Source organism: Mytilus californianus, unplaced genomic scaffold (assembly GCF_021869535.1).
Source record: "Mytilus californianus isolate M0D057914Y unplaced genomic scaffold, xbMytCali1.0.p SCAF_10, whole genome shotgun sequence".
Lineage (NCBI taxonomy): Eukaryota > Metazoa > Mollusca > Bivalvia > Mytilida > Mytilidae > Mytilus > Mytilus californianus.
The window spans coordinates 51,059,974-51,112,168 of record NW_026262582.1 but is presented as its reverse complement, the minus strand read 5'-3'; the positions used below and the strand labels follow the sequence as shown (position 1 = coordinate 51,112,168).

General features: G+C 31.4%; 1 protein-coding gene across 2 annotated transcripts; it reads left to right on the top strand.

Annotated features, from left to right (window-relative positions):
• The first annotated feature begins 6,418 nt into the window (after positions 1–6,418).
• Positions 6,419–32,825, top strand: LOC127718818 (uncharacterized). 2 transcript variants are annotated; one of them, XM_052224893.1, is made up of 8 exons: positions 6,419–6,474; positions 17,835–17,943; positions 20,898–21,188; positions 23,543–23,650; positions 26,377–26,475; positions 29,964–30,047; positions 31,820–31,909; positions 32,556–32,825. In XM_052224893.1, exons 2-8 carry the CDS (start codon positions 17,853–17,855, stop codon positions 32,639–32,641), a joined length of 849 nt encoding a protein of 282 aa, XP_052080853.1. In that variant the 5' UTR covers positions 6,419–6,474; positions 17,835–17,852; the 3' UTR covers positions 32,642–32,825. The 2 variants fall into 2 exon arrangements, with proteins under 2 accessions (XP_052080853.1, XP_052080852.1); XM_052224892.1 differs by lacking the exon at positions 6,419–6,474 and adding an exon at positions 12,233–12,288.
• The last annotated feature ends 19,370 nt before the right edge of the window (positions 32,826–52,195 follow it).

The following is a 52,195-nucleotide window of genomic DNA, read 5'->3' as shown; positions in this document are numbered from 1 at the left end:
GAAATGTGTTTCAGATCTGTTTGTCAAAACGCTTTTCCAACAATTTTTAATATGTTATAAATAATAATGTTGAAAATGATTTTCGGGACATTTCCCGATAAACAACAAGTGTCACATACATATTTACCACTAATATTTTAAAACTTTCATATATTTTGGGAAATTTCCCGAACATTAAATTTAAGTTTTATCAATTTTAAGAATAAAAACATGGAATATTGTAAAAATTGTGTGTTTCTTTATGAAATCTGCATTCATTTATAGTAAACATTGAAAAAGATTATAAAAAGGAATAAAATGGATTTTACTCTTTTAAAATAGAGTCAGTTCAACATAAAAGGCTTGACAAAACAAAACCCGGGGTGATATCAGGTACTCTAGAAAGATTAACAGATCCTGCTCTTCATGTGGCACCTATCGTGTTGCTTTATAAATTGCGATCTCTATGTCAAATGTGTGTCAATCTAAAGGCACACAGAGAAATAAACTCATCATCTGAAATGTTCAGATAAATACGAGGTGAAAGATCATTAGAAACCAAATATTTCGAAAACTTGCGTCATGGTAAGTTTAACCATCTATTCCTAACGGTAGAACATTCTTAGTATTTCGATTAATTGAAAGAGGTACATGTATTTCTGTCAAAATAAAAAATAAGGAGATATTATTTTAGGATTGCCTTTGAGACAATTATCCAACACAGTCGAAATAACATGTATTTGGGCATCACTGATAACCGTACAGCGTTCAACGATGAAAAATCCATACTTAATAGTATGATATAAAAGGTCACGACATGACACACTTTGAATAAATCAAAATAAAAAACCAACGCTCTGATCTATGACAAACAATATGATTATATATTTATTATTATTTATAACAGCGTAGTAAATACGCATTTACGTTATTGAGACACAAAACGGCACCACAGACACGAGCATAAGTAACCTGATGAGTTAAAAAAAAAAATTAAAATACTGTTGGATCGAATCAAAGTAATATCCTCCTTCAAAAATAGAATTACCAATAAGAAACGAAATATCGATAAATGATAATCGCAGTTCTCGCTCACTTCATTTGTAAATGATTTGAAAAACATTGTCGGAAAAAGCCGTATTGACCCATGGGCTAATATGTGACATGCACTTCCAGTTTCAATTTTCTTACGCCTAAGCTTACTAAGCTGTTGACGTATCGTTTTGCATAACCTTAATTTGATCATATGTTTCAACTCAAAAAAAAAAAAAAAAAAAAAAAAAATGCTCCGTGTTATGTAACGTCTTGAAACGAATTTTTTTCTAGAGCCTTTACGAGTGAAACTATTTTATTATAACTGTCTCATTTCCTTTGATTCAATATTCGTTATATTTAGATATAAGTCTAAAATATATAATAAAATGGAATATGCAGTATCAATCGGAATTACTTTGGAAACAAATATAGGGAAATTTAAATAACATTATGTCTTCTAGGCAAGCAAATCGAATTAGCTGGAAAATTGTTCATAACATAATATCATGTATATATAATGAGCAAAACCTATTTAGAATGGGCAAATCCAATAATAGTAAGTGCCATTTATGTAAAACAGAAAACGAAACCCTCACACATTTTCTTCACAGCTGTAACATTATAGAAGCAACTTGGGACTATAGTTTTGGTGTGTTTTAAATGTATAATGTGCTTAATTACACTGTAGATATCCCAAGGAGGGACGAACTTATCATACTGTCAATGTACCATTACATAAAAATATAATAGCATAACCAAAACAGAATACAATTCTGAATACTGTTCAATAGATTATTTGGAAATGTAGGAATATAATCAAATATTAGTCTACAAGTTTAACAATTGATACAGTTGGAGACAGACCAGGCATTAAATGTAGACGCGCGGAAAATTTTTACGCCGCGTTAACTGTGCGTTTACACCAAATTTTACTAGACAACAAAATTAAACTAACGTTTACTTCCACGATTTCTTCCGCGTTAACGGTAAAAAGGCGCGTCTTCTAATTGTGTTCATAGTAAATGGGCGTTTACCTACGCGTTAACGCGTAAAAGGCGCGTCTTTAATTTGTTTGTAAAAATTTAACGCACTTTTACTACTGCATGGTGGATAACACTAATGACCGGACCAGTGACAGGACAGTGTCAGTAAAATGACAGGACCAAAACAAAAATGCTAATGACATTTTATGTATCCAAGGTTTTATTTCAAATTTAAAATATATGAAAATTTCATCATTTGATATTCAAACATAAGAAAATAACACAGTTATTTTCAAAGCTTCCGAGAATGTGACCTGAGCAACTTAAACAATGACTGACCAACAGCGACAATGACAGGACCTAATGACAATGCTAATATTTTATGGCAGTTTTTGGTCGATATGCATGCGGGGACTATTAGCCAAGTTGACCTTTTATTTCTGAAAAGATACATTTCAAATTTAAAATTAAACAAGTCTGATAATTGAGTACTGTTCATACCTCAGAATATATTGGTTGACATAAAAATGAAGACATTTAAGTTTAGAATTTCCAAATGTAATGTCGCATAAAAAGATGGTGCCAATATTTTCGATTTTGTTAGAATATTATACAACGGAATTATAATTCTGTCTTTTTTATCCTTAAGGATGGATAGTTTACAACAATTGAAAGCTCTATAAGTCTACTGTTATTTATAGTTATGTCAATAACAATACAAATTGTCATGTATTATATTAAGATTTACTGAATAATTGTTTCTTTAATAGACTGGCACTCTAAACCTGATTTTTAATTTGTATTACTTTGCAAAATTAAACCAAAATGTACCCGACTAATGTTCATGCTAAGCAAAGAGGCAGCCAATCATAAAGTCTTTTTTGGGGTTTTATTACCTTAAAATTGTTTTGATTTATTTGGTGGATGTTGAAAATACGACAAGTGAACAATGTTTATTAAGCTATGACATGACGAAAACTAATTAAATTTAATCAAATGAAAGAAATCCCACTTCCTACTAGAAAATATAGACAGACACAATAAACCATTTTTTATATGCAATAACCGAAGTGGCAGTCCACATAAATACTATTGTCTGCTCTGTTGGCAGCTCTTTTGTCGGGTTGTTGTCTTTGACATATTCCCACTTTCCGTTCTCAATTTTATAGATGCATCGAACCCATTATAAAGATTCTGATTTTATCCAGTCAATTTTCTCATTCAAAATTTATGCGTCCTTAGCAGGTTATCAGACAACTTAAATTCTAAAATCTTTAATGTGACCTGACCAGAAATCCGACCACTATATACTGAATGCGAGATGAAATGCTATTAAATATACCACCACGATTAAATGTGGTTCTGACTTCATATTAAATCTTTTCAGTGTAAATATAAAATTCAATTTTGACAATCGAACTTTACCATAACCCCTACGCACTTGTATCTTTCACCAAATGAGTATCACTGTGTAACCATCGGAGAGTGTACATCAACGGCCGTCCATTTGAGCAGGTCTGTTTACATAATATGGCTTTAAGTATTGATTATTATTTGAAGAAAAAATAAACGTGTCTAAATCATCATATATTGACTTACCGATTTCATTGGCTAGAAATATTGATAAATTGCACAAAGTGAGGACCACTTGGTTCATTTATGATCTAAGAAAACAAAAGTAAACAAGATAAAGGACAAAACGAGAAGTGAAATAATTCATTGAAAATCGTAGCTTAAATAACCTTATATTTCATCGATTGGTTGATTGCTGTGTGACGCTATTTGTTCTAGCACTTTCAATATATTATGTCGGCAATTATTTTTTGATGAAGAAAACCGGATTTATAATAGAAAACCACCCAATTTGACTGGAAGAAAATACATCCTGGTCAATTGTTTAGATCTCAGCCTAACTCGCCTTGCCAAAAACATGTCCTTATTCACAACATTAGTGTTGACAGATTAGATAATCACCGTAAATGAACTACTTTAAAAACTTATTGACAAAGACCCACACAGTATTAAACAAAATAATCTATATTTAAAATCAGGAATCAGCGTCAACACTATAAAAAGGTTTGAACTTAAACCTTAAAACGTAGAATGTATCTAAAAAGCTAGTTAATTCAATCAGAAACAAATATACAAGTTTTATAAAATTCCATGAATGTTTGACATAACATTGGTTGGTTGAGTTCTATTAATACATAACATAACATTGCAAAGTCAATTTGAACAAAACACTATCAAAACTATTGAAGTTTAACCATACGAAAATTGAATGACATGAAAATATTTGTGGTGACCAGGTCGATTTTCCGTCAGCTTTAAATGTTAAAAAGTTGTTGCACCATTAGTCAAGCTTCTTTTACTGTTTGGTCTGGTTTTTTTTTGGTGATATCCATTTGATGTGGTTCGGTACTTATGCATCCCGTCAATGTGTTGTTTGTATTATCTTTAATTTTTGCTGGTGTGCTTTGTACGTGTGACTTTTTGAATTTCTTTGGTACATATGACGTGGCTCTGTACTTTTAAACATCCCACCGTTATGTTATTATTCTATTATAATGCCATTATGTTATTGTTCTATAATAATTTTGAACGACAAAATTATTTTATAGCTCTACCTGTGTGACGTTTACATTCTGACGTCAAACACACGATTCTACACCAGAGTTGATGTGATCCTAGCCATTCAGTTACAGGACTTCAAACATTTCAATCCTTTATGGGTTGATTTAAAATACAAAAATAAATAAGCAATGAACGTGGTTGTTAAATTTGATATATGCTTTTTTGTGCTTCTTTGTTAAATATTTGTTTGTTTTTGTTCTGATTGAGATTGTGTCACGGTGATGACTGCTGTACCACTATTTTGACAATTTTACCTATTATGTCTGTTTTGTTCACGCATCGTTGTAAATGTAATGGAATTTGGTGCGACTGTCCCTGAGGGGTTTAGTGCTAAAAAACCAGGTTCAATCCACCATTTTCTACATTTGAAAATGTCTGTACCAAGTCAGGAATATGACAGTTGTTGTGCATTCGTTTGATGTGTTTTATCATTTGATTTTGCCATTTGATTAGGGATTTTCCGTTTTTAATTTTCCTCGGAGTTCAGTATTTTTGTGATATTACTTTTTCATATTGAAGAGACGGGAGATATCAAAGGGTATTACTATATATCACATATAATCAGAGACACAAATGTTAGCATATCAGTAGTCACCTTTCAATACAATTTCCCCTATATCACATGGAATAAAATTGAATATAAAACAATCCCCCACTACAACCTTCTACATAACTAAATTTATCATTTGAATCTATTTAACGTCTTAAGAATACCTATTATGATTATATCTTAATATATCTTTATTGTTTTTAAACTAACTTTACACTCGAATCAACATTGTAGATTGTATCTCTTTCTGTGTGCTTTCTGTGTGTTATTACAAAAAAAAATTGTTAAACTACTTCAATTTGTAATTGTATTATAACGACGGCTATTCGTATATACCCCTATCCCATCTAATCGGTATTAATAAAACGCATTATACTATTGATTGCATCAACTATAGAATATATTTTTGATGCATATTTGTATCTATTTAATCCAGTGAGAATCATTATAATGATAAAGCAATTGTGTATACGAAGAAAATAAAGAGTCAATTCTGACAAGATTATTAATAAAGGACACGATAGTGTGTTCGTGACATGCATTCCTATCGTTATCATATGTTTCCAAATATATGATAGAAATCATGTATATCGAGTCAGTATCATCATCATCAGCATCATCATCATCGTCATCGTCATCATCATCATCATCATCATCATCATCATCAGCATCATCATCATCATCATCATCATCATCATCATTATCATCATCATCATCATCATCATTTTACCGTTTTAGTCGTCGTCGTTGTCGTCGTCCTTTCTTTATTTCCTTTCATTTTTATAGGTAAGGAATATTTGTGTTCTTTTTTTTAATAGAAAATCATGCTCACATTCATTTTTTACTATTGCATATATTGTATTGCGGAGAGGACGTCATAAGAATGTTTTACTTGTGTCTGACGCATAAGTGCATATCTTACATTGCTGGTCTGAACTTTTAACGAAGTATACATAAAGTATAATGTTAGTCCAGTTCAATTAGGGGTTACGTTCTTTAGCTATTCTAATTCTATGTATATAGATATTCTCATCGGTTGTTGACATAAAAACGATGTGAAGACATGCATGTATAGTTAATCGTTAAAGACTAAATAATTCATGATGTTTATTATACGTTTAAAAATAAGATTATGATTTTTCTAAATCTCTAATACCATGTATAAAGCATTAAATTACCTTGACTTTTTACATTCCCATCTCTACAATTTTGCCAAAACTCACTTATTTGAACATGCGCATTGGGTATTAAAATGGTAGCTTGATGAGAAAATATTTTTGAAGAATTAACAAGGTAAAACTTAAATTTTCGGTAAACCAAATGAATTAGTTTAAGTTTTGTTGATTGTGCACATATGAATCCTTGTAAAGAATACATTTATGGTTTATTGCGTCTAATCACATCTTCACAATATGTTAATTATACAATGACTACTAATCAAAACAAATATGCATGTAGAGGCTTGTCATTTTATTTCAAAGTTGAAAAAGATCAATAATTGTAAATTGACCAATTTCTTTGGAAAGAGATTTCGATTAACTAGATGTATTTATTAGCTTAAGTTTTTTCGATTTTGTATATAATAATCATTGTTAAGGATACAGTATAGATTCATAGTGTCTAGTTATATCTCAACAAAGTGTTAAATATACAATGATTAATCAAAACACATATATAAGTAGATGCCTGTCGGTTGTTTTTAAAGTAGAAAATTAAAGTAACTGGGGATTGACAATTCGGGGAGGGGAACTGCTTCAGGAGATGATTATAGTTGAAAATTGGTCATAGACTTATAATTTTGATTATGCACTGGTTTTTTTTAATAGATTGAACTAAACTTACCGACTCTGGAAAACCTTTAGTTCATCAATTCAAAATTAGATGAAGATTGTGTAAATCAATTAGAAGTCATTACCACTCATTTCAATCCAATGCCTCATTTTTTTTTAAAGCAATTAAGAAAAAAAAAATCATTACTACCAAGGCATATGTTGTGAAATAAATTTTCCGATTACCATGCATCGTCCGTCATGTTAATCTGTGTGATGTCAAAATAACCCATTAGCTCAAGATATATGTTTGAAACATGTTTTGTTAATAAAGCAATAGAACGCAACTGCAAAACATATATACCCGTCTTAGTATTAATCTATATTTGAATAGATGTTTTTAATGTTTATGTTTATGGCTAGTGTTGTATCAAATGAGTTGTAATAGTGTTTGCGTTGTTTTATATTTATTTGTAAATTATGGTAAATACTGCAAAAACATACACAAAGGCTAAATTTAGGTAGAGCCGATTGATTGGCTAAACGATACAATACGTTATATATGACATTTACATTTCTTTATTTAAATCATAATTGGTATATTTGTAAGGTCTGAATATTTTGAATAATCAGAATAGTTTGTGTTCAGAAAATATACAGGCAAAACTCAAACGTTTTAGGGGAAGTGCTAATCTTCCATATACTAGTATCACATTAACAGATAATATAAAAATTGAAGCCTAAAACCATCCTCTCATCATGATATGACGATGGTATCATAGACTCCCAACAGCTAAACATTTGATGATTTTTATAAAGACATTTATTTGATACTGTCATTATCAGTGCGTAATTAAAATTATTCACACTAATGTTAGTACAACAAATTTGGAAACATGACAAATTGAGGGTAGGACCGATCGAAATACATATCTTATGAACTGATCATTTTGTTTAAATTGAATGATTATTCCTATTGAGTGCTGTTAGTACTCTAAGAACAAATAGTTCAAGCAGATAATGATCTTTCGATTTGTTTTAAGATGGTACATAACACTACAGGGAAATAACTCTGTAAAAACCAGTTAAACGTTTAAATCACGGTGTATGTTAAGAACATATTAAGTTTCTCAATGATCAAAACTAGTGTTTGTCAAACTGCTATATAGCCTTTTCCGAGAACGTGTGTGGTACAAGTTTTTGGAAATTTTTTATATTTTTGTCAAAGGGCCAAAATAAAAATTTGTCAAAATTTTAGGAAAATTAAACGAACCAAATTAATTTTAGTCAAGGTGTTTGGTACCACCTTAATATCCTTTTATTCCAATTATTATTCATTATCGTGTCGTCACTATCAATCGATCAGTTCAAGTATTATGCACATTCTCGTGGTTTACAACAGTTATTTTTATGTCACTCAGTCCGTTCTGTCTTTCTTCTCGTTGTTTGTTTTCAAATTCTTATTCAACTTCAATCGTAAATGATTATTGAAAAGAGTGATCAAAATGTGCATATACTCCTTGGAAAGAAATACACACATATAGACGCAACAGTAAAGATACAAGTTCATTGGGATTTTTTCGTAACCATTTTAGAGAAAATAAATCCATTAAAACCTTTAGATATACAATTATAACTTCCTAACAATGAAGATGGTATTAAAATATTATCTTATGAAAAGTTGGAAGTCTGTGAAAAATAAATATCAAAACAAATTTGCATTCTTAATCCAGATTATAATGAATCCGAAATTAATTTATCAGATACACTTTTAGGAAAGATATTCAATGTATCAAACATATGTTACTTTCCATTACATTTGACATACTTTATTTCCTTATATTCATAATTGCTGTCTCCAAGTATTCCGTCTTCCTTATATTTAGTGTGAAACAGAGAATCATTTAACGGCGTACATGTGATGTATTTTGTCCAAAATTCAACATCATATTTACTTTGCCATGGTTTAATCCATTCTTTTCGTAAAAGCAGAAGGTCAAACCCACTGATTAACTGGAACAAGTAATTTTCTAGCTTAGATCGTCGATTTCTACATTTGCAATAAGAAATTATTTCCACTGCACCTTCTATCCTTATAATTTTTGGGTTATAAATAGTTATTATTTGTCAAATTTGTTTCATATCTAGCTGATGTGTCTAACTTTTTTGGTAAAAATTGGTTTCGTGATCTTTGTCTTTTTTCTCTAACCAGCTAAATTGTTAAGATTTTAATATACTTTATTTTGGAAAAGTACACAAAACAAACAATTCTATAATTTTTATTAAATCATTTGTAAAAATATATTAACGAGAGGTCTCCCAAAGAAAACGTAGAGAAAATTGTACTCGTAGAGGTTCATGTTGTTGATCTTCTTTTAGTCTTTTTCTTGCAGCCATTTAATTAATCTGCTTCCCTGAACTATTTGTATCTTAACTTTCTTTTTTCCCAAAACGCAGGAAAGAAAAAGATGATAAAAACGAAAACATAGATATAGGCCAACACAAAATTATGCACAATGTCAGCAGCTGACTACTGTAAGAGTGTACGTTAGACTTGTAAGTAAACCGATTAATCACGTGATTAAGGATTGAATATCGAAAACCAAAATCTTAAAATAGTGAATCGGATTGTTCTTTTCAGATAAATTTAACTTCAAATATCTGTTAATCGAAATCTGGAACAAAAAAAAAAACATTTTAAAAGAGTCGGCGTGGTCCTTTTGTACAAAGTCAATTGTTCAGTTTACTGATTTCAAGAGTAAGAGAATTCCCTCCTCTGTTTCAAAATATCAGCTTTTTAAACTGATACAAATTTTAATAATACATAAAGCGGAACAACACAAGTAGAAATCATTGCAGGTTCTTGTCTCAATTTAAAAAATAAAAAAAAAATAATCCATTGAACATTTTGTGGGTAACAATTTTCTCTAGATTTTGCTTACATCATAATTATATATAAAAAGATGTGGTATAAATGCTAATGAGACAACACTTTATCCAAGTCATAACTTGTAAAAGTAAACCATTATAGGTCACATCGAATAACAAGCTACAAAGGGATCCAAAATGACTAGTGTAAAACCATTCAAACGGGAAAACCAACGGTCTTATCAATATAAAAAAGAGAAACAAAAACATTTATCAACCACATCAACAAACGACAACCACTGAACATCAAGTTTCTGACTAAGGACAGGTGCAAACAAATGCAGCGGGTTTAAACGTTTTGATAAGTACCAACCTTAAACCTTATCTGGAACAATAGTGTAACATCACAATATTAGAAAGACACACTATAAAATATCAATTGAAATGGCTTCACTCAATCATAAGACATATTAAAACAAACAAGTGAATATAAGAACCTTTTTTTATTTCAATAACATGAAAAAAATAACAAGGATATTAAAGGATTTGTTTAAAAGTTGTAAAACGAAAAGTATGGGTTTGCGGTCAACAATATCTGGATGAAACCACAGGATTCCGAATATCTAACAAAAAATCCAAAACAAGAATAGCAAACATCCTTATCAATAAAACAATTCAAATTCTCAAAACTGACTAGCAAAATGACTTATTGATGGCAGTTCATCGATTGTTTCTGTGTAAGGTTATTTTACAAAAATAAATAAGCAATGAACGTGGTTGTTAAATTTGATATATGCTTTTTTGTGCTTCTTTGTTAAATATTTGTTTGTTTTTGTTCTGATTGAGATTGTGTCACGGTGATGACTGCTGTACCACTATTTTGACAATTTTACCTATTATGTCTGTTTTGTTCACGCATCGTTGTAAATGTAATGGAATTTGGTGCGACTGTCCCTGAGGGGTTTAGTGCTAAAAAACCAGGTTCAATCCACCATTTTCTACATTTGAAAATGTCTGTACCAAGTCAGGAATATGACAGTTGTTGTGCATTCGTTTGATGTGTTTTATCATTTGATTTTGCCATTTGATTAGGGATTTTCCGTTTTTAATTTTCCTCGGAGTTCAGTATTTTTGTGATATTACTTTTTCATATTGAAGAGACGGGAGATATCAAAGGGTATTACTATATATCACATATAATCAGAGACACAAATGTTAGCATATCAGTAGTCACCTTTCAATACAATTTCCCCTATATCACATGGAATAAAATTGAATATAAAACAATCCCCCACTACAACCTTCTACATAACTAAATTTATCATTTGAATCTATTTAACGTCTTAAGAATACCTATTATGATTATATCTTAATATATCTTTATTGTTTTTAAACTAACTTTACACTCGAATCAACATTGTAGATTGTATCTCTTTCTGTGTGCTTTCTGTGTGTTATTACAAAAAAAAATTGTTAAACTACTTCAATTTGTAATTGTATTATAACGACGGCTATTCGTATATACCCCTATCCCATCTAATCGGTATTAATAAAACGCATTATACTATTGATTGCATCAACTATAGAATATATTTTTGATGCATATTTGTATCTATTTAATCCAGTGAGAATCATTATAATGATAAAGCAATTGTGTATACGAAGAAAATAAAGAGTCAATTCTGACAAGATTATTAATAAAGGACACGATAGTGTGTTCGTGACATGCATTCCTATCGTTATCATATGTTTCCAAATATATGATAGAAATCATGTATATCGAGTCAGTATCATCATCATCAGCATCATCATCATCGTCATCGTCATCATCATCATCATCATCATCATCAGCAGCATCATCATCATCATCATCATCATTATCATCATCATCATCATCATCATTTTACCGTTTTAGTCGTCGTCGTTGTCGTCGTCCTTTCTTTATTTCCTTTCATTTTTATAGGTAAGGAATATTTGTGTTCTTTTTTTTAATAGAAAATCATGCTCACATTCATTTTTTACTATTGCATATATTGTATTGCGGAGAGGACGTCATAAGAATGTTTTACTTGTGTCTGACGCATAAGTGCATATCTTACATTGCTGGTCTGAACTTTTAACGAAGTATACATAAAGTATAATGTTAGTCCAGTTCAATTAGGGGTTACGTTCTTTAGCTATTCTAATTCTATGTATATAGATATTCTCATCGGTTGTTGACATAAAAACGATGTGAAGACATGCATGTATAGTTAATCGTTAAAGACTAAATAATTCATGATGTTTATTATACGTTTAAAAATAAGATTATGATTTTTCTAAATCTCTAATACCATGTATAAAGCATTAAATTACCTTGACTTTTTACATTCCCATCTCTACAATTTTGCCAAAACTCACTTATTTGAACATGCGCATTGGGTATTAAAATGGTAGCTTGATGAGAAAATATTTTTGAAGAATTAACAAGGTAAAACTTAAATTTTCGGTAAACCAAATGAATTAGTTTAAGTTTTGTTGATTGTGCACATATGAATCCTTGTAAAGAATACATTTATGGTTTATTGCGTCTAATCACATCTTCACAATATGTTAATTATACAATGACTACTAATCAAAACAAATATGCATGTAGAGGCTTGTCATTTTATTTCAAAGTTGAAAAAGATCAATAATTGTAAATTGACCAATTTCTTTGGAAAGAGATTTCGATTAACTAGATGTATTTATTAGCTTAAGTTTTTTCGATTTTGTATATAATAATCATTGTTAAGGATACAGTATAGATTCATAGTGTCTAGTTATATCTCAACAAAGTGTTAAATATACAATGATTAATCAAAACACATATATAAGTAGATGCCTGTCGGTTGTTTTTAAAGTAGAAAATTAAAGTAACTGGGGATTGACAATTCGGGGAGGGGAACTGCTTCAGGAGATGATTATAGTTGAAAATTGGTCATAGACTTATAATTTTGATTATGCACTGGTTTTTTTAATAGATTGAACTAAACTTACCGACTCTGGAAAACCTTTAGTTCATCAATTCAAAATTAGATGAAGATTGTGTAAATCAATTAGAAGTCATTACCACTCATTTCAATCCAATGCCTCATTTTTTTTTAAAGCAATTAAGAAAAAAAAAATCATTACTACCAAGGCATATGTTGTGAAATAAATTTTCCGATTACCATGCATCGTCCGTCATGTTAATCTGTGTGATGTCAAAATAACCCATTAGCTCAAGATATATGTTTGAAACATGTTTTGTTAATAAAGCAATAGAACGCAACTGCAAAACATATATACCCGTCTTAGTATTAATCTATATTTGAATAGATGTTTTTAATGTTTATGTTTATGGCTAGTGTTGTATCAAATGAGTTGTAATAGTGTTTGCGTTGTTTTATATTTATTTGTAAATTATGGTAAATACTGCAAAAACATACACAAAGGCTAAATTTAGGTAGAGCCGATTGATTGGCTAAACGATACAATACGTTATATATGACATTTACATTTCTTTATTTAAATCATAATTGGTATATTTGTAAGGTCTGAATATTTTGAATAATCAGAATAGTTTGTGTTCAGAAAATATACAGGCAAAACTCAAACGTTTTAGGGGAAGTGCTAATCTTCCATATACTAGTATCACATTAACAGATAATATAAAAATTGAAGCCTAAAACCATCCTCTCATCATGATATGACGATGGTATCATAGACTCCCAACAGCTAAACATTTGATGATTTTTATAAAGACATTTATTTGATACTGTCATTATCAGTGCGTAATTAAAATTATTCACACTAATGTTAGTACAACAAATTTGGAAACATGACAAATTGAGGGTAGGACCGATCGAAATACATATCTTATGAACTGATCATTTTGTTTAAATTGAATGATTATTCCTATTGAGTGCTGTTAGTACTCTAAGAACAAATAGTTCAAGCAGATAATGATCTTTCGATTTGTTTTAAGATGGTACATAACACTACAGGGAAATAACTCTGTAAAAACCAGTTAAACGTTTAAATCACGGTGTATGTTAAGAACATATTAAGTTTCTCAATGATCAAAACTAGTGTTTGTCAAACTGCTATATAGCCTTTTCCGAGAAACTGTGTGGTACAAGTTTTTGGAAATTTTTATATTTTTGTCAAAGGGCCAAAATAAAAATTTGTCAAAATTTTAGGAAAATTAAACGAACCAAATTAATTTTAGTCAAGGTGTTTGGTACCACCTTAATATCCTTTTATTCCAATTATTATTCATTATCGTGTCGTCACTATCAATCGATCAGTTCAAGTATTATGCACATTCTCGTGGTTTACAACAGTTATTTTTATGTCACTCAGTCCGTTCTGTCTTTCTTCTCGTTGTTTGTTTTCAAATTCTTATTCAACTTCAATCGTAAATGATTATTGAAAAGAGTGATCAAAATGTGCATATACTCCTTGGAAAGAAATACACACATATAGACGCAACAGTAAAGATACAAGTTCATTGGGATTTTTTCGTAACCATTTTAGAGAAAATAAATCCATTAAAACCTTTAGATATACAATTATAACTTCCTAACAATGAAGATGGTATTAAAATATTATCTTATGAAAAGTTGGAAGTCTGTGAAAAATAAATATCAAAACAAATTTGCATTCTTAATCCAGATTATAATGAATCCGAAATTAATTTATCAGATACACTTTTAGGAAAGATATTCAATGTATCAAACATATGTTACTTTCCATTACATTTGACATACTTTATTTCCTTATATTCATAATTGCTGTCTCCAAGTATTCCGTCTTCCTTATATTTAGTGTGAAACAGAGAATCATTTAACGGCGTACATGTGATGTATTTTGTCCAAAATTCAACATCATATTTACTTTGCCATGGTTTAATCCATTCTTTTCGTAAAAGCAGAAGGTCAAACCCACTGATTAACTGGAACAAGTAATTTTCTAGCTTAGATCGTCGATTTCTACATTTGCAATAAGAAATTATTTCCACTGCACCTTCTATCCTTATAATTTTTGGGTTATAAATAGTTATTATTTGTCAAATTTGTTTCATATCTAGCTGATGTGTCTAACTTTTTTGGTAAAAATTGGTTTCGTGATCTTTGTCTTTTTTCTCTAACCAGCTAAATTGTTAAGATTTTAATATACTTTATTTTGGAAAAGTACACAAAACAAACAATTCTATAATTTTTATTAAATCATTTGTAAAAATATATTAACGAGAGGTCTCCCAAAGAAAACGTAGAGAAAATTGTACTCGTAGAGGTTCATGTTGTTGATCTTCTTTTAGTCTTTTTCTTGCAGCCATTTAATTAATCTGCTTCCCTGAACTATTTGTATCTTAACTTTCTTTTTTCCCAAAACGCAGGAAAGAAAAAGATGATAAAAACGAAAACATAGATATAGGCCAACACAAAATTATGCACAATGTCAGCAGCTGACTACTGTAAGAGTGTACGTTAGACTTGTAAGTAAACCGATTAATCACGTGATTAAGGATTGAATATCGAAAACCAAAATCTTAAAATAGTGAATCGGATTGTTCTTTTCAGATAAATTTAACTTCAAATATCTGTTAATCGAAATCTGGAACAAAAAAAAAAACATTTTAAAAGAGTCGGCGTGGTCCTTTTGTACAAAGTCAATTGTTCAGTTTACTGATTTCAAGAGTAAGAGAATTCCCTCCTCTGTTTCAAAATATCAGCTTTTTAAACTGATACAAATTTTAATAATACATAAAGCGGAACAACACAAGTAGAAATCATTGCAGGTTCTTGTCTCAATTTAAAAAATAAAAAAAAAATAATCCATTGAACATTTTGTGGGTAACAATTTTCTCTAGATTTTGCTTACATCATAATTATATATAAAAAGATGTGGTATAAATGCTAATGAGACAACACTTTATCCAAGTCATAACTTGTAAAAGTAAACCATTATAGGTCACATCGAATAACAAGCTACAAAGGGATCCAAAATGACTAGTGTAAAACCATTCAAACGGGAAAACCAACGGTCTTATCAATATAAAAAAGAGAAACAAAAACATTTATCAACCACATCAACAAACGACAACCACTGAACATCAAGTTTCTGACTAAGGACAGGTGCAAACAAATGCAGCGGGTTTAAACGTTTTGATAAGTACCAACCTTAAACCTTATCTGGAACAATAGTGTAACATCACAATATTAGAAAGACACACTATAAAATATCAATTGAAATGGCTTCACTCAATCATAAGACATATTAAAACAAACAAGTGAATATAAGAACCTTTTTTTATTTCAATAACATGAAAAAAATAACAAGGATATTAAAGGATTTGTTTAAAAGTTGTAAAACGAAAAGTATGGGTTTGCGGTCAACAATATCTGGATGAAACCACAGGATTCCGAATATCTAACAAAAAATCCAAAACAAGAATAGCAAACATCCTTATCAATAAAACAATTCAAATTCTCAAAACTGACTAGCAAAATGACTTATTGATGGCAGTTCATCGATTGTTTCTGTGTAAGGTTATTTTATAAATTTGATATTCTGAGAACATTTTAAACTTTAAATAGTGGATATCTGTATCTATATCAGTACGTTGTTGAACCTATACTGGCATTTATACACATGTGCAACGGTAAAGAGAGAGAGCGCCGTCGATCGATTGACGGTGCGTGAGAGCAGTTTTAAGATTTCAACTCTCGAGGCGCGCACTACTGTGTCTTCGCGGTGGTTCCACTGTTTTTTTTATGAAAAATAAATTTGAACATTGTAGTGTTTTGCAGTAATTTTTCTTCAGAACGTACGTTTTAAAATATTCGTCTGGGTCTATAGCAGGAATCAGCTCTTCAACCACTTGTTTGTAGATCTTGTAATTCCTGTTTTGCTAGCATGTTTGAAACGCAACCATCATCTTTGGATTTGCAGGCTATGAATCTTGCAGCTTGTTGATGTATTCTTTTAAGTTTGTTGATATGCATGTACTAAAAAAAATCCTTTATTGTTTTAATATTAGTCGATATTTGTTTTGCCCAGTGGTGAAGGAAATATATAGTTCAACTCCTTGCCCCTTGGTCAGTATTGACGATAGGGTTGTTTAAAGACCATAGTTGTTAAAAGGTGTTTTATCTACAATACGTACAATCATAGACTAACTCCTTATTATTACACTCTAATATACTTAAGGTATTTTAATAAGTTTGCGATTTTTATACCTGTCGTATTTGCTAAATGATGGACTCCACTAAATTATTTTATTTGCTTGGACCTTTAAAAAAAGACATATGAATCACTTCTCATAAATAGATTTAATAAAAGATAGCAATATTACTCATAGGTAGTTAAAACATTGATTCAGCTTTAGAAAATATTTTATTCAGAATGAATCAGGTTTTGAACAACTTACTCAAAGAGTGATATTAGTATCAAATGATACTTAGAGACAAGCCACTCTAAATGGTTAATGGGAAAGAGCTATAAACAAAGCAATCAAGAGTGATGAATCGTTATAAGTTCTTATAAATTAATTCTAGTATGAAATGATTATTAATAATACTTAGATAATAAGGAAAATCCGAACAACAAATTATTCAGTCATGTTCAGTACAGGTATTAAGGTTAATTTTAGAATGAGCCATTGCTGCAGACTCAGTACTGTTTAGATATTTCGTTTGAATTTAATTGGGTATCGTTCAGTATTTGTTTTTCTTCAGACAATTCAGTATGCTGTTGATGTGGATAGGTAAAAAACTAAACATTCTAAACATTGACTCATGTTCAGTTACTGAACAGATTTTAATTGATTTCAAGCGAGTTATCTGAATGATACTATGTCAATCGTGATAGCTAAGTCTGAAAATTTATTTAACTACTCACAATGAATCAATAGATTATTCCTCTTTAATTTAAGAGCTGTTTAGTTCCAATTTCGTTTGCTGTTGAAGATAATGTTTTTTTCAGAGCCATTATATTCTCTTTTTTCCACAGTCATGTGATTTAACAGCTATGAGAGATGGACTACTTCTTGTTACAACGATATTCTTACAAAATGAACTATTCTTCAAATTTTCTCAAGCATCAAATTTACTAGAAATAAGTATGTAGCTATATCATTGTATTATATGCATATTTTTTTTTCAAGATTTTCCGTCATTTCTTATATTTCAATATGAAAAAAAGTCATACAAATTATATCATTCCTATAAACCAAGGCACTCATCGTAGATACATAGATAATTGTTTTGTATTCAAAAGACGCTCACCAGAGACACTCGAATGGAAAAGGTTAATACAGATCAAAGGAAGTACTAAGTTGAACATGTTGAAGGACATTGATGACCTAAATTCCGAAAAAAAATAACTAAATATCGATTAGTTAATTTATGCTGGGATCGAAAATCCAAAACAAACCAACATTGTTTTAGCATTAAAAAAAGTGGTTCACTTAAATTTTTTATATATATATTCAACTAGAATGCGAAACATATAACAACATTTGTATTGACAATATTTAAATGTGTTGATCAGATTTTGATGTGTACAACAAATGATAGTGTCAAATACCTTTAACCATGTTAAACTGGTAAGACAGTACGGAAGGAACATCACCGTCCATATAAGGACAATTAACGATAGGGAAAGAAAACTCGTCCCTTTTGTAGTATAGTTTTATGTTTATATGTATAAACGTAGTTTCAACATGTTTTTTTAACAAATATTTTTCTTCAAGCATTTCCTGATATATAAATACCTATATGAATAAGTCGCCCAGGTCGCATCTTTAGGGACTCCTGTATTTAAACAGCTTTACTTGACCAGGGAAAAATCCAATGAGTTTAAACTATTTTCAACATGCTGATGAATCCCGTTTACCATGTTTACTTGCTTGTATTGGCTGGTTTACTACAATTTCTCTATCGTTATCTTGTAAGATTTTTTTTGTGTATGTTTATAGTACATTCATGTGTATTTGATGAAGAAAAAGTAGTTCGAAAAAAAAATATCAAGATTAAAATTTTAATGTTTCTTATACAAGAAAAATTTATTGAGTAGAGTTCCAAGTTTGAATGTTTTGTGTCCAATGTATCACATTTGTGTAAATTTTTCATATAGAACAGGTGTTTCCATAATGAACTTCACACACACAAGACACTGTGTTTATATTAGATAATGCCAATATTGCATATGCAAAAATGCCTAAAGAATTCTCTTACTTAAAAAAAGAACATATTGTGACCTACCAAATTATACTATTTACTGGGTTTGTAATAACATGAGCAACACGACGGGTGCCACACGTGGAGCAGGATCTGCTTACCCTTCCGGAGCACCTGAGATCACCCCAAGTTTTTGGTGGGGTTCGTGTTGCTAAGTCTTTAGTTTTCTATGTTGAGACTTTTGTGCTATTACTTGTTTGTTTGTTATTTTATTTTTTAGCCATGGCGTTGTCAGTTTATTTTCGATTTATGAGTTTGACTGTCCCTCTGGTATCTTTCGCCCCTCTTTTCTTGATGTTTGAAGACGTTTGAAGTTTAAAAGGATGTAAAAACGTCGACTGTGTCGGGACAGACGGACGAACGAACAGACATAGACCGAAAATTATGATGCCCCTAGGTGGGACATGAAAAACAAAAGGGTTTATATATAGGAGATAGATAAAATATCATGGAGGCCGTGTTATGGAGGTTGTAAGCGCCATCAATATGAATATGAAAGCTGCCCCATCTGGTGTTTTGATAGTAGGCAAAAATCATATAGGAGGAAGACTTTCTTATTTCGAAGGTATCCTACAATAAATTTCTAACTCAGTCTATCAAACTAGTCATTGTATCTTCAGTAGTTCAATACACCTTTGTTTTATCATACATCTTACATTTGCCTTTGTATACTTTGTTTGAAATTATCAGATATTGAACCAATAATTCTCACAAACAAGTACTGTGACGTTGTGTTTTTCTTTGTGAGTTTAAATAAGGAAATTTTTAATTGAAAATAATCTATTTTAAAACGCAGAATGAGTATTTATATAAAAAGGATTCTTGGTTTAGCCTTTTTCTTGAAATTGATAAGTTTTCTTAGTTTTTAAACAGCTTTACAAATTTTCAAAATATGTAATAGAAAGTTTTTTTATTCAAGCGCACCTGAAGAGACTTCTGTGTGCAAAACTCATCTTGTCACTATTGTATGAATTCGCGAGGTCACACCTTCTTTTTTACAATCACTGGGTCGATGTCTCTGCTGGTGGACATTTAGTCCCCGAGAATATCATCCGCCTAGTAGCAATATTGCATGAAGTTACAATGATCAAACAGAATACTGGTTCAGACGTCTTTCAGTATAAAAAGGTAAAACAACAAACATCGTCTTGATATAACAGGTGTCCCCTTATTACCAGACATGACAAATATCCCAATTATGACACATTCAGATTATCATACTAATGTCAATAGCAAGAATGTATGTAAATGACTCTAGACAACACTGTCGCATTTCAAAATACGGAGTCTATGGCTGCAAAACCTGTGTAGTTTTAATAACAGATGCCCAATATACATGCACTAGCAATTTAAAGTCTTATTTTACCAGAAGTTATGATGATCAAAATTGTAAATCAACATTTGATAATTGCATCTGTACGAAAACCACTAACAATCAATAAATTTTACTATTTCAACACGTAAAGAAGTACTTAAAAGATATATAAAAATTAAAAATAAAAAGATTCATTGATCATGTGTACAAAATAAGAAGAACATTATGCGTAATAATAGTGGTACTAGTATTGTTTCCATAATGGAATTTGATGCGACTGTCATACAAGTGGGAGGTTTAGCTAGCTATAAAACCAGGTTCAATCCACTATTTTCTACATAAGAAAATACCTGTACCAAGTCAGGAATATGACAGTGTTTATCCCTTCGTTTGATGTGTTTGTTTTTTTGATTTTGCCATTTGATTGGGGACTTTCCTTTTTGAATTTTCCTCGGAGTTCAGTATTTTGGTAATTTTACTTTTTTCCATTAAAATAATCATATTTGATTTTTTTTACAGGTCATTCTGTATGTTTGAAATGGATGATCAAGGACGAACAATTATTTTTAATTTGTAAAGTTTCACATCCTTTCCTGCCTGTAGTAATTTACAAAAACCATATTCAGCAAGCACGTTGTGTTATAATTCATGAACCAGTCTGTACCAACTCTACATCGTTTATAAAATCAACAAACGAAACAGTTTATACGATAACCAAATTTGATCCAGAAATAGTTAATGGTAATTGGAGTTGCTCTCATGGATCTGGAGGAAAAAATCCTAAAGACAGTGTTCAAGTCAATATTTTGTGTAAGGTCGTCGAGTGAATCTTATAATCGTCTATCTACCTATAAACCTATAATACAAGGTTTCTACACTCTACGAGGTTGTTTTTTTCAGATCTCCATTGTTCTATGTGCACAGACCAATTGGGTTATAATGTCTGAGGCCGTGTTCACATTGACCTAAACTTGGTGGTGTGTTAGTGTAATTCACACGTAAACTAAACACAATTACGTTCCCATTGACAAAACTCAATGTTTACATGTAGTTTAAATCATGTTTAATCTACATGCAGTCGATAGTCAATGTAGGCCTTGTGTGGGTTTAGTGTACACAAAACTAGGTATTAAGAACGTAAATTTTACTATGTATATTTAAAAAAAGAAATGTTTTTTTTTAATAAAATTGACAGAATTAATTGTCTAAACATAATGTATTGCTTTGTTATAAAACAAACTTTAGGTAGATTTATTAACCCCTTATCTAGACTCAAAGCATCATCATTACCAAAAACATTTTTCATTTGAAAATGTCTTCTCGAATCGACTGGACGTACACAGAAATATTTGCCACTGGTCTTTACTCAATCAACAACTGATTTTATCTGGATTCAGAATAATTTTTTTGTCATCTACTTCACCAGAATTTTTTTTATCAAACTGGGGATCAGAATATTTTCAAGGAAAAAACCATACCCCCCTCCTTTTTGAAGTCAAATGGTCATTCCCTAACTGCTAGAAAAGTTGTCGAAGAAATTTGAATTCGATTTTATGTAATGAACATATAAATGACATATAGTTTACAAGTGTGAATTAATCTTATGTACAGGTAATTAAACCAGGGGTATAGATGTGAACAAATTTAATGTGAAACCAGTGTACATAACATTAAACTAATTTTAAACATGTTTACTGTACATGGCGTTTGGTGTGAACACGGCCTTATTCATCTAGTTAGTGCATGAAGTGCAGAGAACACTTTTTTTAAATATTGTCTCTTTACTATTTCTTATGTATTTTTAATGTTCAATGATTGTTATTAAGAATATCTTTGCAGTACTATGATTAAATCAAATGAATGACGCGACGATGCGTTTTAAATCAACAAATGTTATGCCGTAAAATAGATTTAAACATAAAAAAGAAGCAAAAGACAAAAAGTTTATGATGTAGATTAAGTACTCACTGTCTCATATTTCAACTATTGTATGACAAGGAAGACATTTGAAAAGCAGTTTACTATCTTAACTTGAAATTTTCATCAAGTTATTTTATCGATAACATATATGTCAACTTATAATGCATAAATTGATATTTACGAGCATTTACTAATATTTTTCACGGATAGAAGATAAAAAAAACCTGTTAACTCAACAAAAAAAAATGATCAGGACACGATTCCACAATGAATAGAACAGTTAACAGACAGACAACAAACATCCGCCAAAATCTAACATAATTAACCCTACTATTTACAGGGAATTCATGCATGTGCCGTACAAGTGTTGAATAATTCCTCCTCAATTTACAGAATCCGTTTTGATACTTAAATCATACAATTAATATATGCTTACATCAGGCAAACATTTTAAAGAAATGACTTAACAAGTTCTATAATGCAACCATTATTGCATGATTATTGTTAGAAGCGTTGGAATAAATGTTAACGATTATATGATTTCAAAGTGCCGACCTATTTCGTCAAAAAGTTTCAAGTTTAAGTAATTACTGAGAGAGTTTTAATAAGCAGATCAGTTAGCAGGAAAGAACTAAACTAAACACATTACTTCGAAACAACCAAAAATATACTTGAATAAATTGCGACTTAAAACTCTTGTTCTACTGTTACCGTTTAGCCTCTGTTAAAGATCAGAACCCATATGTGTTAAGTCGTATTAATATCGTTTTGTGACAATCTTTAATACTATCGCCAACAACATTACATGGACACCCTTATAATAGATGGCGTATCTAATTACCTTACTGTATCGAAATTTGTGAAAACATTTTGAAGTTTAAGTAGTTTGGTTTTGTTAAATCTTTATAATTTTTTGTGCATAGACTTGCACACCAATATGTGTCTTTTCCCTTGCACTGGCGGTGTCTTGTTTTAGTTGTTTGTTTAGTTTCTGACTTGTATCGCGGTATTTTCCTAAAAGAGTAACATTTTTGTAATGATAAAAGATAAGTAAACATTTAACAACCGAATAGTTTTATTCAACCAGTAGTTACAAGTTACTAGCACAAGTGAACATTATCTTTATGTTAATGTACGTTCTCTAGGGAGCCTACTTTGATTTACAGAAATGAATATCATAATTTCCATGTCTGAATAGTACCAATTATAAAATGTTGGATTTCAATCAATTTACCTCTTTTCAGGTGACGACTTTTCGCAAGTCTATGCTGAAGTCCTTGCTTCTCTGTTCGGTGCTATTGTCATAGCAAGCATAACTAAGAAATGTCTAAAGATTATAAAGAAACCTGAAGGTAATCAATATCCATGTCATATAATTTGATGTATTGTTAAAATGCTAATACACTGTACATGTTCTATTTTCGCAAATTTATTAATGTTACGTAATGAAATGAATAAAATATTAAAAGTTATTGAAACCAAAGACATAGCAAGCATAGTTACCTATTATTAACCATTGACAACAGAAGACGACACAATACAAATTTAACGATAAATACTATCATTTCAATATTCAGATGATGAATCTAGTCTGATTTGAAATATATGTGCCTTTCCAAGTAGGGTATTTCACTTAGTAGCTGAGCATGTACAAATTATAAAACTGTTTTTTTTGAAAATCGTTACAAATAATTAACTCAAAATAAAACATGTTTATGTGATTATTCTCTAGCTTATAGATATTGACGTAGACAGAAACAGGGTATTACAATATTGATTCATTCATATAAAATACTGAATACTTTTAAGTAAGTTGTTTTTATATATCCTGTTTTTTTAGAAAGAATCTCATTCATCGCTTATGTTTATAATTTTCATATGTTTCACCAACAATGATGCCAAGTACAGAAGAACTCAGAATATTTGATTTAAGTTATGTTGAAACGATAAAAAAACGAATACCGTTGAATGAAACCGGCAGATATGACTAACTTAAACTACTTGGTTGTCAATAATTGCCTATTAATATTAACCTGTAACTAAACATGGCCTGTAATCTCCTCGCTAAGAAATGCATTTAAGATGATATGAATATTTTTTTTAATTTTTTTTTCAATAGGATATTAGCTACTTTTTGGAATTTTGGATCCTCTTTGTACTTGTTTGGCTTTATAACTATTTTGATATGAGCGTCACTGATGAGTCTTATGTAGACGAAACGCGCGTCTTGCGTACTAAATTATAATCCTGGTACCTTTGATAACTATTGAACAACCAAAAAGTAGATTGCTTGTTTCAAACTTAATGTCGCCGCGATATAGCCTTGTTGTGCTAATGTGGCGTGAAGCAACCAACAATCAATCAATCAATCAAACTTAATGACAATCATAGTTAGTTAAGTTTAGACTCTTTGGTTTACTATTCATCAAAATAAGCTAAAATATGGCTAAATTAAAATTATTGGTTTAAATGTCGATAATTTAAACTCATTCGTATCTGTATCTATGCCACTTTTAATTTGAACCTTAACTGGAGATGGATTGCACATGTACTAAGCATGTTATGCTATTAAAAACACAGAAAGACAACAATAAAATGTGAGCTTAGGCAAATAGAAAAAAAAAAAAACACTTTCGCTGACTGATTAGACCCATATCAACAAAATTCCACGTATGCAAGTAAAACAATGATTAGCTTTTGGATTTTTGACATCAAACAGACATAGAAAATGTTCGTTATACAAATGCTTGTGCTATGTATTCATATTAGGTCATCTGTTGTATTGGGTAAAAAGATCGATGCATATGACCATCTATTATCGGGGGTTATTTAGTTGGTGTCTGACAAATAAATTCGAAATGCTGATACATAAAACTTGGTTATCATGAATTTGAGAGCTAATGCTAATTTAACAATTCACAACTGTTCACAACAGTTCTCTATTTTACAATACCTCTGTTATTGTGATGAGTATTCATAGTTGATATTTCACCGTGTAATTGATAGTACTCCTTTTTCACTTTCAATATTCTAGATGATAATTTGCAAGGTAGTTTAGTTTTTTCAAATACAACACGAAATATTCATTATTCTATATACTTGAAACATATAAAGATAGAAAAGACTTCTTGTGACAAAATATTCATTTTGAAATTTACCAAATAAACCAAGAAAAGAATACAGATTGTTAACCTTAATATAAAAACAGTTTCTGAGTATTTGGAACCACTCAATGCATCATTTTTCAAGTAAATACCAAAATATAAGAAACTATGTTCTTAATTAAATGTACTATGCATTAATCAAGTGTTTCTAGATCTGTTCCAGTTTCGTATCACTTCTTTTCAATAAAACGATTTTAGTTTTAAACATAAGTAAATGGATATTAAATCATTCGTATATTCTTTAAAACATATCTTAACAAGGTTTATTGTAATTTTTGAATTTCATGAATAAACAATATAAGCATCAGCATACACATACACATACACATAATACATAAGATTAAATATATCATATGAATGATACTATTGATTTTATAATTCGATTTGGACGTAACCATTGTAACCAAAATATAAATTCATGTTTCATTTTGCCTGTGAATAAACTCATCATAGATTTTAGATCAAGGTTTAAAATTGAATACCTCTGACGCGTTTTTCTGTTACTAAATACTCATCAGTTACGATCGAATCCTCATATTTGAGGATAGAATTAATGATTTAAAAAAGTGCGTGCCTCACATTCGACCTAGATGACCATGATCATGATATTCAATTAAAAGCATTAGTAATGATTAGTAGTTGGTGGCCGATTAAGTGAACATATACTTCCCTTAAGGATCAGCTCTTCTGACTTCTGAGCTTTATTTTCATACCTTTACACATGATTACAGATATAATGTTTTCAGAATTCCGTTTGCCATTACTGTTTTGCAATGACATTTCGCAAAGTCAAAATAGTAAGCTCATACCCCAAAGAGTAGTTTGGACGACCATCTATTATAAACGATTTGGCAAGGGATGCAAGATATCGAGACTGTTTATATTTCGGAAGGTGTTATTATTTTTTCATACAGTTAATGAAGGGACAACTATGCGCCGTGACGAAGACGAAGAAGGAATTCGGTTTTGTGCAACAATTTGTAAAACTGAATACAGTGCTAAACAGATACTAGGTAATGTGAATTAATAATCATTGATAAATAATTCATGATTTTGTTTTAAGCTCAAGTGCATTTTATCTTATTTGGTGACCTCAATACTCTTCGAAACCTTCAAATTCGTAATGTTTGCATTTGGACCGAGAACACAGTTATTTCATAGCGCATTTCTTTTAGACAATCAATTCAAATTATAAAAATCGCACCTGCTTTATCTCAAAAAGATGTTTACAGTGTAGTGTACTACTATTGGGACAAATAATATAAAAATTATAGAAACTTATACCAGCTCTAATTCAAAATATTGACAATTCTGTGTTAAGGGGGTCTAAAATTCAGTTTGACAGCTTCAGACGTACTAATTTCGGACCTTTTTTAACTGGACCAAATCACTACTTAACACAGATTCAGCACCCAAATTTTTTCAACATGTAATGTCATCCCCTTACTCATTATGTCATGCATTAAATATCAAGAAATAAATTGGGAAAGTGTATAAAAAAATGCAAGTTATACACTGTTTACACTAGGGACTATATTCGAAGACAACAAAAACCAAAGGACGATAACTGTGTCCTTGGACCATTTTAAATTGCTAAAAACAAGACTACTTTTTTTTGAATCAGGAATCGAACTGGAAATTTTGTGATTTATAGTTAAGTTTTGTAGACTAGTATACTTTAACGTTTTAACCAGGCATTAAATTTGTTATCAAATTAAATATCTCTCTCGGATTATTGGGCTCCTAACATTTAATATAAGGAAAATCTTTAAAAAATGAGACAGAAGGTACCTAAGGGATAGTCAATATTTTAATGAAAAAAAGTTTTGCAAGTCATGGCACACGACAGAAACTGAAATTGCTCCACAAGGGGCACCCGAAATGTTGATCATTGCAAATACATATTCGACGATAAGGCTGATTTGAAAAAGTGATAATCACATCTGTTGTTTTCTTTTTCAGAAAATGATGCAGTGCGATATGTTTAAAATATCTGTCCTCATCTTTTACATGTATATTATGTGATTAGAAATCTTGATTCTACACAAATGAAAATATTCAAACGTTATCAATAGTTATCAAAGGTACCAGGATTATAATTTAATACACCAGACGCGCGTTTCGTCTTCCTAAGACTCATCAGTGACGCTCAGATCTAAATAGTTATAAAGCCAAACCAGTACAAAGTTGAAGAGCATTGAGGACCCCAAATTCCAAAAAGTTGTGCCAAATACGGCTAAGGTAATCTATTACTGGGATAAAAAAATCCTTAGATTTACGAAAAATTTAAAGTTTTGTCAACAGGAAATTTACTAAAATGACCATATGTTGTGATGTTATACTATTGTTTCAGAACAGGGAGAAGGTTTGGTACCATTAAAACGTTTAATCCCGCTGCAAATGTTTGCACCTGTCCTAAGTCAGGAATCTGATGTACAGTAGTTGTCGTCTGTTTATGTAGTTCATACGTGTTTCTCGTTTCTCGTTTTTATATAGATTAGACCGTTGGGTTTCCCGTTTGAATGGTTTTACACTACTAATTAATTTTTGGGTCCCTTTATAGCTTGCTGTTCGGTGTGAGCCAATGCTCCGTGTTGAAGGCCGTACCTTGACCTATAATGGTTTACTTTTATAAATTGTTACTTGGATGGAGAGTTGTCTCATTGGCACTCATACCACATCTTCCTATATCTATATAATTGATATTCATGTCAACACCGAAGTGCTGATTACTGGGCTGGTGATACCCTCGGGGACGAAACGTCCACCAGCAGTGGCATCGACCGAGTGGTATAAATAGTTATCAACTCTTACTTTGTCAAACGATTCAAAGTAAATCATTTCCTTTCTATTGATTATGATATTTCAGGCATAATATATATAATATAATTACCGACAATCGGTTTCGGTTGATTAATCATTCTACACGAGTATATGAATACTTTATGTGTAAAACACATCCTCGTTTTTTTAATTTTGACTTATCGCCGGTACAACGGCGGAATATAACAGTTGTCCTAAGTGGAGCAATAAGTAAGCTACTTTATGAGCATCCTAGATAATAGGTTATCGTTGGATATTTGTTGCTAAGTCTTTAGGTTCCTGTAGAGTGCATCGTAGAATATTGTTTACTTTTCGTCGTGTTTTCAATTTCTGACAGTGTGTTTCTTAAAAGGATGAAATTGTTTAAATGTCCATTCTATCTACCGAATCTGTTACCATATTCCTCTATTGAAGCCGTATGTTGTAAAATTTAAATTAGATTTCATATGTGACATGTAAAGATTTCTTTAGATTAAATGTTGAGTTTCACTATTAAACATTTCAGAGATAATATATATGAGACACCAAATTGAAAAGTTTCCTAAAACAATTTTAGCATTAGCATGAAATTTATTTATCTTTACAATCAAATTAACAATATAGAAATAAATAAAAAGAATAAAAAAATATTTTTCGAACGCACATCATTATGGAGTCTGTCATGTAGGTATCTTAAATATTTTATGGCACTCTTTTGTATTTTGTATGCATTTGATTGATTGTAATATGTAAGATTTTGGTTTACTTTTACAGTTACGTTAAAATCACTTTGGGACCTATGATCAAGAAATGATAAGATTTAATTTCTGAACGTGTATGGACGTTATATCACTGAAAAGAACATGCATCATATGTATTTGATTTTCATTCACTAACACTTTGCTGGACATATGTTTTGTTTATAAAAAGCAATTACATTCGTCTTGATGAATTTTGAGTTAATAAGAAACAGCTTCTCCTTAACAAACATTTACAAAAACGTAGCTGTAGCCATTGATTACTACGAATGTATTTGTTTTTTTCAATGATTATTTATTCCATGTTGCTGGTTACAACACGATGAATTTAATGCAATGTGATTAACCAATTGATAATTCTGCAAAACCGTTGTTGATTCTCCTAGAAAGCTTAATTTTTCGTTATACATTAAAAAGAAGGCTAACATGTGTCTTGTCTTTCCGAATTCTCCGAATTGACACGTAAAAATTAGAAACGAGGTATATGAGACAGCTGAAATAACTCAACCGACATTTAGAGGTCAACATTCAACTAAACACAGAGGTATATATACAATATGTCAAGTCCTTAGTTATCATGTCATCTATAACAATTATAAACAAATTCAGCTGAACCAATCACATATTTGTTGAACCATCAACCAACTATCCCATAACAACCTTACTTGTTATAAATATACCATATTCCGCATACAATAATTCTAATCCAAAATTTGGAAATGAATTTAAAGTAGCATATACAAATTTTCAAACCAGTCATAACTTTATAAACTTTTTTTCTGTAGATCTATCTAATACTACCCTTACTATCTGAAATACAATTTTGTTTATGATTTTTCAAAATCATTTATCGTATCAATGTTACATACATACAACGGAAGATTGAACATTTTAATCGAATGTAGCGAACTAAATCACAAGTATTTCATTATTTGTTTCAGGTATCAAGGTTACAATATGTGGACTGCTGCTAATGGGGTTATTTGCAATGGTTATATTTTTTGCTGAACAACAGTGTCTTATAGGTATGTGTTACAAAACAAAACAGATAAAAGAAGAATAGATCGCAAAGATATATCATTAATAATTAATTATTTTGGCGTTGCTAACAGTCATGTTTTTTCAGACCCTTGATGACGCTTTTACACTTGAATCAGTTGGATGTGTACTGATTGCTAATTTGTTCTGAAAAATATTATTCATGTTTCAGGATAACTAGCTTTGAACAAGCATTCTTTTATTACACGTGTCCTCACATAAGTGCTTTTGTGCCTTTCATCTGTTTATGAGTTTTCTTTATCGTCGTCTCGACCTGATTGTTCTAGTAATTTCTAACTTATTATATCATTTTGTTCCAATGGGTTTCTTTCGAACCAATGTTTTGTTCTAGTAGGTTATGTTTGCGTATACACATATTTGACTCCGCCATTTTACTCTGTTACGACCAGCAATCACATTTTTTATCCAACTACAGACAACACACATTGATAGATGTAATAATTAAGTATTATTTTATTTTACAAGAAATACTACACAAATAGAAATATCAAATGACAATAGCAATACCAAATGACAATAGAAATGTCCACCTAACTGTAAAAATATCTGAATGTCTGATTAAAGTCTTTTCTGAATCCGAAATTATTCTCTTAACTGTTACGGAATCAAAACGAAACATGAATATGTCCAATAAGTTCACAAACTAGTACAATGCTGTTAATGTAAATAAATCCAACAACCTCAGAGATCTTCCGAGAATATTTCTTTATTTCTTATTAGTGTCTGTATTTAAATTACCACGTCAAACACATTAGACGATCGAAAAACAACTGTCATATTTCCGACTTAGTACATGCATTTCCTTATAAAGAAAATGGTCGAAGGCTCTTGTTTTATAGCTAGCCAAACCTCTCACTTGTATGACAGTCGTATAAAATTTCATTATATTGACAACAATTTGTGAACAAACAGACATAAATATCAGTACAGCAGTCAACATTGAATTATATTCTTCATCACTTTAAAAACAAATAAATATATCAACAAAGAAAAATAAAATGGCTTATAAACATGATAAACAAAACACAAAAGCAAAAATGAAAGACAAGAATACAACAAATGACCAGAGCATTACAAAACATTGTTGCATAAGTACCAAGCCATGTCAAAAGGATATTTTAAAAAAATAATATAAACAAATAAAGCTAATCACTAACACAAAGAAAAATAAAAGAACAATTCAACACGTATTTTGGCTGTTCGACAATGTCAGTATATAGTATCTACTTGAAAAATATTTTTTGTTTTTGTTTTTAAAACTTTACGTAAAGAGACACGAAAAGAAAGAGACACAACAGAACAAATACAAAAAATACAGATCAGCACACTACATGGAATATAAAAGTGCAGATGACAAAAGCTTAACTAACATATCACCTAAATCTCAAGAACGGCATCCGATATTTTACTACGATAATCTGATATCCATTCGATTATGCGGCGATGTAATAATATAGTATACTGTGTATTCATTTTGTTTTTGTGGGTACTAATGTTCGTGAATTGAGGAAATAATGTGTTTTCGTCGATATTTGATTTCGTGGTTTTACTATAGTCTTCATACAAGCCTATAGAAAATTGGTACTTAGTTTAACATTTAAATTCGTGGTTCACCTTTAACCACGAAATCTACGAAAAATTGGTATCCAACGAATAGTAATGAATCCACAGTATATACATTTAAAAAAAAATAATTTTATAATAAGAATATATATTCAAACACTTTAAATTTATTTAGAAAACTTGAGCATAAAACGTAGTGTGTGTATTGGAAGTGGATTGGTTGTTGGTTTTACAATTTGTGTCATTTGTATGACTATGCGTAAAGGTATGTGTTTATTTAACATAAGCCCTAGTCTGTATTGAAATAGATATTTATTTTGGCACAATCATTTCTTATATATGATTTGAAAAAGTCAGTCCTACTAACATCAAAAACTTGAAAACAAGGTGTTTTGGATATCATTTGAAATAAAGAGCTCCTCTTCCATTTTCATAAATGATATAAAACAAAAGCAAACAGACTTGACAAAATATCAGTCATGTTATATTTATTTCTATAATGGTAACACTTATAGAAACTTTCAGATCATAAAGTTTAAGGCAGTTACGTTAGTTGTCCTCTTTTACGTTTAACAACCATCAACCATAAATCATGCTTTATAAGTTGTTTGCATTTAGTTGAATTTTTTCTCCGGTTGAATTGCAAACATTCAAAATAAGAATGTCTAATAATCTTAATCTTTTGGTTAATATTAAGTCTTTTCGAACAAGCGTTTCTACAACAATATTAACAAAAGGTGAGTCATGCTTGGATAGAAGTGATAATATGTGTATTGCAGAAATATGTATGATTATATTGTGTTAAAACAAGATATACAATATATGTTGCATTAAAGTTGTCCTCCCTTGTAAATTTATAATAATAATAAGCTGATAAGACTCGTTTCTTTTTTCATGTTTTATACCTGCAGGTGACAGAATCAAGACCTGCACTGATACCACGAATGGAGAAGGGGTCCCGCTCCAAATGTTGAAGAATAGACGGAATTCATTATAGAATAATTGTTTGTGGATGTGACACATCTTCTGATTAGCTGAACATTTTTTTACTATCAGCTCATAGACATACTTTAATCATGTGATCATGACATCTTCAACGTTTTTGTCATGATGGACACCTTTAAAACGGAAATTTGATTCAAATGATATGTTTTTTTTATTTAAAACTCGCATAATCATAACGTAATAATCATTTTCTTTTATCTATTTAATATGTATACTTAGATAACAGTTTTCACATTTGAAAAAAAAACTGCATTGATTTTCAAAAATTTAGAAACGTCTTTATTATGACCTGAAGTCTACTGAATATAATAATACATTTTATTTCAATACGAAACAATAAATATATTATTATATTCAGTAGACTTCATACCATAATCAAGACGTTTCGAAAAACTAGAAAATCAATGCATTTTTTTTTCTAGTTTTTACTTCATATCAAAGTACAAAGTCTTTCAAATCGTTCTTTTTTTTTTGCTGAAAAGACTCAAAAATACAGTCATTATACTGATTTCTGATATTAAACACTGGTCACCTATTGGATGTTAGCTCCTCTGATTGAAAATTACAAGCATTTTAAAAGAATGCAATCAATTTATAGTATAAAGATAACGGAACTTGAAAAGTAGAAAAAAATAACAGGTGCGTGTACTTGGTCTTGGTATATTGAAGACCCATTGGTGGCCTTCGGCTGTTGTATGCTCTTTGGTCGGGTTGTTGTCTCTTTGACATATTCCCCATTTCCATTTTCAATTTTATATCATTAGTTAATAGTTTGGTGGTAATGATTTTCTAAAGATTTGTCTTACTTTTAATATTGACACTCTTTTTTCCTTTGAACAACTATAAAAAAAAAAAAAACAAGAATTTCAAACATTGCTTATTCAACCAACTGTAATAAATGTATGCGAAGAACAGACGGTGTTAGCGGGCAAAATGTTTATTTGCACAACATGAATAAAACAAGAGGATTCCGAATATCTGACAAAAGAAATCAGAAACGAGAGTAGCGAACATCCTTATGTGCTATGCCTGCAATACTGTGTATTGTGCGTTTTCAATGTATTCTTTGTTTTTGCATCAATCTATAATACAACAGATTGTGTCGGGTAAAATATTTTGTGTAGATTCTTGCTCTCATTCGCAATCAGCGTCAAAGGTCATGTTCTTATGCGTTTGCTATATAACGAATTAACCGTCTGAATCTTAAAATAGACAGTCTGGATCAGAGTTGTTTTTACTTTTCAACTATTTTGTTATTGTTCAAGACCATACGGTGATCTCTATACGTTAAATTATATGTCATTTTGTCTCTAGTGAAGGGTTTTCTCATTGGCAATAAAACCGCATTTTCCGTTTGTTCTTATAATTTGGGGCATCCAGTAGTATTCAAAGGCTCTAAAAAAATAATTGTTGTGTTCTAATAAATAATAATATCATTTACTGAATAGTATAAACATACGCTTAACTGGTCTTAATTGCCTACCAGGGAATGGTCTGAAAACCGAACTCACCAGATGTAAACGTCCAACAACAGATTAAAACTCTAAAAAATGTCGACCTCATTGTTTGTTCTTTAAAGTAACTATTCAGATTAAAATGGTCATTCCAAGCTGAACTCGATTTACCCGTGAATTAATTACACAAAGTATTTGATGAACTGATACACAACTTAAAAGACTCAGAGAGGGTTTGTGAAACGTATAAAAGACATTCTTTAAATATATGAGAAGAAGTCGATGTATGATTGCCAAAGTTACCTTCCACTAGAGACCAAATGTCACAGAACTTTAGGTCATCATACAGCTTCAACAACTGACAAAGCCTATACGGCATAAAAGGCCCCAAAATAAAAGATGTGAAACAATTCAATCGAGAAAACTAACGGTCTAATTTATGTTAGATAATGAACGAAAAAAAATATGTTAAACGGCAACAAACGTCATCCACTGAATAACAGGCTCCTGACTTGGGACAGGCACATACATACAGAATGTAGTGGGGTGTGTTCCTTTTATTTCTCTTCGTATATGTTTTCAACCTTTACTGTTTAGTTCATATTTGGTAGTTTCCGTTTGGCTTGGCTCAGTATTTATATATCCTGATACTGTGTTGTTGTGCTCTGGTAATTTTTTGTATTATTGTCTATAATTTCGTCTTCAAACTCTTTTGAAGGCGTGAACTCTCCTCTAACCTGAATGCATATTGTCATTAAAAGAAACGCATTTTCATGTATTCAAAAATAAAACCAAAATATGTCAATTTAAAAAAGATCTTAATATATTTAATATCAAAAAGCCATTTATATAAAAATTATAGAGAATGTATTTTGAGGGAAGATATACAAAAATATATATTTATAATGATTTGACTGATATCGAAAATGTTATTTCCTTGTAACGTAAAAGCAACCACAATGTTCATTCGTGAATTGTACGTATATCGTTCGGGGATCGACCGTGTAGAGTACATCATTCGTAAAGCGTTTGTACAACGTCTGGTCAGCATTTGTACATCATTCGTTTTATATAGAATTGTATGCAACTGTCATACAAGTGAGTGTTTTAGCTAGCTATTAAACTAGATTTAATCCACCAATTTCTACTTAAGAAAATGCCTATACCAAGTCAGGAATATGACAGCTGTTGTTTGATGTGTTTAAGCTTTAGATTTTGGCATTTGATTAAGAACTTTCCGTTTTGAATTTTCTCGGAGTTCTTTTTTTGTGTGATTTTGCTTTTTATTGTACATGATATCGTTCAGCGGTTTATATGTCGTATGGTAATTGGTATTGTTAAGCGTTTGTCTATCGTATGGTATAGCGCATTGATAAGCCTTTGCCTAGGATTATTATTTCAGAAAGTTATTTCAATTATTATATGAATAATCTTTTGAGTAAATAAAAAAATATAATAATAAACATAAGGGTTGCTTTATTAAAGTTGTACGTAACACTACAGGAAGATTACTCTGTAAAATCAGCTAAAAGTTTTAAACACGTTATATTGTTTAAGAAATATTAAGCTTCACGATGATCAACATTATTGTTTGTCAAACTGCTATATATCCAATGAAGATTTTCCGATAAAGTGTGCGGTTCAATTTTTGAAATTTTAATATTTTTGTCAAAAGGTCGAAGTTATTATTTTGTCAAAAGTTTATAAAAATTAAACGAGCCAACATTAATCTTAGTTAAGTTGTTTGGTACCACCTTAAGGTGGCTGGGGCGTCTTAATTAAAATTAATAGAATTTTTTAATAATTTGTCAAAATGAAGTTTTTATCATGCTTTTTTCAAAAATATAATAAAAAGTATGGGTCACCGAACTTTTTTTCACGCTAGAGGTTGTGCAAAATTGTCAGATTTTGTATAGATTATGCATGGAAAATCAAATTTTGTGTGATAAAAAGAAAACTTCTAGATAGAACTTTAAGATAAGATGTGAAATGATAGCTCTTATAAAATGCTTTCAGATAAGAATAAGAAAAAAAAAAAATGGGGTCACCAAACTTGTTTTCTTGCTACATATCAAAATAGGTAAATTCACAACACTTTCTAGTATAAAAATTACTTTATCTGAGTTATCACCCCTTATTTGGCAAAGTTGAAAAAAATCTAATCAAACACAGAAAAGGTGTTTTTGAGAAATTACAGCCGTAATTATGATAAAACACACAATTTTCTATATTTACATCAAAAGTCTTTTACATAAATTACATACTACTCTCAAAATTTGCACATTTCATGAAATATCTAGACCAACGTTACCTGCTTCTTCGAAATCCAAGATGGAGGAAGACACCCGAGCCACCTTAAATGCATCTAAATACGTATTTGTAAACTATTATTATTTCTTTATGTCATCTTTCCTTTATTGTATTTTTTTATTAAAATTTATTTTCATTTCACAAGAAATTAACGAAAATACTCTAAAGTTTGAACATTATACTATAACAATTTTTGTAGCAAAATATTTTTTGGGGAAAAAACCCTCATGACACTTTATGATCATTGTATATGAAGACATATAAAATAAATGAAACAGTTTACAGTCGTCTTAGAGTTGGTGTGACAAGACTTACTACGAGACTACCTATTTCTCTGTGAACACAACCACTGGACAAGCAATTGACTAATTTGTTTTTATCTTTTCTTTACAATGTTATTTGACAACGCTTTGTGGTGTACATTATACATTAGTTCGTAATTATCCAGTTGTCTTTATTGTCCTTTAGAGAAAACAGCGACATACTTACATTCCGTAATCAAAATTCCATATAGTGAGACACACACTAAATACAAATTGATTAGCTTGAAGTAATAAATTGGAAATTTAATTTAATTTAATTAATCGAAATTATAAGCTGTTAACAATAGTGATTTTCGAAAATGTGGTTTTGACAACCCGATAATTTCTGGTAAATACTGTTCTTAAAAATCATAACACGTTCCACAAATTAAACAACTAGTTAACCATGAATAATCCAAGCAACAAATTTTAGATTGGTTTATCATTATTGCTCATAAATGTTGTACTAATTTCGCTAATATTGAGTCAATACAATAAAGTGTCCTTCAGTATGATAAATTTGCTTCAGCCATTCGATTGAATTATGTATTTCTGTACGTGTATAATATTTTTAGATTGAAACAACATAATTTCATCATTTTTGTTGGCAATCTCAAAAGTCAAGTGCTATCAAGAATGGACTTCTGGTATTATTAATATGATTATCAAGCAGAGCATAATTGAATTTAGAAAAATCATCATAAATATATAAAGCCACAAGGTTGATAACTGTGAAAACACACCTTGTATATACAACTTCTTTTCTATCATTCATCAACTGGACACACAAATATTTACCCAAAGCTAGTAGTATTGTTTAAGGACCCTTAAAATGACCTTGTATCTATTAGACAGCAACCAAACCACATTTCTTAAGTCTAAATCTATGGTAGGGTTCGGCCTATGCTTTGGTTTAGGACTTTTATTACAGTTATGCCCATCTATGTAATATAAGGTTTCATTGGATTTGATATCTACCGGGTTTACATGATTAACAGGACAAATCACAAATCACCAACCCAATTGTTCTGGTAGAATTTTAGTTTATTATTTGTCTCACCGGTTTTATACCACAAGTATTAAGATGCATCTCAATAGAATATATCTCGGTATAGTTAACACTTAACTCAAACGTATAAAACAATCCCAATCTATCTCTATATATAAAAAAGAAGATGTGGTATGATTGCCAATAAGACAACTCTCCACAAGAGACCAAATGACACAGAAATTAACAACTATAGGTCACCGTACGGCCTTCAACAATGAGCAAAGCCCATACCACACAGTCAGCTATACAGGGCCCCGAATTGACAATGTAAAACAATTCAAACGAGGAAACTAACGTCCTAATTTATGTACAAAAAATGAACGAAAAACAAATATGTATACTAAGCGTCTGACTTGGGACAGGCACATACATACAGAATGTGGCGGGGTTAAACATGTTAGCGGTATCCCAACCCTCCCCCTAACCTGGGACAGTGGTGTAACAGTACAACATAAGAACGAATTATAAAAATCAGTTGAAAGAGGTTTTACTCATCAGATGAATAAAAATACAAATACTACAAATACAAATGGACGTGGCCGGGTACTTGTACATCCAAACAACAAAAAGACACTTAGTACAGATCTGAGAGTACTCGCAGTTACTGATAGCTAGTTCAAAGCCACTAACAACTAATAAAAAAACCATGCATCTAAGACTAAATTACCAATCCGGACTAAATTATCAGTCCGTACACATAGTTCGTATCAGATCAAAGCTACTACATGTTAATAAGTTTAGGGTTAAACAATGAATAAAGGTGGAACAGACCGTTGTACAAAATGTTACTAACCCGACCTGGTCAAAGTGGTCGTTAAAAACACGGGACAACAATTGTCAAGTCAGACTTTTTGAAACCTAGTTCTCCATTTCAATGCCAGTGAATTAACAAGTATACCAAATACTCAAATGATAAGAACCAGCGTGTAAATCACAGAAGGAAAGTTGAAACAAAATAAGACTCGTTCTGTCCTTAACATGGCTTCACACAAACGGTCTGTGGTCAGGAAATACTGAAACACAGTTCAAGGGGAATGACTGATATCTAGGTTATTTCCTATACAAGTGGGATCAGGAAGAACTAATATTAATCAGGCCAGGAACAAGACGTTTATCTGTTATAAATAATTCAATATGGTATAACTTGTATTAACACTAATCATATGAATCAGCTCCGTATCAAGTACGGGTATGATTTTCTAATGCAATTGTCTCTAAATCAATTCAGCAGTCGCTTTGATACTTTCAAATATATGTTTTTCTAGTTAAAGAAATAAATTTGAGAAACGTATGAAAAATGTCAACAAATAATGATCCCAAACTTTAATTTTTTCTCCAGTTATTTATAAATTAATTGAAATTAAACAACTGACAAGCTGAACAGTTAATCGAATCTCGATATTTGCAAAATGACAACTTTTGTTCATGTCAAAGATTTATCAACAACTGAGCTCAAAACTTAACTCATTTAACCTTCGAAACGCTGTCGGAATAAACTACGTCTCCATGCATAAATATTCAAAGTTTCTGCTTAACTACTCAATGCAAACCCTGACCCAAAACTAGCCAGTTTAAGTCAGCAAAAATATACATCAAATAGGAGGGGGACTTCTTACATAGAAAACACCGAAATACACATTTTCGTCAATACACTACATATTGCAAAAAAATAGCGCATGTAGGGAACAACATTTTCAATGCAAATGCGAGGTTTGTTACGTCACTAAAATTTAATGAATGACAAATTCGGAAAATAATATAATAATAATAAGCAATCTTCCTGTGAAAACTTTTAAAATTACTAATAATGAAGTAAATAAACGGACCAGATAAAGTGACCAACAAACGTTACAATATCTTAATAGTTATTCAACAAGCAAATCGGTATACGTCATTTAATCTGCAATCATCGGGTTATCCTCGACTCAGCAACGTTTGTCCACTTAACGAATATCGCGCGGCATTTACAACTAAGTTTCCCGTATATTCACGATAATTTGCAGACATTCAATAACAATCTAAACTTTGACATGGAAATGAATCAACAGAAGAACGTCATATACCGAAAAAGCAACAGTAAACACTTACTTGAAAAAATGCCTATTATGTTCTCGTCTCTAAAGTTCGTCCACCGGATGTACAAGATTGTGACGTCACACAGATTAGGTCAAGCACATAACATTTTTGCATTTTTTATTCAAAGTTAATTTAAAAGGATAAGTATTGAAATAAGGTAAAAAAAGTAAAATTATAATCCAACAAGTAACAATAACAAATAAATTGTGCAAAATTGTCTAGTCCATGTCCTTGCACAGCATACAGTAAATATTCTTATTATTCTCACAGCCCTAAGTTCTGTACAATATGTCAGATGTGTCCAGTGCTTGAATATATAATTGCATAACTGCACCAAAACCAACCCCCAGTCTAATTTGATTGGATGTGAACTGTTTACAACCAGAGCATAATTCAATTTCTGGAATTTCTTCAGCGTCTGTATCACTGAAGTCAATAGAATCATCCAAGTGTTGTTGATAGGTCTTTGTTTAGTAGATGTGTGTCTAGGTCCATGTTAGATAGATGTATGGCTAGGTCCTGGTGTTAGAGGCGAAGCAGATGTGGACGGTTTCTTTTCATTATGTTTCCGAGTTTTCTTACTACTCTGATTGGTTGATTTAATTTTTACTTGAATTCAACTTGCTGTTTTACTTTTTCTGCTACCTCTGTTTCTGAAATGGGCATACCTGATACAATCTTTACAAGGGTTGAAAAGATAGATGTCTACCTCAATTGAAAAAAAAATACTATAGCACCTGTTTGGGATACATTGAAAGGGTCAAATTTCTTATTATTAAATATCAAACTTAATCTTTGTTGCAATAGGTTAATTTGTTAATAGAAATACAGATCAGTCACAGGTCATTAATGTTAGCCAATACTTCTTGTGTGATTATTGAAGTTTGATTTTCTGATTTAGCAGCTATTCCATCATTATACTTGGAGTTTATCTGTCGTGAAAAACGACAGACATAACTAGTAATATGGTGTGGTACCAAGAATTCTTCCTGGGGTAACCGTCTTTCTAAAAAAAGTTCATCGGAAGGTTCCAAGACCTTGTTGATAAATATTCACAATAATACGCGATGGTCTTCAAGTATGGATTATGGCAACAGACGTTGTGTATCATCTTTATAACGTGTTATAGTATTCTTTTATTTGTCTTTTTACTGCTTAGTCTGTTATAGGTGGTATTCATTTGACGTGGCGCTGTACTTATACATCCCTTCGTTGTATTATTGTTCTATAATTTATGTATTCTTGTCTTTCATTTTTGCTAAAATTATGCTGTGTCTATATGCCTTTTAGTGTTCCTTTGTTAATATAACGTGGTTCTGTACTTATACGTCCCATTATTGTGTTATTGTACCATAGTAAAAGGTAAAATAAAAAAGATACTGAACTCCGGCGAAAGCTCAAAACGGAAAGTCCCTAATCAAATGGCAAAATCAAGAGCTCAAATGGACAACAACTGTCATAATCCTGACTTGTTACAGGTATTTTTTTATGTAGAAAATGGTGGATTTATCCAGGTTTTAAAGCTAGCTTAACCTCTCACTGGTATAACAGTCGTATAAAATTCCATGATATTGACAACGATGTGTGAACAAAACAAACAAACATAATAGGTAAATATGTCAAAAATAGGGGTACAGCAGTCATGTAATTATCTTAATCACTATAAAAACATTAAATAACCATGACAAAAAAGTTTGAATTTGCTGAAATATATTTGGATATTTTTTTCTAAAGTGTTACTTAGCCTGTATTGCTGGGCTCTACTTTTACCCCAAGGGTTTATACATTTCAAGCAACGCTTGGTGTAAATGTGCCTCTCTAACCGCCCTACAAGTAAAGTGGCACTTAGTCTGTCTAGCTGGGCTCTATGGTGACCCAAAGGGTTTATACATTACAAGCTTAGATTGGTATAAATGTGCCTTCACCTTCCTACTAGATGTCAAACCCTGCTAGTCATTTCTGGGCCTTTTATAGCTGACTGTGCTGTATGGGCTTTGCTCATTGTTGAAGGCCGTACTGTGACCTATAGTTGTTAATTTCTGTGTCATTTGGTCTCTTGTGGAGAGTTGTCTCATTAGCAATCATACCACATCTTCTTTTTTATAACCTTTTCAGGTCCAAAATCTGTGGCTCCTTGCCTTGCTAGTTCCGCAGTAAGACAGGGATGCACTCGAAGTAGATGCCGAGAGTACCAGACTGTGATCCTTGTGCCATGTATCATTTCGGCTTCATCGGTGCTGTACCAGTACCGCAACGACAGGCTGTGGAAACCTTCTATTGCTACAGGGCAATAACACAACATTTAATTTGAAGAGGATCATGATTTATATATATAAACAAATAATTCTTACGTTTTCCAACTTGCAAATAAATTCAGCATTTTTGAGGACTAGAAGAACCTGGTCGATGGTTAGTTTCCAGTACGCTGTTATGACTGTTTTCTTCCTCCTTGATAATTTCTTAAGTAATTTAATCACATCTGAAATTTCACAGGTTGTTTTTCCTTTTCTGCAGTCTATTAGGCTTTCAATGTGTTTCAGATGACGATTGCATATACTTGTCATATTTTCAGAGTTGTTAAGCCAATTTCTGCCAAAAGTGTAGTTTGTGTTTCACAGTTGAACGTTTTCAACAATATTTCAGTGCTTATGTCACACATTATGTCATGCAATTGTTTTAAAAAATCATCATTCATAATTCATTAAGACACATTCTGTGGAATATATCACTGATACTTGTTGTAAAACAAAGAAGAGAGATCCAGAACTAGTATACTAAAGTTGTCTTCTGGAATGTTATTGCTGCTATTGTATTTTTCTATCTCATGAACGAAGATTTTCAAAAAGAGGAAATAACTCTTTTTTCAAAATTGCATCCAGATAAGTATAAGCATTACATCAGACACATTTAAAAAAAAAATATATACCCAATGATGGTTATGCCCAAATTTGGTTCAATTTGGCCCAGTAGTTTCAGAAAAGAACCTTTTTGTAAAAGTTAACAGACAACGAAAAAAGTGATGAGAAAAGCTGACTTGGCCGTTCGGGCGATGTGAGCTAAAAATACAATTATAAAACTTTAGTTTACTTTGCATTTCAGATAGCTGGATATCAGTCTAAGAAAAGAGCAATTCTAATATTGGTATTTTTTCATTCAAATTGCATTCAATCATAACCATTCAGGGGCATTACATAAAAAGCATATTTTTTTTGTTACTTATATAGGTAATTTTTAATTATAAAAAAAAAACAACACTCAAATGAGTTATTATAAAATTCATCAAAAGCATGGACTAAATGTAGTTTTCATGAATTTTTACTTCATTCTATATCCTAAAATGCAGAATTTATTAGATTTGAGAGGAGTATAGATATAAAGAGTTACTTTAAAAAATAAAGGCAAAAACATTACTTGAATGAGTTATTTTATATATCTTTAAAGAATTAATAATAACACTTATTCAAGGTTGCCCTACAATCAGAATTTTCTGACTCCAACCAACAGTCTTTAAAGCTTAATTTCTCCAAAACTACTCAATGGATTTTTAAAATCTTCACCTCTTTTTAAAGCTGAAATATTATTATTTGCTAATCTATAGATAAATTTATTTTGGTATGATAAATCTGAAAATATAGCTCATTAATTGCCAAAAAAGTGGTCTTCCAACTTGGATGGAAATGGCACATTCAGGTCAAATGGTAGTAAAAATTTGTTTTTCATTTCTGTAATCAACCATACACAAGCTACAAAACCATGTCTCAGATTTTTTACATATACCTCCAATAAGAAGATATATTGATTTAACTGCTGGGTGCCAGACCTCATTTCACCTTTCATCTTTGGAGACCTATAAATTCATTTAGAAACAAGTTATCCAAAAACTGGGACACGGTTTTGTACAAAATGCTCCCTTTAATAACATATATCAAAGTCAAGCTAAAGGGGGTACCCATAAAGTTTCTATTTTCATTTTTTGCTAACAATTCTCATGAAAAATTGTTCTGAGAAATGACTTTAAAAACAGAACTTCCCCTTTAGAATCCCTATAAATGCAACATAAATACAAAAAATCCACTGAAAACACCCCAGGAGTGTCCTGACACCATTACTTTATCAATAGAACCACACACTTTGTATCTTTGATGCTATAATGCTGTAAATTTTGCATTATAAGTGCACTGTTCAACACTTACTTGGCATTAGGCGGGAGTTTGATGTCACAGATTTGACCAACATCTGTGATGTAGTAATTAAATAAAGACAAAGCTCCGCCTCTGTCCAGACAGTGTGAGTTAAGAGAAAAACAGGATTAACCAGCTGCATATAATCAATATTTAACATCATTATTCTCACTATAAAGAATGATTTTCATTTGTATTTCAAAAAGAAATATACTATGACTGAACTTAGCTAGAAAATTAAAATTGTGCATCAAAAGACATCTTCATAAAAAGATCAAGACCATCTCCTTCTTGAAAATAGAGTGTCCCACAGGATTTTTGAGTTTTATGGACTTGTCACTGAAAAATTTCACATAAACTTAAAATTGGTTAAAAATGCATAAAACTGTATTTAAATGTAGAAGACCAAAGAAAAGAAATCTGTACAGGCAGTCAGAGGCTTTTAAAGATACTTTCACACTCTTTTCCATAGTTTGTTTTTAATTTTTGGTAGATTTTTTTCATTTTCATATCTTTCTCTTTAAATTTTCTTGGTTTCCTTCCATGTTATATAAATTACTCTTGTTGCAATACAATGACATAAGACCACAATATTTATCATGTTGTCAGGGATTACCAGCTGGACACTGGTACCAAATGCCTATATTTTTAGATTATTTACCATGTGCTTTTATTTACATAAGTTCAATTAATTCTTTCTTGTGATATGATAATGACTTTGGAATTTTTACAAACTGTGCAGAATAATACTTACTTCAAAATTATTTGAAAAAAAAAAATATTTTCAAAAAAATCATTGTTAGACTGTGGTGCTACCTTAAGGAACATATGTAATTGTTTTTGGTTACAAATATAAATAACTCCAAGTCTTAGTTAATTCACAAGTTTCTATCTATTTGTATCTGTCGACCTTCAAGATGTTTTAGGAACATGCTATTTAATAGTCCCAAGTGACCAATCTTTGACCCAATAGCGTCGATATGAAAGATAAGTGCGTCAGAAAGGCAATTAGTTTTTCAGAAGGATTATATTTTATATCTCGAAGAGAAATTACAAGATGACCGAGAAAATATGTTAAAGCTAAATCTGTATAGTTGGACACCAATAAAAATAATAATAAATAGAAACGTTACTTATATAAGTAATATTTAAAATACCACGCTTGTTTCTACAATAATATTGTGGTCTAATAGAGTAAAAAGTCAAAGAAACCGAAATGGTCAAAATGGCTTATTCGGTATTGTATTTGATTGTTCGTTGTCATGATTTAAATTAAGTACTAATGAATAAAATTTGAGGGGTAAGAATAACATTTAAATAAGGCTTGACGTGTGTTAAATGTATGGGGCTAGGGTTTTAATCAATTTCAAACAGAAACGCGTAACATAATTTATTCACTGTTATGTGTCCAGTGGCAAATATAACAGTTATATAGCTAGCGCAAATAAACGTCGTTAATCTTGAAATAATTGTTGAAATGAAATTAATAGAGATTATCAAAATTTTATATTTTCAATAATCTGGTTTAATTCAATCAAATATTTGTGTGGGTGTGTGGGTGTTGCAGCCTTTAGCTCATTGCCATATTTGGCATGGCCATAGATGGCGCTCTCAGGTGGAATTTGAATTTTGGAATTCCCGTATCGGGCACTTGTTAATTTGCTGTCGACAACAAAGCAGGTGCTGCAGAAATTAGCTAAATTATTTAAACGAAAAGCTGCCAAACAAAAGAAATGCCAGGGGATCGCCAGCAAGGACCATTGGAAAGAAGAGGAGGACAACCAGCAGGAAAGAAGGACAGGGAGTGCGGAACGAAGAAATCACCCAAAAGAAGGACGAAGTTGGACGGAAAAGAATGGTCAGGAAAACACAGGAGGTTGGACACGTGGAGACACAAGGACCAGAAGAAAATGCTGAAATATCATCAGGTACTGAGTCTGGGGAGGATGCACGGGCATTCCCCTCTTTTAGGCACGACACGTCACACAAAAATTTTGAAATTGCAAATAATTCCATTGATTTCACTCCGACACAAGAGTCTAGCATTCATGACACAGTAGGGGAACACGTGCCTTTTAAAATTAAGGAAAAGATTTAGGAGGGAAAGTTTAAAGAGCTTCATTATCTTTTGAGAACGCAAAAAGAAATGGAGGAGGTTGACGAGGGCGATTTGAAATTAAAAAGGGGGAAAATTTGCATTGAAGAAAGATCGTCGGGTGTTAATTTGTCCATAAATGAATGGACTTCAGCATTCATGGTTTTTATGAGTGTCTACATTGAGAAATACAGGACACGGGCACAGGAATTGTTAAAATATAAGATTAGCAGCAACGAGGTCAGAAAACTGGGCCACCTATGACGAGCAATTTAGGCTAAAAATAGAAAAGAATCAAAATTTATCTTTGGGAAACATACACGGTGAATATTGGTTATTACACATCACATCTCCCACAGTACAAAACAATGTGTCAGTGCAATCACAGGGTTATAGAACAAATATACAAAATCGTGGTCATTATAACTCAAATGCAGCTACACTTTCAAACACTAACACGAGAACACATCAACAATCGCAGGTAACTAGTGGAAGTGTAAATATCACTACAAACCAGTAAAAGTCTGAAATGGCCTGTACTCGACTGTACTGATTTTTACTCGACCAGTCTGAATCGGTCTGAAATTTACTTGATAATACTCGACTGTAGTCTTAACCATACTTAACAGTCTGAACTTGTACTTGACCTTTACTCGACCAGTACTTAACCATTTTATTTTCGTCTGAACCATGCTCGACCTAGTCTGAACCATGCTGGACCTAGTCTGAACCATACTCGACCTAGTCTGAACTTTGTTTTGTAAAACCAAGAATTTAATATAATCATGATAATAGAACTTCCATAGCAATCCTTGATAACCATTTAAAAAAGGAAATGTGTTCCAAAGTTGCAGAAAAAAAATTATTTCAATTAAATTTGAATAATTTTTGTCAAAATTAAAGACATGGCATACACGAAGCACTTTAATAAGGTTTATTTACCTCAGTAAATGTGTGTTTTACAGGTAAAAAGAAAGCCCTTTTTTTTCTTAAACTCGTGTATTACTTATCTAGTGAATTCAAAAGGTCTTGCGATTTAAGTTTTACAGGATGTTGCAATTTTTAATAAATGTTAATTAGAAATTAATACTCTCTGACCAGGTGTGATCTTTTTAATGAGTTTGCTCCAAGCAGGAGGTTATTACTTTATACTTACCATAAATCTGGTTAAATTTTTTTATCTATTTCTTTAATTTTTTTATCCCTTTTTGATATATATTATGTATAATATATCCCAAATTATAATAAGAATAGATATATTTCTAATATAAGGTTAAATAATTTCAGTGATTTTTTGGCTGTTGTTACCTCGTTAAAAAGATAATTATATAACTATTGTATGTAACCATAGTTTTTCTTTAGGAATTTAGGAAAATTAAGTTTAAAAAAAAAAAAAATCACATGCGAAACAAGAAGCACCTTAATAAGGTTTTATTACCCTCAGTAAAGGTGTGGTTTTTAGTTAAAAGAAAATCTTTTTTTTAACAAAACTCTAAAACTTTAAAATTAATATAAATAAATTATTATATAAGATAATTTAATTTAACTATCTCTATTTGAAAAATCTGAGAATCATGTAAGGATGTAAAAATATGTTTTTATATATATTTTTATTTTATTGTGGCTGTTGTCATGTCAGAAAAAAAGAAATTAATTTTAACAGCTAAAATTAAAAAAAAAGTATAGGTTTTTTGGTCAAGTATGGTTCAGACTGGTCGAGTATTGTTCAGACCTTTGGTCGAGTATGGTTTAGACTGAAAAAATTGGTCGAGAATGGGTTAAGACTGTTTCAGACTGGTCGAGTAATAGTTCAGACTATTTTCAATGGCAAAGATAAGGGTCAAGTACAAATCAGTACGGTCGAGTATGGTTAAGACTGGGGTCGAGTAATGTCGAGTAAAATTCAGACCAATTCAGACTGGTCGAGTAAAAATCAGTACAGTCGAGTACATATATAGGCCATTTCAGACTTTTACTGGTTTGTAGTGTATGTCATGTAAATACTATAATAATGGTAATGACTGTCCCTACTTCCCTCGTTGTAGGTTTAAACATGTATGTGAAATATGCAGTGGCAAACACAGAAAGGCCCAATGTAATAACCGGGCCCAAGGAAGAAGTAACAAAAAGTATTAATTTTTATTCATTAGGAAATACTCCTGTTAAAGTATCGGTCTTCGAAAATTATTTAGAATTTTACCCACATAACAATGTAGCACATGAAATTATATCTGGTTTCAAATATGGTTTTTCATTAAAATATTTTGGCTCTAGGGAACCAAGGGAGAGTTCCAATTTAAAAAGTGCATTACAGCTACCCAACATTTTAAAAGAAAAATTTAATGAAGGAAGTTAAACTTGGTCGCATTGCTGGTCCCTCCAGACACCCGCCTTTTCCCACACTTCAGGTATCACCAATGGGGCTAGTGCCAAAAAAGGATGGGGATTTTAGACTTATTCAACATTTATCCTATCCTGAGAATAATTCAATAAATGATTGTATTGATAAAGATCATTGTTCAGTGCAGTACAGTTCAGTGGACGAAGCAGCATGTTTGATTAATAGACACAAAACAGTTGCCCGTTTAAGTCAGTGTGATGTAAAAGCGGCTTTTCGCTTGTTGCCAATTGTCCCGCAGGATTTTGACTTGTTAGGGATAAAATTTCAGGGTGAATGTTATCTTAATAAAATGATGCCAAGGGGGGCCTCAATAAATTGTGCCCTGTGGGAGAAATTTGCAAAAGCTTTGCATTGGATAATACAGCAAAAAAGCGGAAATGATAATATCCTCCATTATTTAGATGATTTTCTTTTTGTCGAGTCGAGCCAAACATCAAAAGTTGGCAATACTTTGAAGATATTCCAAGAGGTATGCGACAAAATAGGTATTCCTCTTGCTAGTGACAAGACTACGTTGCCTACTACATTACTTATTTTTTTGGGTATAGAATTTGATACACAGAATTTAATCATGCGGTTTCCAAATGAAAAACTTGTCAAACTCTCACAAAAAATCAGAGATACCTTAGACAGTTCTAAAATAACTCTTAAAGATATGCAATCTCTTCTTGGGCTCCTGAATTTTGCTTGTAGGGTGGTTGCTCCAGACCGCACCTTCTGTCGCAGACTCATAAATTCAACAATCGGGGTAAGAAAATCATATTACAAAATTCGAGTAAACAAGCAGATGAAAGCAGATTTAAACGTTTGGTTAGACTTTTTAAAACAATACAATGGTGTCACTGTTATAACCGACAATGTATGGGTTTCAAATGAAAAATTAGAGTTGTTCGCGGATAGTGCAGGGGGGTCCAAAGTTGGGTATGAGATCTATTTTGCAGGTCAGTGGGCCCAAGGCATATGGCTGAAACTGGAATCACCAGAGATATGACATTGTTAGAGTTGTTTCCAGTTGTAGCAGCACTTATGTCCTGGGAATCATATTTTGTTAACAAAAAAGTTATTTTTTATGTTGATAATCAGGCGGTTGTTCAAATCATTAATATGAAAACTAGCAAATCAAGTAGAGTTATGACTTTAGTAAGACAAATGGTTTTACTGAACTTAAAAAACAATACGTTAGTTAAGGCAATTTATATCCCTTCAAAACAAAACCAAATTGCTGATTGTCTTTCTCGTTTTCAGTGGGGGAAGTTCAGAAGCCTAGCTCCAGAAGCAGACCAGTGGCCAACCAAAATTCCAACACAGATCTGGAACATTTAAGTCAGGTGGCGGATTATATTGTCAATCAAGGTGTGTCCAAAAATACACAAAAATCATACAATTTGGCTCTGTCAAAACTTTGTAATTTTAGATCATCTTACAAATTGAAACAGCATTGGCCAGTGCCAGTCAATGATTTGCTAAATTTTATAGCTTTTTTGTCAGTACAAGGTCTGTTTGGGGGTACCATATCATCTTATATATCAGGAGTTTCATACCATCATAAAATACAAGGCATACAGGATACTACAAAATTCTTTATAATTGGCAAGGCATTAGAAGGAATAAAAAGAATTCAAGGAGGGAAACGTAATGACATTAGAGCACCAATTACAGTGCAATTGTTAGCAGATATGATAGGTTGTTTAGATAAAGTATGTAAGAATAAATATGAAGCTGCTTTATTTTCAGCAGTTTTTTCAGTTGCCTTCTTTGGTTTGCTAAGGGTAGGGGAAATCACTACTTCAAAAACTAAGTCTGTTATAAATGACTCCAACTTAATAATTTCTGATATTTTAGTTAAGAAAAAAGTCCTGGAGCTAAGAGTAAGGTGGTCAAAAACTGACCAAAAGGGAAAGTCCGTAACTTTATTGATACCTGAGAACAGATAAAACTACTGTGTGATACGACTCATTAACGAATACTTAAAGGTACGACCTACCTGTAACAATAAAGATTTGTTTATTTATTATAATGGTATGCCTTTAACTAGATACCAATTCAGCAGTATACTGGAAAAGGCTTTACATTTTCTTCATATAAGTAAAGGTCATTTTAGGTCACATAGTTTTAGAATTGGGGGAGCCACGGAACAAGCCAGGCAGGGGGTCTCAGAGGAGGTAATTATGAAATTAGGCATATGGAAATCGCATGCTTATTCGCGCTATATTTGGTTGCAATTTTTCTAGTTTCAAAAGGCTAACAAGCTACAAGTTTTCACAGGTCCCACGATTTTATGGATTGTTCGAAGTTCCCTTGTTCATTGGGCCAATGTAGAGGCGCAGAAATATGGTAGGACCAACCTGGGCCTGGAGTCCAAAGGTGTTACAACATACTGGATTGGGCAACCTGGTTTACAGATTAAAGATTTGGACTCCCTACTGGATGCAAAAAGAAATTTTTTACCTTCTCCTAATTTTATTATTATTCACTGTGGAGCTAATGATTTGACAGATTTAGAATTGACAGGGAAGGGTTTAATTGAAAATGTAAAATGTTCTATTCTACGTTACCAGGCTTTATTTAAAAATGTTATTACAATATGGTCCTCAATGCTACAGCGCAGATACTGGCATTTTGCACCCTTGAATGCGGGTGCAAAAATCGAACAGAAGAGAAAAAGAGTGAATTCAGTGGTCAAAAACTTTGTAATAGAAAATGGGGGGAAAGCTATTTTACATGAGAACATTAGGGCAAGTGAAGTGTCTTTATACAGAACAGATGGAACTCATTTATCACAAACTGAAATTCAGGTTTTCTTAAATAATATACAAGGGGGGTTGAGTCTTTCCTACGCACAACAATTTCAACTTTTCCAATGCTTCAATAATGAAAATTTTGTGGAGGTGAGAACCCAAGTCAGATTTGGAAGCTGAAGTGGGCTCTCATGTGGCGGTCCATGGAGACTGGTAGTGATTGGGGGATTATTTTCACTCGGCCCTTGCTCTGGGCCTGACAAGTTCTACAATTTGCAGGTTTGGAAAATGTGGTTAGTGGTAACGGTGGAGTCTACAGATGGGTAACTCTGGGACCTCCTCCACCTCATCTTATAGAGGGGAGGCCTACACCTGCCAACAGGTTGGGCACTAATAACTGGAGCATTGGTAATACGAGTGTTTTCCCCGGTAACTCCCCATGGTAGGTGGTGGTGTAACCGTGTTTAACTACCAGGGGTTTTATGACACTATGTCAACATAGGTCAGCTGATAGCCAGTGTGTATAGGTAATCGGTAGTCAAAGTAATGCCACAAAGTAAAAATGTATATTCTAGTCATGAAAATGTAAATACAAGTTGGTGTAATAAAATGTATGTGTAATTAGAATGATTATTTTTGTATAAGTTGTAAAAGTTATAAATGAAAAACAGAGTATGGAACCTCTACACAAATGAGTATAATATACAGAAAGTCTGTAGTATTTTAATTTTGGTATTTGTGAATTACAATTAACAACGGACAAATAGAGACAACTCTAGAACAATTTTTAATCACTTTGTGATTAAAGGAAGGACTTCAACATAGTTTAGAAAATACGTCAACAACTCTTGATCGTTGTTCTTCATTTCATTGTTATTCGTTCAGTATTAATATATGGTCTTCTGTTTGCTAGTTTCATTTTATTACATCGAATAAAA

Bases quoted from the DNA above. Each gene is read 5' to 3' on its own strand.
- LOC127718818 (XM_052224893.1), top strand. From the start codon at position 17,853: ATGAGAGATGGACTACTTCTTGTTACAACGATATTCTTACAAAATGAA. The intron at 17,944-20,897 runs GTATGTAGCTAT...TTTTTTTTACAG, and splicing joins ATCAAATTTACTAGAAATAA to GTCATTCTGTATGTTTGAAA. The intron at 31,910-32,555 runs GTATGTGTTTAT...TTATACCTGCAG, and splicing joins TTGTATGACTATGCGTAAAG to GTGACAGAATCAAGACCTGC.